The sequence below is a fragment of the Mustela putorius genome, unplaced genomic scaffold (assembly GCF_011764305.1).
Source record: "Mustela putorius furo isolate JIRA1106 unplaced genomic scaffold, ASM1176430v1.1 tig00000179_pilon_pilon_pilon, whole genome shotgun sequence".
NCBI lineage: Eukaryota > Metazoa > Chordata > Mammalia > Carnivora > Mustelidae > Mustela > Mustela putorius.
This window is the reverse complement of record NW_025421305.1, coordinates 7,472,555-7,544,190: the sequence shown is the minus strand read 5'-3', so window position 1 is coordinate 7,544,190 and position 71,636 is coordinate 7,472,555. Positions and strand designations below refer to the sequence as shown.

Below are 71,636 nucleotides of genomic sequence, written 5' to 3'. Positions count from 1 at the left end.
ACTCTCTTTCTCTTTGATTCTTACTTACTTTTGAGGGGCTCAGCTAAGACTTTTACTTCCTGGGGTAGTCTTTCCAGCCCCACGCTCTCAGATCTGATTAGGGGCTACTTTCTTGCAGGTTGTTAACACGCTGCCTCTCTCTCTTTCTCTTTTGGCATGATTCTGATAGCCTTCTTTTTCGTCTGAATCCTGTCTACTCCTGACAGTCTTCAGGAAGTCCTCTTAAATCTTCTTGAAGGCAAGACATGATTTGTTCACGATGGAATCCCCAGTGTCCAGAACTGCCCTGGCCAATATAGTAGCCATGAGCCCCAAATGGCTATTGAATACTTGAAATGTAGCTACTTTGAACTGAGATGAGCTCCAAGTCCAAAGCACACACTAGATTTAAAGACTCAGTCCAAAAAAAAGAACAATGTGGAATAATTTTACATTCTCATTCATAATTGTTTATATGGATTACTTGTTGGACTGATAAGACTTAGGATATACTGGGTTAAATAAAATGTATTGATAGTAGGGACGCCTGGGTGGCTCAGTTGGTTAAGCAGCTGCCTTTGTCTCAGGTCATGATCCCAGCATCCTGGGATCGAGTCCCACGTCGGGCTCCTTGCTCAGCAGGGAGCCTGCTTCTCCCTCTGCCTCTGCCTGCCATTCTGTCTGCCTGTGCTCGCTCTCTCCCCCCCTCTCTCTGATAAATAAATAAAATCTTTAAAAAAAAAACAATAAAACAAAAGCAACAACATAAAAAAATGTATTGATAGTAATTTCTTTTTTATTGATATTAATTTCACCTGTTTTTTATTCCCTTTTAAAAAGAGATTTATTTATTTATTTGAGAGAGAGAGAGAGAGAGAGAGAGTGTGTGTGTGTGTGTGTGTGTGTGTGTGTTTGTGTGTGTGCAAATGGGGTGAGGGGTGGGAGAGGGAGAGAAAACCTCAAGCAGACTCTCTGCTGAGTGTGGTGCCTGATGTGGGGCTGGATCTCAGGATCCCTATATCATGACCGGAGCTAGAATCAAGAGTCAGATTCTTAACCAACTGAGCCACCCAGGTGCCCCCTTTTGATTCTTTTGAATGTGGCTACTAGAATATTGAAAATCACATATGAGGCTTACCTTTGTGACTTGCATTGTGTCTATATATTGGACTGTGCTGGTCTACAGTGTATTGCCTGGTGCATCTGTTGGGTGAAAGAGTTGGTAGATGGATCTATAGAAAGACATAGATTCCCCCCTCAGCCACATCTCATGTTGTTCTAAATGCTGGCTTTGCTCTGAGTGTGACCCCACTCCCCTCCTCATGCTCAGTGCATTGAGCTGGGCAGCCTGGCTCTAAGTTGTCTGTAGGCCTGGGTCCCCAAGGGTTGGAACAAACTGGGTGGAAGAACACCTGCCTTAGCCTATGGACCCATTCCTACAGGCACCTTGTGCACCTCCTGCCTATCTCCAGGAATAAAATATTAACTTGACATTCCAGATTGGGAACAGGACAGATGCTCATTTTGAACAATTGCAACACCCTTCAATTGTATCAGGGGTGTGCATTCTCAGTAGCAGAGGGTGAGGACACTTCTCTTACTGGAAATTTCTTGTTTTGTAACCTCTCGATACTGTAATGAAGTAGGACGTATTGGTTATTTTGGAAACTTTCCAAGGCTCTGCAACCTTGGAGAACAAAGAACCTCTTATTAAAGTGTAACTGTAGCTTTTCTTTTTGTCTAAACTCTGATTTTTTTCCTCATCCTGGACTTTGTGAGCTGATTGTAAAACTAGGTTGAAAAGGTGAGTGTAGTGGGCCATGCTTATCACCATCAGGAGTCTTTGAATTTTGATTTTTTTGAGGATTTAGTGGTTTCTTGGAAAAACCTAGAAAGGAGAACACAGTCTAATGAGAACACAGTCTTCTGAGGCTCTAAGGCTCAGACTGGGCACAGAAATTCTTGAGTCTGGCTGACATTCTTAGAACACAATGTGTTTAGGTGTCTACATTCATTGCCAGCATTTACAAAGTGCTTTTTATAGTTTCCAAACTCTACTTGCACCTACAGTATCTCATTTGATCCTTGCATTTATTTGGTACCCTTGTAAACAAATCTCTTCGGTAGAGTTGTCTCTACTTCCTGTCAATTTCTTTCTTCTCTCACTCTGTAAACTTCTTCACATGCTTTCAGCCTCACCCCTCTCTTGCAATTCCTCTCACAAAGGGTCACTCTGACCCACATGTTGCTAAATACCATCATCAATTCTCAGGCTTCTCATGCTGCTTGACCCTTTTGAGTCATTTGACATAGGTAATCACTCTTTCCTTGAAGTTCTTTCTTCCCTTGATTTTAAGGTTTTGCACTTGCCTGGCTTCCTTCTGACCTCACGGGCAGCTCCTTCTCTATTTCCTTGGCTGTTACCTTCACAGCTTTCTGACTTTTAACTTTAGAACCTTCTGGATCTCAGATCTAGAGTGATCTATAATCACTCCACTGATGATTCACTGAGTCTCATGGGTTTAAGTATCATTGCTATGCTAACAATTTCTAAATATTTATCATGGACTTGAGCCTCTCTTCTTAATTCCCAGACTCATCTATCCAGTTATCTACACCACATCACAACTTGGAGGTCTAAAAAACATCTCCAACTTTGCATTCCCAAACATCCCTGAACTTCTTTCCTAAACGTTCTCCTTCTAGTTAATGCCAACTTCATCCTTCCATTTGCTAGGATCAGAGGCCCCAGAGTCAGCCTTGACTCTTCTCTTTCTTTATTAGCCCACAGCAGATATTTTCATCTCGAACACCATGTGTCACTGCCTCCACTGCTGTCACTGTGGTCCAAACCCTGTCATCTCCTGCCCAGATTCTCTCAGAAGCCTCCAGTACTTTCTCAGCACAGTCTGTTCTCAACACTGCAGTCAGTGATCCTGTTAAAATATGCATCAGACCATGGTGCTCCTCTACTCAAATGGCTCCCACTTACCCAGAGTAGAAGCCAACATCCTTCTAATGGTCTTGAGGCCCAGTGCAGTGTGGCATTCCCTCTGACCCCACCATCTTACTTCCACTTCATTCCCTGCCAGCCTTATGGCCTCCTTGCTGTGTCATTCAATGACACACCCGCCCTGGGGTTTTGCTTTGTTTTTCCCTGGAGTGCTGTCCTCTCAGATAGCCGCACGTCTTTTTCCCTTACCTCCTTTACACAAATGCCTTCTTCCCCCAAAGATCTTCCCTGACTAGTCTGCTTAAACATGCATCCCCTGCCCTGAATTTTTCCTATTTCTTTCCTATGTATTTTTCTCCATAGTACTTAATACCATCAGACATTATAGACATATTAATTATTTATATTTTTCATTGTCTGTCTGATATTAAACCATTCGATCCAGGAAAGGATTTTTATTTTTGTTACTAAATCACCAGGTGCCTAGAACAGTGTCTGACACATAGAACACGATCATTAAAGATTCATAAATAAATGAATAGTCCTATTAAATAAACATTATTATTGTTATTCTTTCCTCCACTCATAGAATTGGGAACTCAGTAACACCAAACATTCACATGCACGCATAGATACCCATTCATACAAATCAAGACTCAACTGAGAACAGGTGGAGCATAATTGATGCACTTGACCCAGACAGTGGTGGGGGGTCTCTGGTGCAAGATTTTGCAGAGACTACTTGTATTTGGTAATAGCTGGTCTAGTCACTAGAGGGTTATAATGAAGCAATACACTCAAAAAATTGAGGTCAATGTTTTATAAATGTTACTTATTTAAAAAAATAATCTTGAAAACTTTCCATTAAATATTAATTTTTCCAACGACATCAAAGTCACCATCATCCCAAGTATAGTAGCAAGCTTTTATAGAAGGAATGTTGAAACTGTAAAATGTCATTATGTAGCAATTGAAGTGCAAAATTCTTTTTTCTTTTTAAGATTGTATTAATTTATCTGAGAGAGAGACACAGAGAGTACAAACAGGGGAGGGGCAGAAGGAAAGGGACAAGCCGACTGTCTCCACTGAGTGGGGAGTCTGACATGGGGTTCCATCCCATGACACTGAGCTCATGACCTCAACCGAAATCAGACACTTAATTGACTGAACCACCCAGGTGCCCCAAGGGCAAAATTCTTTTTAAAAAAATTTATTTATTTATTTATTTTAAAGATTTTCTGTATTTGTTTGACAGAGAGAGATCACAAGTAGGCAGAGAGGCAGGCAGAGAGAGGGAGAAGAAGGCTCCCGGCTGAGCAGAGAGCCTGATGTGAGGCTTGATCCCAGGACCGTGAGATCATGACCTGAGCCAAAGGCAGAGGCTTAACCCTCTGAACCATCCAGGTGCCACCAACCCCCAAGTGCAAAATTCTTAAAAGTAAGATGAAATAAGAAAAGGCTCTGTCCACTCATCATAATATTGCTGGGTCTCTCAGGTTCCAGCAGTGAGTTGCCAATTCCTGCTTGATAGGCACAGGTGACAGCTCCAAGAGCATCTTTTCCATCATGCTGCTGCCAAGTCCATTTGTAGATGATAGAGATTAAAAAATAATGTTTCAGGTATTGGTTGTCTTGGGACTTACCTTCCTGTAGGAAGACTTAACCTCCCCCAGAACTGATGAGATGCCCCCTTTCATAGTCACGGCCAGCTTCATGGGCCCGCATCCTGGGCAGTCCCACAGGGCCCCACGCTTAGGAGGGGTTCATGCTGGCTTTGATGCTTTGCTATGACTTAAAATTCTTCATCATTTTTGAGCAAGAGGCTTACATTTTCATTTTTCCCTGTGCCCCATATGGGCCAAATCACTGATAAGTCATGTGTGGGCTAGGTTAGGGTGTGTTAAGTGAGGCCCAGGATGGACAAGCCAACAGCCAGCTTCAATTATGTTTAAATGATCATAGATGAGGTTGAGTTATTTGATAGTTCTGTGATCATATTTGCATAAATTTCCTGCACATGTTTGGCTATTGCTTCATTTTATGATTCATTAAATTTTGTCTATTTAAATAGCAGTTTCAAAATTTGTTTCATTGTGTTCTGATTGTTTTCCAAAACTCATAAATCTAAGTTTAGTGATATGGCATGTAATCCGTGGTAATACATTTTAACATTATGCTGTTCTGGTCTAACAGGGGAAATGCAATATCCAAATTGCCACATTCTTGGTTTTTTTGTTTGTTTGATTTTGAACAAATTTTCTTGGCCTCTGAAAAGCTGGTTTTTCAAATGTGAAATCTTTGGAATAGTAACTGGATATCTAAAGGACTATAAAAGCTAGATAGGTCATGCCCATTGAGGAAAGAGACCATGTGAATAATATGAACCATGGTCCGCTGGGAAGTAGGTAGGTATGTGGTTTAAAGGGGGCCCTGCTTCTCAGCTCCTTGCCCCCAAAGGAACACTAAACATAGAAATTTATGTGAAAAATCTTGGTTTTCAACCTCTTGAGCTCAAATAAACCCCATGTGACTGCTGTTGTAGAGGTAATTCTTAACATTATTCCTTTACTTTGTCCCAAATAGCTCTGGAAAATATTTCCTTTCTTTCACATGATGAACTTTTTAAGATAAAAAATTACCTATAATTTCATTTTGAGGCTCTTTAGAGAGAATTTTTGTGACATGTAACACTCATGAAGAATTGTTAAATTTGAAATCCAGTGACAGGAACAAACCTTGTTAGCTAACCTCCTGTCAGTGGGAATAGCCAGTTGGTACAACTTCTGATGTTTCAGTAACCTCCAGAAGCTTCTCCATTACAGTTAACAATTCTGGATGCTTTGCCGTAACACTGTGCAACAGAGGTATAATGTAGGCCACACATGTAATTAAAATTTTTCTAGAAGCCACATTAAAAAAAGAGGTGAAATTAATTTTAATAAAATATTTTATTTAACTCAGTATATCTAAAATATTACCACTTCAACATGTGATCCACATAAAAATTACTAATGAGATATTTTACATTCTTTTCTTTCATACAAAGTCTTTGAAATCCAGCATGTATTTTATCCTTAGAACAGATCTTGGTTCAGACTAGCCACATTTCAATGTCTTGAGAGACGCCTGCGGCCAGTGGCTACCATGTTGGACAGCTCAGGTGTGACATGTCCTGCTGTGCTTAAGTGCCCAAAGTCACTCAGCTAAGAAGCTGGCAGATCCAGTTGTTTTGCTCAGTATTTGGACTCTTAGTCCTTCTCGCTCTGTTGACTTATCCCCAAGTGCAGAATTCCTAGCCTGGACTTGGCATTTATAGGGTTTGAAAAGATTCAGGCCAGGGAAGTAATGGAAACAAACACACAAACAAGAATTGAAAGATATGACTAAATCTGAAAATTCTTTAGTGGTTGCAGTAGTCACATATAGAATTTCCAGGTACAGCTCTTTTCAGGTGTAGGAAGAATTTGACTCTTTCTCACAGTGACAGACGTATGAAGCTAGACAGACACAACTGACTATAGATAGTGGGGAAGCCTGATCTCGTAACTCACATCTGTAACTTGGATGGGAGGCAAGCTTCTGCCATGGGACAGATAAGCAAGAGGAGGAAGCACCGACACCCCTGGTGAAAACCAACTCACCTGGCCTTTGAGGGATGGAGGGTGGGTGAGTGACTTAAACAATATCCAGTAGCAAACTCAGGTGTTGCTATGGGGATGCAGTGAGGGGATGCCTTAATGCAGTGGTCACAAAATGGCAAGAAGAATTTAGGGGGAAGTCCATGGTCCTAGGTCTACTTGGACAGAGACTCTCCTGTGGAGTCCAGAGATAAGCCTGAGGCCATCCACCATGGTGGAGGTTGGCGTATCCTGAGTCCACACTAGGAAAGTACTCTGAGGGAAGTACTCTGAGCACACCTGTGGCTCATTAGTCTAAACTTTCTTTGTGAAAAACATAAAGTGCCTTATTACTGAAAAGTCAGTACATTATATGTTACCTTCCGACATGTCTTTGCTGGTGGTGCTTTTCAGCATTTGTACAGAGCCTTGCACTAGCTTGGATCTGCATTTTGTCAACGTTGTTGATTTTCCTGTGGGTTGAATACATAAGTTTTTAGTTGAAAATCCCATAATTTGTGGTTTGAGTCTTCTAAACCATTGTGGGATGGCCAAAGCTAGTTAATTTCTGATATACAATATGCTTATGGAGTTGGAATGTCGATTTGGGGTTTTGGGTCAAGCTGAGGAACAGTATGAGGAACTCTTATCTGAGGATGAATTGTAGGGCTGCTTAAATGGACTGCAGAGGCCTGGGCGTAATTGCGACCCTGGAGAGAACTGAGGTTGCCTAAGTTCTTCCACTTGCGCAGTTGTTCTTGCTGAGAGCCCATTTTCTTTTCCTTAACAGTCATTGAAAAAATTAATATTTTCTCCAATAATAACTTAAGAATTTCCTCCACAACTCTTTTTCGTAGGAGAGGGGGTGGAGGGCAGAAGGAGAGGGAGAGACTGAAACCCAAGCAAGCTTCACACCTAGCACAGAGTCTGATGTGGGGCTGGATCTCACGACCCTGAGATCATGACCTGATATGAAATCAAGGGTGGGACACTCAACTGACTGAGCCACCCTCCTTTATAATTTTTATTAAGTCAATCTGTTCATTCACTCATTCATCCATTCATTCATTCACATATTTATGAAATATATTTTTCCAGTGAGCAAATATTTATCTACCACCAAGTGCCAAGCACTGAGCTACATTTTTAGGTTCAAAACCAACAAGGTCTTCATCTCCATCCTTAAGAAGCTCACCATCTGGTAAGCTTTCCCCCATTGCTGCTTGGATTTGGTCGCCATGGTCTATGCAGTTGTTCTGCAGTTTTGTGTTCAATTTGTTATTATTTCTAGAATATTTTTTAATGTGGCCTGCCTTCACAGCGGGCTTAGACATTGTCATTAGCAAAAGTTATGTGCTTTTCTCTTACTTGATAACTCTTCATAGGGCCTGATGCTTGACACAGAGTGGGCCTACTACACATTGTTAATGAGGGCCCACTACACATTGCTAACCTTCTTTCTGGGGTACATGAGTGGTGTCAGTTGATTATTGTTTTTACACATGATTACTGGAATTGCTAATAGAGCTTTGAGGGCTTTGGGGGACAGAGTCAGCAGACATGAAAATGGTCACCCCAACACAATCTCTTTAATCAGTCTATGAAATAAACATGACTTCTATCATCTTTTGTAGACAGATACCCTAAAGACACTCTCTTCTGAAAGTACCACAGTTATGCTTGGCATTGGTTTTTAGTGACAAGGGAATTAAATTAAGGCTATATTTATATGGGCATCTTTCCTGTTTGTTGCAACTGTTCAAGAAGTACAGCTTTAGGGATTTCCCCTAATGAAGTGCATAAACAGTAACTTTGCTTCAAGCTGTCAGTGAGGAATGCTCTGTTACTCAAGTGAATTTCAGTGACCCTCTTACTCTAGAGAGAACCCAGTGTCAGAACAAATTTTTATAAATAATACACTGTTTGCTTTGCAGTGTTGATAATTTTCTCCTGTCTTTGAGGCTGTCACATAACCAGGAGGCTTGTTTTTTCTTAGGACAAAGATATTTGCAGAGGAACTGATCAAACTATTATTATTAATAATCTCATTATTGAGGCATCACCAATTCTTTTGTGCACTTGAGGCTACCACATAGATTAAAGTTTTATTCTGAGAACTGGAGGCACACGGGAACAAAGCAGCTTAAGAGCACCGTGTGGGGGGTAGAGGGTTCTTTTCTGGCTGGGGCACATTTGTGTTCAGGAGAATTGCTGCCTCATTCCTGTGTGAACGTAACCCCTCTGGAAAGGGGTCTCCTAAAGGATTGGTCATAGAAGCCCCTAAAGGTAGCCATGGCTACAGACTATTATTGTTAATGAGGGATTTTTTTTCTTTTTCTTTTTCTTTTTTTTTTTCCTGGCAAGGGCACCGACATGCTCCTTGATAAAAGGGAAAAGGAAAGCTCATTATAGCCACAGACAGAGGTTACCGGCAAATGAGAAGAGATTTTGCCCTTTGCTATGATGGGGATCTGGAGGAAGAGAGGAAATGCGATGGCAGGGAGAGGAAGGCTCTCCTCCTATAACTGCGGTTGTAGCTTTCAGTCTCAAGACAACGCATTTGGCGTGCCAGTGTTCATTCTCCTTGCTTCTCCTGTTTTGGACTGGGCAGCGAATGGCTAGAACAGTAAGCCAAAGAGACCGAGGCTGAATTGCTTCCCGTAGGGACCAGTGATGTTTGCAGCTTTTATCCTGCCCCAGGAGGCTCTGTCCAGGTGGCGAGAGCAGCCTTCAGTAGTAGGTTCCAGATAAAATATAGGACATCCGGTTAAATTTGAATGTTAAATAAAGAACATCCTTTTATTTTAGTATAAGTATGTCCCAAATATTACATGGGATATACTTGTATTAAGAAATGATTCACTATTTATCTGAAATTCAAATTGGACTGGGTGTCCTGTATCTTTATTTGTTAAATCTGGTAACTCTACATAGGGCAGAATATGAGAGGCGGGGGCTACGAAATACTCCCCCAACCCCTTAACTGTTGGCCATGGATTCCCTGTCCATGACCTCAATCTCCACTGCAGATGCCCTTTGGAGCAGATAATGTAGGGGAAGTGCTATTTCCAGAGAGCCTCAGAAAAGGCTCCCGTGCTTTCTAGTTCTACTCGAACTGCCTCTGATCACCACATCCATGTGATTACGGGAGTAAGAGTAGCTTGTGAAGTCATCCTGTGTGACTCAAGTGAGGTGTTTCGGTGGGGAGGCAGCAATGGCAGCCTGGATGGCTGGGTCCTAAAGTTGGGGAGACTGATTTAGGTGGGACATCTGTTCAGCCCCCTGAGGCAAGGGGCAATGTGGGGCCCCAGATGCAGGATGTGGCCCCAGTGGCCTTGGGTGCACCACAAAGAGAGAGACTTCATTTCCCCTTCTCTCCTATACTCCTTCCCTCACTCTTCATTCATTCATTCATTCATTCATTCATTCATTCATATTTTTCTTGCCCTTCCCCTCCTCTGAGTATCTGAATCATGTACTACAGGTTTAAGGCTCTGTTTTTCACATTAACATCTGAGATTTTATGTGGTGAAAGAACCCTTCAGACCAGGTTTTCCAAAGCATTCCTGAGGCAGGCTGAGGAAGAAAGTGGGGAAGGGGACTTCTTTCCCTGCTCTGCACCCAACAATCTTACATAAGGAGCCAGGTTTTAGGAAATTACAGATAAAACCCCCAAAACATAAAATACAACATTTGTATAGTGTTTCAGAGCTTATCAGCAACTTCTCATATAATATTTCATTTAATTCTAACAATTTAGGAATTGTTACAACACTAGAGGGGCTAAGTGATTTGCCTAAGGCCACTAACTAATGAGTGAGAAAGCCAATTTTTAGTATTCAGGCCAACACTTTTTTACTCTACGGGGAGGAAGGCAGATTTTCCAAATGGAGCCTGAAGGTGATTCGCTCTTTCTCGGTTTCATGATGAACATGCCTTGATCAGCGGGCCAGATAGTCTAGACCAGTGGAGGTCAGTTGGATAGAGACTTTTGGAGAACTACTCACCATGAACCCCCCTGACGGGTCTGGGCAACTTCCTGTTCAGAGACTTTCTCCTTCCTCTAGCTCACCATGGTAAGTGCTCGGCAGTGTGGAGCCCTCACTGAGCATCCAGGGTGAAAACACTGCTGACCTCTCCCTCTGTGGGAGGTTTTTGAGAAAAAATTGTCCAGAAGCAGGCTCTATAAGGGGGCCATCAGAGACAGCTTGGGGAGTAGTAGCTAAAGAGGGAGTTACCCTGGGGAGATTCACAGTCTCTGAACTAGGTTCCCTAACTTTCTCTGGGAAACATCATTCAGTAAAATGGGAGGTGGGGGCAGGGGCCAGGGGAAAAATTAGAAACAGCTTCTGGGCAAAGGACTGAAGCTTGTTTTTCCCGCCTGGGACCTTTAAGCTCTAATTCATCCATAAAGATTGCTTTGAACCCATCTCTTTCAAGGAAGTTACAAGTTGGAAACCAGATATTGGGCATCAAAAAAACACATTTGAGTTAATATTTGACAGGAGATACCTAGGTCTATAGGCAGCTGCCAGAGTGGGGCTCAGTGACAAGGTGTGAAAGTGGCTCAGGTTCCTGGGTGTCCTGACCCTTCTGGGGTGGTCACATGCTCCCTGGCAGCTTCCTATTCCTGGAAACTATATGTGGGGAAATCCCCACTGGGCATTATAAGAAGCCCCTGGGCTCTGCAGAAGCCAGGGGCTCCAGTTAAGAGCACAAGATGACGTCAGGCCTCCTCTGCCTCCTAACCCTTCCATTCGTCCTTGGCCGGACCCCAGGGGATTTGGAGCCCCTGATCCCAAGCACCCCCTCCAGTCCTTTCCCCGACTCTGTGTTGAGATCCGGCTTCAACAACAGCTTTGGTCCCAGCCTTGGCTCCGTGTCTCAGGTGAGGATGCCCCACAGTCCAAGAGCTGTGTTCATTCCCTTCTTCTTGCTTTTTGGGGATCTGAATATAATTTCATGGATGGCCAGTCCCGAGTACTCTAACAGATTTAGAGCTCCCTTTGTTACCTGCTGGTGCCCCGGAAATGAATGAAAACCTGGGTAAAAGAATGAAATTGTTTGCCAGGGAGATGACATCTTGGTTCTTCCACTGGGGGCTTTAGGGAAAGAATCCAAACTTGAAAGAGGTTCTCAAACTTGGCTGCAACTTAGAATCAGAGGTTGGGGGTGAGGGTGAGAGGGGGACTCTAAAAATAGAGATGTCCAGGTTCTATCCTAGATGAGAACTCTTAGGGAAGGGGCCCTGCCAACAGAAGATACAGAAAAGTTACTCTGGTTTGCTGCCCACTGGGGACCCTGAGGACCATGGAGAATAGCCCCGAGGGAGTGAGAGCTACAGTGCTCCAGCTGGAGCCCTGAAGGTTTCTCTGAACCTAGTTTGTGGAGGAGGTGGATGACAGAAGTAGGGAAGGTCTTTAGGAAAGTGCTCTTATGTGTGGATATGTTCCCAGAAGAGTATTAAGTCTCTTCGATGTTCCCCATAGGGAATCATAAAAGCCATTTCCAAAACAACAGCAGTAACAATAAATAGGCAAAACAAAACATACAACAACAGCAAGAACCAAAGAATGTGCTGGAAAGGGACTGTCCCAACTAGGCCGCATTACTAGGCTGTGTCCTGAGCCTCATTCCTTGGGAGCTGAGACCTCTTTGTATCGTCTTTGAGTTGCTGGGAAGAGGCAGGGAGCTGTGAGACTTTGGGGTCGGGAGGCACATTTCCTCATTCCAGCTCATGTGGGCTCTGGGCCACTGTAGGAGCCCTGCTCTGTAAGACCCAGGCTTTCCTTGCTGCGGTGTGCCCTGGGATGGAGGAGCCTTAACTTCCCCAAAGGCTGTTCCTGTGCACTTTTATGATCTTTATTCACAGGTCAGGTTGCTGCTGACGTGCTTGAGTCTGAATGGAAGGGTCATTGGGAAAATGGGAGGAGAAGGCTTTTCTGAAATTTCCTTTTTGCCATCAGAGCAAAGGCAAAAGCAGTGCAATGCAGGGGTGTCTGGGTGGCCTGGTGCATTAAGCACCCAACTCTTGATTTCAGCTCAGTTCATGATCTTAGGGTCATGGGATGGGGTCCCTCATTCTTTTGGGGCTCCTCACTCAGTGGGGAGTCTGCTTGTCCCTCTCCCTCTGCCTTTCCTCCTGTGCACACGCGCTTTCTCTCTCTCAAATAAATAATAAATCTTAAGAATAAAAGAACAATGTGGGCAAAGGAAACTTGTTGATTAATGAATGGTTTGGGTAGGGCCCAGATAGAAACTGCCACAGCAATGTTCACTGAGTGCCTAATAAATGATGGGGCTCGCTTAGTACATAATATCATAGGATGTGTTATCTTATTTAATGAGCAGAGATACGTAAAATTAATGGTCTCATTTTAGAGATGTAGAGACAGAGGCTTAAAGAGGTGACATCAATGGTGTAAAGTCACTAAGCCAACAGATTACATAGCTCAGACTTAGTCTGCCCATCCTCTTCCCCATCTTTCCCTAGGCAGCCTTCTAGGTTTTGGGGCAGTGGAGAGTAGAGATAAAAGCTTATTTTGAAGAGGAGAATAGTTTGGGAATCACAGATATGCCCAGATAGTCTTCATAGCCAGAAATCAGATGCATTGTTTTATTCCATGATGCTAACAAGTAACTTCTGGGGACAATTCGAACTGGCTGACTTTGAAGAAAGAAGTTAATGATAAATAATTTATTTTGAAGCCTTCATCATCTATCAGAAACCAGCAGTTGGGGATGATGACCAGTTAAAATAAAAGAAAATATAATATAGGTCAAGAACCCAGGAAATCCAGTATGTCTGTTGTCTGGTAAAAAGATAACTATTTAAAAGTAGATAAGGACTAGTAGTTAAATTGTACTTAGAGGTTTTAATTTCCTTCCTGGTTTACTTATCTCCCTCTGGTGAGTCAGTATTACTACCCCAACTTCTTTTTTATAGCAGGCTAGGTGTCACTTCTACTATAAACCCAATTTTCTAGGGCTGGCTGTCAGCTTGATGAGCTCTTTGGAAAATGGTGGAAAACCCCTTTATAACTGTCATTGAGCAAGTTCCAAACGTATCATTTTCTGTACTTTGAAAATGTTGAGTACCATTATTTTATGCCTTGAATCTTTACAGGCACTTAGACCTGGCTGCTAATTAGAGCCAATTGCAACCTTAAATCACAAATGTGAGTCACACCTTCAGCTCCAGCACTCTGAGCGAGCGCTCCACATGCCTCAGATATCCTCCTACAAAGAAGGAGCCGATATCAGGGTCCTCGTTTCACAGACAAGAGAAGGCGCCATGCTTTGTTCTACACCGTGACTGGCAGAGTCAGAACACGAAGTCGTGTGCTTTTGTCATCAGGCTAAGGAGCTTGAGTTTGTTGAAAAGAGGACAGGAAGGCTCTCTTGTGACAATGGGCCCGATTCACTGGGCAGGAATTGGGTCTTAACTTGTCTCCCTAATGCCACAGCCTGGAGAGCTGTAGATACCAGTAAATGTTAATTGAACACATGCTGCATGAGACCCCATCAGTGTGAGGTGTCTTATAAGGTACAGAGGGTCCTATTTGTCCCCCACAAGGGAGATTGCAGACCCTCTCAAAGGCCAAGGGGACAAGAGCATGTTTGTGTCTCCCCTTCTTCCTGTTACACTCACGTAGAGTTTAAGCATTCGCTGCAAAGAGAGAGACCCGTCACCATTAGCTTCATTGTCTTTGAATGTGAGGAGCAGAAATATCTCTAATGGGAGACACTGATCAAACTTATGGACCATTTTGATGTCAGCTGCGCACGCTGGGCTGATGATAAGCAGGTTGGAAGCTGGGGAGTCCAGAGTGCTTGGACAGAGATGTTCAATAGAAGACAGTGGAATGGCTGTCAGCAGGGCTCATAATTATTTGCCTGCCTTTCAGGTGAACTTCAGGACTCAAAGTTGTTAGCTGGTGGTTTCTAGTTGATTGTCGAGAGACTGTTTTGATGATCTCCACTATTTTCTGATTTGACAGGGCTTTTCAGTGAACTCTAAGAGTGGTTCAACCCTGTCTTGTGCGGCTAATTAACCTCCCCTTGTCAAAATGCAACACAAGACATTTTTTTGAGGGTAGACAGTTGGTATAATAAGCTGGTTTTTTTGGAAGTTCACGCTATGTTGGTCCTCCTGTAAAAGCCTTGGTGTGCTTGAATGGGAGTCTTTCTAGTTTCGGTGGGAGTGATAAAGCTGCTTCCAAGGGAAGCTGGTCTGGCAGACTTCTGGGGTCGCTTGTCCAGGCCTTCTTCATCCTGGGCAAATACCCAGCCCTGGGTTCAGCATAAACCTGCTTGTCTCTCCTCCTAACTCCCCAATTCCTGTGGGTTTGGGACATGATTGGCAAAGGGAATTGAGACCAATGTCAAGAATTTACTTGGAATCTATATGTATATAAACATTGTGTGTGTGTGTGTTTGCTCATCCTAAAGAAGATTAGGTTAAATTGATAAGCAATTTAGTTGCAAAAAAGTCTGAATTAATTGGTCCAGAGGTCACTGACAGAATACGTCTTGATTATGGAAGCATCTAGATCCAGCTTGTTTGGAAATCACGGAGGTTGATACATACTAAATGCACAGAACACCCCGTCCCAGCTGCAGCCAGCTGACCTCCTAAACTTTGAGAGGTACGGCCTCATCTCTTCAATTTCTGTGAGCCATTGCTCTGCCCTTGGTAGTTTCAGAGACATTTCAGTCTCAGGTCCACAGGTGAGCTTTGGCCTGGCCATCAGATGAGATCATTGTAAAGCTCAGGCAGTCGGCTGCCAAGAGTTCCTCTGGAAGGCAACAGTCGTAATAAAAAAAAAAAAAATGTTAATCTTGCTGGGATCCCCTTGGGGAAGTTCAAAGGGGACAAAGGAAAAACAGGATCTTTCAAACCTGTCATTTTAAAATATGCAGCGGCACCAAAGTGTGAGCCTGAATATCTTAAAGAAACATCAAATATTTTAAAATGACTTTTCTGCAAGTGGTAAGCTGGAAAACTTAATTTTTTTTTGCACAAAACCTTCAAACTCCCACATTATTCAGTCTTTTAAAAATGGCTGGTTTGTTTCCATTTTGAAGCATGTTAATTATGTAACTCCTGGGTGAAGAGAGGATGTGAATTTTCACTGTATATTTTCTCTGTAACCCGTATCCATGATGGTTTTCCATATCCATGATACGGTTTTCCCATTCCATTCATTGGAAGGCATTGGGTTGGGGTTAGGGAAAAGAAAATGGGTGCATGGAAGGAAAGGGAAAGTGACATTGAGTGATCACCTACCTCATGCCACGGACTTGGTTTACATTACGTAGTCACTGTTGGGGATGTCACTGTGAAGCGGGTTATCTCTATTAGACAGCTGAGGAAAGCAAGAGGACTTACAGAGGGTTCGTGTCCACTAGGTGGTAGAATCGGAATTCAAATGTAGGTTGCCCATCAGTTCCTTCTCTCCCTTTCCTTATGTGGGAACAGTAATAGTTTTCTTGAAGCCTCCTCAAGAAAGGAGAATCTTCCTCTAGGTAGAGGAGTCTGACAGTGGCTTAGCCTGGCTGGTGGAGATGTGGCAGAACTAAGTATAATCACTGCCTGGGGAACATGGCAGTTTTAGCTTATGTCTCTGATCCTCTTCATTCATTCATTCATTTATTAAATATTTATTTATTTTAGAGAGAGAGTGAGCGTGAATGGGGAGAAGGGCAGACAGGTAGAGGGAGAGGGAGAGAGAGAATCTTAAGCAGACTCTCCACTGAGCATGAGCCTAGAGGGGCTCGATCTAACCCTGAGATCAGGGTTCTGCGATCAAGACTGAAATCAAGAGCTGAAATCAAGAGGCAGCCGCTTACCCGACTGCACCACCCAGGCACTCCGATTCAATTCATTTATGTATTGGACTCCACTTGCTTACCTCTGAGCACTCTTGACAGGCCTATTTCTGTCACTCCCGTTCTCAAAAAGCTCATTTCCCAGCTTATTACTGATGCTGAATTTATTCCCGTTTACAGTCGCTTTCCAATTTCGCCGGCTTCGAGGATGACCGTGGCACCTGCCAGTGCTCCGTGACCCTTCCAGACACCGCCTTTCCCGTGCAGAGAGTGGAACGCTTGGAAGTCACGGCTCACGTTCTCTCCCAGAAGTTCGAGAAAGAGCTTTCTAAAGTAAGCGTTGCTTTTCTTCCTCTTCCAACCAAATCTTGATAGGAACAAACCAACCAACAAAGCAAAACCCTTTTTATTGGGACTGGATAAGCAGCCTTCTTCATGGTGTCCAAACCAGCACGCTCGCCTCCTGTGGTGGCGTTAGCATTTCCTTTACCGTATGCCTGCGGAGCTCTTTAGAGCAGGAGAAATGAGGACACAGGAGGAAAATGGGCTGGAGACTGTGAATGCCACGGATAAACTCACCTCAGTATTTTGCACGTGTGGTTGGAAAGAAGCCCTGAGCTCTCCCTGTGAAACCCAACCCTGCAATTTTTATGTGGTTGTTGGTTCTGTTGTTTCTTCTTCCTTTTGGTCTTCTTCCTCGTCTTTCTTCCAGCTTTGCCTTGTCTTTCCTTCCCCTTCCCTGGTCTATCTTTTCTAATCTTTCTCCCTTTCCTTCCTATTTTTTTTTTTAAATCTTTGTTTACTTTTGGAAAGCTCCCACCTCCTTTTTTTCCCTCTTCCTTCTCCTCTTCCCCTCTTGGAAGCTTGTCCTCTTACCTTCCCATCTTTCTCCCTCTTTTCCTTTCTCTTTTTCTGATTTTCTCTTTCCAGTTCACTCTCTTCCCTCCCTTCTTCTGTCTCTCCTTCTAACTCTCTCTGTCTCTGTGTGTCTCTTTCTTATTCTCTCTCTTGTGTGTTATCTATCCTCTGTCGTCTCAGCTGGAACATTACATTAGATGTGTCTAGCATTAGACCGAAATAGAAGAGTTCTCTGGGAATTTGAGTCAGTTCTAAGAGGTCATGCAGCCTTGGGAAAAACCCTGACTCCAACCCCCCCTCCCCCATTACGACTTTTCTCTAGCCTGAGGAAGTCATCCCACAGGGTTTGCCTTTCTCTGAGCCGGCTGGAGCAATGTGACCTGGCATTCCAGTTTTGACCCCTTCTCCATTTTTAGTCAAGTTAAAAATCAATTAGAAAGGCTCCCATTTTCTGCACAGGTGAAGTCCAAGCTAGGCTATAATCACATTATACATTATTTAATACAACTCCATTAATTTACAAGGAGCTCTGGCTTTCCTACAAGATTCCAAATAAGTTTCCCTGAGAAATTTCAATGTAGCTCCCTTAACATCTAGCACAGTTATCCTTTCAGACAAAAATTATGATGAGGCTGAGACCCTGCTTTCAACCTGAATTGGTAGATAAATATTCTGTGTTTGAATGAATGTCCAGGAAAATGTGTTTGACTACACTAGGAACCTAGCTTCTTAAGAAATAAAATGTCCTTGAATTAATCAGCAGAAAAGGCACAGCACTAAATTATAAATTCTAGTCATTAATATTCATAGCCTTATTCCAGCATAATCAAGTACAGATAAGAAGTTATGCATAAAAACATAACAAGTGGAGGAAAATCCTAAGTAAAGATCTTTTCAGTTAGAGTCATTTGCTTTGAAATAGTGGAAGCTGCTGATTTGCATGTCTTCTTTGCTGGCAGGACCGTGAAGGGCAGTTTGGAACCCCATGCTGCTCCGGGAAGTGTGCGACCTGCTAGGGTGCAGAGTATGGGGACATTTCATTCCAGTCCTGTAAAGGGGGCAGGTGGCATCTGCCTTGCTAATAATTGGCTGGAAGGAAGTGCAGAGTAGGTGGGAGAACTTTTAAGTCTGAAAGCATAAGTAGCTGGACCTCAAGAAATCCGCGATTGCGGCCTAAGAAAGGAATTGACTTCCCTGTTGAGATTTGCATCCTAAGTTCTGCATGACGGATGATGGTAACAACAGTAAGAACTGCTGCCTCTTGTGCTTTTCCAGAGGCTTCTGGGTCTGCTCTACTCTCAAGAGACTCATTAAGGCAGATGGGTCAGTGTTCTTCCCATTTCAGAGATGGAAAAATGGAGGTTCATAAAGGTCAAGAGATGTAATTGGACAGGTCATCCCTCTCTTGGCTGGGTGAGGCAGCTCAGAAATTTGGGTCAGCAGAATCATCCCAGCTCCTTTTCTCTGGGCCGTGCCGTTACCAGCCTCCGAGAAGAGATGCGGGAAGTCAGTCATGCCTTCAATCCAGACTTATCTCTTCAGCAGAGGGCTTTTGAATTTGCAGGTGAATTATTACAGCTGTCCCTAAGTCGTCTTGAAAATCACCGTTTACCTGGAGGCCTGGAGGGAATGCCCGACTGGAAGCGCTGGCAGAAGGGGGTTTTGACTGCTTTGCATTGATGCATTATCTGTCAGTACACAGGGAAGACGGCGCTGCCTCTGCATAAGATGCTGAAAGCATTTTACACTCTTCTGTTGTTTATGATATGTCCTCTTGTGCTGGTACTCAAGACGGGGTGACACAAAAGGCAGCTCAGGATTTTCTTTCTACAGCCTTTGGGGCAATTTATTTAATAGGACACATTCGCTAGTGGATTCTCATGCGCAAGAAGGTTGAGGCAGTCTGGGAGACATTTAGGCAACTTAAAACGAACAACATTGATTGATTGAACAATGTCTTGTGTGGTGAAATATAAATAAAAAGGTCAGATGGAAAAAAACCCTGAAATCACTGTTTCTCTAATAATTGCTGCAGTTTATAGACATCCAGCAAGTGAGGCCCCTTTAAAAAAAAAAGACTTTATTATTTTTAAGTAATCTCTGTACCCAGTGTTGGGCTTGAACTTACAACCCTGAGATCGAGAGTTGCATGCTGTACTGACTGAGCCAGCCAGGTGGCCCTAAGTGAGGCTCTTAATATGCATTATCTCTACTCTTTCCAATATTCTTGTAAGCTTGATATCTTTACCTCCAGTTTATAGGATGGAATGTAGGCTTAGAGAAATTAAGTGATTTGCCTACTAAGTACTGAAGGCAGATTTGAGTTTAGGTGGCTCTAGCTCCAAGGTATCTCATATGTCTTCACCATCCACTCAAGCTCAACTAACTTTGTTAAAGATATATTAAAATAATGGTATGTTGCCAACTACATTTATTTATTTCAAATAATCTGGCCATAATTGTGACCACAGGTTTTGAGGCAGAAACATGAGCCAGACAGATTCTTTAGTCTAATAGCTGGCTGTGTGACATCCCTATCTATTATGAGACGACATTTACTGTGCAGAACAACAGACATCCTAAAGTGAACCCCCCCCAAAAAAGTTCAATTCTTAGAACTGACCAATGATGTAGTATATGCATCACAAACAAAAAAGCATGGAAGCTTGGAATGTTAGGTTGGTGGTCTGAGGGCAAGCACAGATGATCTTTAGCTCAGACTTGTAGTGATGAGGAGCTTGCAGTAAAGATGTTGACACACGGAGGTGTCCTCTTAGGCCTAGATCTGTAGTCTTGCTGCATATCTCTGGGCAAGTCGGGTTGCTTCTGCTGACATTGCACTTCCAGGGAGAACTGGATGCTCTCAGAATTGCCCATTGTCAACGCTAGAGAGGCATATATGTAAAGGAGAGTTTGTGTGAACAATCTACTGAAGTCAAGAAAGTCCTCAAATTCCCTCCTGCCTTCTAAAAAATGTTTTTAGAGAGTGCACGCACGTGCCCAAGCGGTAGGGGGGTGGCAGGGAAGGAGAGGCAGAAGGAGAGGGAGAGAGAATCTCAAGCAGGCTCGGGCTCCATGCTCAGCATGGAGCTGGGCCGGGAACTTAATCTCACCACGCTGAGATCAGGACCTGAGCCAAAATCAAGAGTCAGATGCTTACCCAAATGAGCTATCCAGGTGCCGCTCCCTTCTGCCTTCTTAGAACTCCGTGGAAGATTCTGATTTTCCTAAACATCAACCATCTTTCCTTTAAATATCAGCAGAAGGAACCTCAAATTTTCTCTCAAAAAGATCTGTAGAGACCTCATTTTGTGGCTGAACAAGGGCAGGCATGCCACGCATTCTCATAGGTGGCAAACTCTAGGTTATGCCTTGGTTTTCAGCGAGAATCTAGGAGAGCCACATTTTATTTAGCAGAGATGACAGTTGGATCACTCGTTTCTGTAGAACAACAGCTGTGATGTGCCACCAACATGTTCCAGGAAAGCAGAGGGTGTTTCATGTGTTCCAAGAGCTGGCAAGGCCAAATGCCAACAAGAATACTCATTTCGCAAACTTCCATTTCTGCAGTGGATTGGTGCTTTATTATTATTATTACTATTATTATTATCACAGGCAAGGTTTTATACTTGATTTTTATAGAAATTAAAACCTGGCTACCTTGTATTTGCATTTATACTTTTGAGAGGGGGTACTCGTTAGGAGATATATATATATATATACATATATGTATATATATATATATATTTTTTTTTCCTAACCTCCTTATCCACCAAAATGTCACCAGCCTTATCAGCCTCTGAGTGATGGCACAGCGGATGTCAGTGAGCATCAGTTGCCCAAGGAAATACACTCGCAGTGCCAAGGGCTGCATTTTCAACTTTCATTAAAATCCTCTTTGCCTGAAGCCGTAGCCCTTGAGGTCTGTGGCCTATGAGTCTGCTCTAATTTGCACAGTGGGGTTAAGTGGAAGGGCTAAAATGACAGAAGTTAGGGCTGCCTTTGGTATTAGGAAGATTATAGGCCAACATCTGGCTCAGAATTCATCCAGGCCCCACGGATCAGCTACTTGACATTAGGACAGTTTGGGGAAAAGTATCACTTATGTTCATATTTTTAAAAAGAATGTAAAACTAGCAACTTTTAATGAGCAGGTCCTTAAAAAAAGGCAAGGCATTTCTTTCAGAGATCAGATACAAAAAAGAACCACCAAATGTGTTTATTGGAAAATCCATTTGGAGATTCCAATTATACACTAAACCACAAGGGAATTTTTGCAAGTATTTTAACTTAACGATCAGACATTCAAATATATGCGACAAACGTGTAAAGGTCTGATTGCAATAATCAGTTCTTGGAATAAATGTAGGTGCGTTTAATGGAATGTGCACTTGACAGTTGCATATACACTCATGTATTATAGAGTAAAGTTGGGTCTTTATGCCACTTTGTGAAAGGTAGAGGGGCTCAAAACTCAATGCATGTGGCAGTGAGAGAAGGAATTCTACTTAGTGCATTTCTCCCTCTTCTAGAAAATATTTAAATTTAGAGCAGTGTTTCTAGATGGAGGGAGGGGGTTGTTGTTGGTGGTGATTTTGCTCCCAGGGAACATTAACAATGTCTGGAACATTTTTGGTTGTCACAGCTGAATGGTCTATGGGTGTTACTGGCATCTAGAGGCCAGGAAGCTGCACCTCCCCAACCCCTGACGAAAGAATGGTCAGCCTAAAATATCAACAATGCTGAGGTTGGGAAACCCTGATTTAGACACAGTGTATGCATTGAGGGCCTGGTTGAAACCAATTTAGTCTGGAGACCTAATATCTTCAAACATTAAAATGGAAATTAAAATATACTTGTGCATGATGACTCTGAAGCTAAATTATATTTGGTCTAGGCTAGTGCAAAATCCACCCCACCAATTGTAATAAATTTTTTTTGTTTGTTTGCTTTAGGTAGACTAAAAAAACCCTACTCAAATATATTTTTGATCCATTTCTTTACCAAAAAAGGAAAAGAAAAAGATTGTCAGCAATCAGATAGTCCCCAGGAGCTTGGCAGTGGAGGAAGACTGCATGGTATCACTTTGGGAATTGACTTAGCTTTTTTTTTTTTTTTTTTTTTAGAGATTTTATTTATTTATTTGGCAGAGAGGGATCACAAGTAGATAGAGAGGTAGGCGGCGGGGGGGGGGCAGGCTCCCTGCTGAGCAGAGAGCCCGATGCAGGACTCGATCCCAGGACTCCGAGATCATGACCTGAGCTGAAGGCAGCGGCTTAACCCACTGAGCCACCCAGGTGCCCTTGACTTAGCTTTTTGATTCCCTTTTAGGTGAGGGAGTATGTCCAGTTAATCAGCGTGTATGAAAAGAAGCTCTCCAACCTAACCATCCGAGTAGAGATCATGGAAAAGGATACCATTTCTTACACCGAACTGGACTTCGAGCTGATCAAGATAGAAGTGAAGGAGATGGAGAAACTGATCACACAGCTGAAGGGCAGCGTTGTTGGAAGTACAACTGTGGTCAACCAGCTGGAAGTGGAGGTAAGGCGTGAGCCCCTTTCTGAGAGCTTTAATAATAAGTTCTCCTCAGTGGGCAGGTGCTGGGACCAGGTCACAGCTCTCTTCTGACTTCCAGTTCTGCACTTTTGCCTGACCACATGGCATGTTCCGTGTTCTGCTTTCCGTGGACATCTGTCTTTGAACCTAAGCTCAGCGTGATGGGACCATATTCACTGAGGAGCAGGTGTCATCCAGTCGTCCTGCCCCAGAACCAAGTGGCCTTTAAACGTCTCTAGGAAGGAGATGCTATAATTCTGAACAACTCCATGGCCAGGTTAGATCAGGTGCCTTCTCTGTTCTGGATGTATGCTCATGGGCCTAGAAAACCACAGTTTACCTGATTTTGGACTTGCTTGGTCTATTTCTCCTCTTGAATGATCATGTGATCCTTGATCCCTCTTGGAACCCTTCTTCACATACTGGCAACCCTCCTTAAAGGAGTCTCTTGTGAGTATGTTTTGGTGAAGCCTTTATTCTCCATGGATAAAGACCATCGCATTAATGTTTTGGCTGAGTAATTCACATCAGTGAAAATTTACTAGAGCGGTCATGACATGAGCTACAATTGAGAATTCTAGTTACATATTTCAGACTTGAAGATTTCTCTGGCACTCACCATTCATTAGAAACTTAATTATAATACAACATGAGTAAACACGAGTTTATAGGGAAGGTTATTAGAAACGAACTTTAATGGACCTCTCTGGATGCTTAGACTGAGCCTGTGCTCTATTATTAAATCTGTTAAAATCTTTGCCATTTTCTTCTTGTCACACACATCTGCCTGAGATGTGACAGGCGTTCACGCTAAACCATAAAATGTATTCTTCCAAATGAAACCATTCAGGAGAATCTCGGGTGTATTCTCTAGCAATGTTTCACTAAGTGACAAATTCCGCCCTGGAATGTTTATGAAAGAAATTGCACAATAATATAAAGTCGCTCTGAATTTTTATTTCCTTAGATAAGGAATATGACTCTCCTGGTAGAGAAGCTGGAGACGCTAGACAAAAACAACGTCCTTGCCATTCGCCGGGAAATCCTGGCTCTCAAGACCAGGCTGAAGGAATGCGAAGCCTCTAAAGGTGAAAATGTTCCTGCCGCCCCGCCTCCTCCTGCCCCTGGTAAGCATGAGTTGAGCCTGGCCCAGTTAGGAGCTAAGAGCGGGGCGGAGCAGGGATCTGGGATGGCAGTGGGGAAGAGAGGACGGGCTGGTGGCGGCTCTGAGCTTCCTCTTCCGTGCTTGGAAATCTCTCCTTTAGTAGCTCCACTTGCCATCACGTTCCGGGGCTCATAGAGGAAAAGCACCGACAATGAGTTGATTTAAGACAAGAGCCACACATTCCACGTGTCCGCTTTATGTTTGCTAACGAGAAAACCATTTCTGTGGTGATGGAGCTGTCGTCGGCGGGGCTGGGTGAGAGCTTCTGGAATCTGCGTGGCATCCGTGCCGCGCTGTGTGATTGGCTCCTGTGGCTGATGACCTGGGGTATGCCTTCCTCCTTTCCTTCCCTCCCTGCTTCCATCTTTTATTTTTCCTTTATGCTTTCCTTAAATCCACCTGCTGTTTAGCATGTCTTGGGATTGAGGGAGGCCTTAGGACTTGCAGGTGTGGCGGGCCATCCCTCCCGGACGTGAGTTCCCAGAGGGTGGGGATGGCCTCTCAGTCTCTAATGATTATCCTTGGGGTTAGGTGGAGCCTAGAAAGGGTGCTCTGTAATACTTCCAGGAATGGAGGCCATAGAGTGTAGGGGTCAGGAGTATGGCTCTAGGACCCCAAAAACCTGAGCTTCCCAGCTATAAGATCTTTCATCTCATCACTGATAAAACGGGAGGAGCATACCACCTTGCAGGGTAGTCATGGGGCTTAATGAAACCAGTCTTGGGAAGCATGGAGCTCTACGACGGGCACTTATGCCTTGGAATGGGTTACCATGATTAATGATGATAATCGAAGTGGAAACCTTGCTGGGGACAGGAGTGGTGCGGGTCCTGGGGTGCTTTGGCACACCCTCCAGGGGAGCGGAAGCCTGCCTCTCGGCCCCTCAGCTACAGCCCTGGCCTGGAGAAGCCCGCTCTGCGGGTCATGAGCGCCTCTGCCTGGAAGGGGCCTGTACCTTCTTATCCCGTCATCATCCAGCTCTTGTCCTTTTCATTAATTCCTCTTCCCACTACCTGTATCCTCTTAGGCTGTGTGTTTCTGGGTCCCCATCAATGTCACTGGTTTCTTTAAGGCTTTCTGAGACACGGCCATCGTCATAAGCCTCTTGGTGGTGTTCAGGAGACCGATGCTTCCCTCTGCTTTGCTGTAGGTCTGTCACAGTAGGACGTACAGAGGAGGTTCAGGACGAAGGCCGAGCCTCGGCCTCCTTAACAAGCTACGGTTAAATTCGGTCTGGGATCAGCCGTCTCAGTGTGTGCTGAAAATGGGAGCTTATTCTGCGGGGCCACACAGCGCTCGGTGAGGCCAGGGGCAAAGCAGCGACAAACCCTAATAACACCTGAGCAAGGCTTTCTCCCTTTCACCCTTCCGTCCCGTCCTGCCCTTCCTTCCTTCCTCCCTCCGTCTTCCGTTCTTTCCTCTCCCGTCTTCCGGCTTCCTTTCTCCCCCTTCTTTCTTCTCCCCCCCTTCTCTCTTTCTTTCCCTCCCTTCTTCCTTCCTTCCCTCCTTCCTTCCTTCCTTCCTTCCTTCCTTCCTTCCTTCCTTTTTTTCTCCACAGCAGATTTTCCTCATGGCATAGATGTTTCCAGCACAGTTTTCTCTGTATTCCTTAGAGTGAAGACATTTTAGAACGGAAAGGGACATTCAGAGCAACCTGGCTCAGGTCCCTCGTGTCTCCGGAAGAGGGGACTTAGGTGGTGAGGATGCTGCTTTGCCGAGGCCACACAGGTGGTTAGCGGCAGAACTGAGGCGGACATGTAGTGCCCCTTGCTCTGTCGCCATCAAAGGACCTAACGTGTCCAATGGCAGTAACTCAAGGGTGGCAGTGGGAGACAAAGTACACTGTTTGGTATATCTAAGGAGGACAGCGAGTGAGTCTGTTAGATTATTTTTGTTAGATTTTTTTTTTTTTCTAGAACTTTCCCCTAGGTCCTCACACTTAGACTTTTGTGGGCCATCCCAGCCCAGCGGTGTTGTTTAAGCAAATTGGACCCAGATTTCTTCTCACTTTCCCACAACCTTGGTAGTACCTGGATCTCAGCCAAGCCACTTGGCCCTCCTCCAGCTTTGTTCATATCATATTTATGATGTTTATATTAAACTGACTTTTTGTCATGTTTTCAAATCAATTTCTTTTTACTTGCTCTCTTTCTGTTTAGATTGGTTGATAATGCAGAATTGGAAACTCCCTAGGCACCACAAAGTTGTGAGCCTGTGGAGACTTTAATTAAAGTTACTCACTATTATGGGACTTTAAAATCTGGCCTGTCTGCTTTTTTTCACTGCAGAGTTGCACAGAACAAAAGGCTGCGCGCAAATCGCAGCTATAAAGCAACTCCGAGTTCTCTGGGCCCCTCCCCTGCAGTCGCTGCGTGCTTCCCCCATGGTCAGCTCGACTTAGAACCAGCACATGGAGTTAGGGCTCGATAAAACATGCTTTCTATTCGGTTTATGCCGCAAATGCCATCCTTTTCTGCTTCATTTCATAGAACTTTCTAATCTAAAATAATTGGCCTTCTGCTCATTAGCTTTTTTTTCCCTGAAAACAACTGACTCTTTTTCTGATCTCCTCCTGACTCTAAATGATGGAAGATAGGCAAATGTACGCACTCCCTCTGGGGTGGACCGTCATCGTGCTTGGCAGTGACACCGCGTTCTGTGCTGACCCATAGAGGCGCTCCGTGAATGGTTGATGGAGGATATGGGGTGACCTGCTCAAATCCCAAGCCTTAGGAGAAGCAGAGTGTTGGGTTGTATATATCCAATAATTCAGAGTTAATTTGGTCTTAATTATTTTATGATTATGACCAGGTTAATTACCTAAAATGATCACAAGTGAATTGTATTCTCCTCTTCACTCAACACTCAGTTGTCCAGATTGGAGATTGCACTCACAGATTCCAGATTAAGTTTCCTCTGCATATAGTTTTTGGTGTAGTGAATTGTATTCTCCTCTTCACTCAACACTCAGTTGTCCAGATCGGAGATTGCACTCACAGATTCCAGATTAAGTTTCCTCTGCATATAGTCTTTGGTATAAAGAAAAATGCTACGAACCATAAGACTTTTTTTTTTTTGGTAGTAAAAATTTTAATCAGATAAACTAAAATTTCTTTATGGGTTGTAATTCTGGAGTTTGGCACCGAGCTGCTAACCTTTTTTTACCCAACCTTCAAAATTGGGCAAGAAATTTGAATTCCCATTTGTTGATGCAAATTAAAAACTCTCTGCTACCTCACACACACAAATACAACCATGAAGCTTTAAAAAAAAGCCAAGTCAGGGAATGTGACAGTCTTACCTTGTGGCTTCCCAGGGTATTTTCAGAATACCATGGCCAGATCTAATGAATTACGTGAGGAGGAGATTACCAACCAAGGCTACCCTTGTGTGGAGGGTTCCTTGTATTATGTTCTGTGGAGTGGATACAAGGCTTTTTGAAAAACTAAGATATGTAGCACAGTAGAAGTCTGGGGTTTTATAAATACAGTAAGCTGGGTTTGGGAGATTTGACCAGTCTTTCCTTCCCTTATTTCACAATCCTAATTTGGTGCCCCTACATGGCTGGTCCTGTTTGGGGAACCAGGGTTATCAGGATGGCTCCAGAAACCTCCAGAAACCAGTCTGTAGAAAGGGAGACAGGCAGGTGAACCTTCAGTTCCAGTGTCGTGTGATTATTATTATTATTTTTTTTTAAAGATTTTATTTATTTATTTGACAGAGAGAAATCACAAGTAGGCAGAGAGGCAGGCAGAGAGAGAGAGAGGGAAGCAGGCTCCCTGCCGAGCAGAGAGCCCGATGCGGGACTCGATCCCAGGACCCTGAGATCATGACCTGAGCCGAAGGCAGCGGCTTAACCCACTGAGCCACCCAGGCGCCTGTCGTGTGATTATAATGCTGATGGTTACCAGTTATTGACTTACCGTACACGAGTTCTCACTCTTCTTATCAGTTACAGAGGAGGTATTAGGGTTTGTTTGTTTCTTTTTAACATAAGGAAGTTAATGCTCAGAAGGTTATATATAACCAGTAAGTACTGGAGTCGGGATTTGACTTGGAATCTATCTGCCAATATTTCACTCTACCAGGCTGCCTTCCATAGATGGTCTGATAGCGAGGTGCACCTGTGATTCCCAGAGTAACAGGAAAGTTCTGACAACTCACCAACCTGATTAACACCAGGTTATCTTGGCTTCCTTGCTTGTGGGGTAGCTGAAAGGGTGTTTTTACTCTTGTTTCTGTGGCATGTTCTTTTCTACCAGAAAATGCAGAATAATTCATTGGTCTCTTACATTCTTGGTTTATGGGTGGGCATGGGTGGTTGTCCCAGGGTCAGGGGAAACTTGTGATGGTTGAGGAAGGGAATGAAGTACCCCTAAGGCCTTAAAATGAAGGTGGGGGGGAGGGTAAGAGTTAGGGAGGGTTGGGAAAAGCTTGGCATAGATGGGGTGAAGACAGTGGAGGCTCCTGCTGGGCTGGATGAGCAGTGGGCATCCGGCTGGCTGTCAGTTTCAGTAGTGTTTCCAGGATGGCTTGCTGCCAGGAGTCGAGGAAGCCCACCATGGCCTTTTCTCTGGTCTGTCACTGCTGTGGTCACATCTGTAGCATTGGCAGCGCTGCTCAGTTCTCCTTTCTTTTTCCACTTCCTTTGACCATAGCCAGAGCCCTAAAAATGGTCCAGAAGACATCGAGAAGAGGGGTATGACAAAGGACAGGAGAGTGTTTAGGAATGGTTGGAGGGGCACCTGGGTGGCACAGTGGGTTAAAGCCTCTTCCTTCGGCTCTGGTCATGGTCTCAGGGTCCTGGGATCGAGCCCTGCATCGGGCTCTCTGCTCAGTGGGAATCCTGCTTCTGTCTCTCTCTGCCAGCCTTTCTGCCTGCTTGTGATCTCTGTCTGTCAGATAAATAAATAAAATATTAAAAAAAAAAAAAGAATGTTTAGGAATGGTTGGAAAGTAAGAAACAGAGATTGTGGTTTTAAGAGTTTTGGGATTTATACCAGGTACAATTTTTGATTTCCTGGTCGGTGTGGAAGATGATGAACCATTATTATTATTATTATTAATGGCAGTAGAAGTAGTCATTTTTTAAAAGATTTACTCATTTATTTGACAGACCGAGATCACAAGTAGGCAGAGAGGCAGGCAGAGACAGAGGAGGAAGCAGGCTCCCTGCTGAGCTGAGAGCCCGATTCATGGCTCGATCCCAGGACCCTGGGATCATGACCTGAGCCGAAGGCAGAGGCTTTAACCCACTGAGCCACCCAGGTGCCCCAGAAGTAGTCATTTTTAAAAGAAGTTTATTTTGGTTCCTTTATATCTAAGGATTTCCACATCCAAGGCAGAACAGTTTATGATCTTTAACCCCTTGCTAATGCTTAGATATGTTTATGTATCGTAACTTTCCCTTAAGTATTTTGTTGCTATTGTTTTGGGATACTTTCTTTCCAGGAAAGCAAGATTCAATTAAGCAAACAATTCCTAAGTCTTCCAACCTGCAAGAAAAAACATGATTTTCTTTCATTTCCTCAGAGTGAAATGTAGTTAAATAAATAAGTTCTTGGGAAGACATTTTAACTAGAAAATTCAGTTTGTAGCATATGGAAACTCAAACAGTTTTTGTTATCATTAAACTGAACACACCGCTAACTTTATTTTAATAATTCATGCATTGTTTCATAAACAAAAGCAAACAAGCATTCATCTGAGAGATCACTTTTAGGAGAAGAAATAATAATTTATAATTTTATTTATTATTTCTTTGGTAGAGAGCAATCTCTTGGCTGAACACACGTTGCTTTTTTATTTATGAAATGGTGCATGCATTATTAAAATAAACCTGTGACTGTGTTCTGCTTAATGATATGCAAAATTTTTTGAGGTTGGGTACAGAATGGTTTCATTTCTCTACCTGTTGTATGGTTGGCTGGCTTTCCCACCAACTGCGGATTTATGAGAGCATTTAAGGAGCATATATGTAATTCTGGGACCAAAAAGCCCCAGCAGATTGGAAAAGTAAAAGCAGGGTTTCTAGTAATGGTTTCACCTCTGAGCAGTCCTTGAGTAAGGAGGGGAGAAGAGGGGGACATTTAGCAAGGAGAGAAATGGGTCTTTCCATATCGGTCAGAGGCACAGACTTACAGGCAAAGCTTTGCTCCCCCTTCACCAGCCCTTCTCCCCGCCCCCCTGTGATAAATCAGGTAATTCTTTGGAGCTCTGCTTTTGGTTCCAGCTCCCACCATGTGCTCTCCACGGCTCCCTGATTCCCTCCCAGCATTCAAAGCCAGATCGAGTGATTCAGGCTCTGTTCCTCCTTCCCTCACCTGCTCTGCTCCAGGCAGTCGGATGAGGGAAAATGACCTCGAATGTACTTGAAGTTGAATTTTCTTTGTCATCCCAGAAACAATGTTACCTGTTTGTAAAGGGTATTTATTAAGATCCCAGAAACTGCGTGTTCAACTCTGGATAGTTATTATAAAAATCCTGGAGGAATTTTATTTTGTTTTTGTAGCTCAGAAACAGTTTGGCTTGGTAGGCATCACAGAGTGCAGTGTGAAAGCCCAGTTGCCCAGCCCGGGTCGCTCGCTGGTGTTATAGGGAAGGCAGATTTAGGGCCCCAGTGAGTCTGGTCCCACGGCGGTGTCCGACGGGGAAAGGTGAAGTCCTTGCCTGGCATTCTGTGGCCCAGTAGGATATGTGGTATGAACAGCAAACCTGCCTTACCACTCAGCAAGATGTTGCCACTATGTAGTGGGTTCTGCCTTGGGCACAGAGCAGGCGATATTGCCCCAAAATTACTTCCACGGCTTCTCAAGGCTGAAATCCCGCCATGACAGGACGATCGTTTTTGTGTCTTTAGAGCCCAGACTTCCTCTTCTGAGATTGGCTTGGGGGAACACTGGCATCCCCTGTAGTTATGTACTCCCTGGGGTTCCAGGGAGGGGCAGAAAGGTGAAGGGCATGGGCACTTGCCTAAGACAGTCTCCTCCTTTATCACAATTGTCCTTGATCCTGGGGGCATAGAAGGCTTTATGGGAAAAAAGGTAGGGTCTGGGATGACCTTGCTTTCTTGATTGCTCTGTAAGAAAGATGTAATTTTAAAAAAAAATTGCAAAATGCTTTCTGATAGAAGACAATCTACTAAATCCATCAAGTCCTCCTTTCCTCTTTCTGGGCCCTCAAACCTTTTTAGTACAGCTCTTGGCCGCTTCAGCATCCCCATTTCCAAACTGAAAGCCCGCTCATGGGAACAGAAGGCGGTTTTCTCCAGAGCCCACAGCGGGTTTGTGTTGAGACCGACACCGAGAGGGTTTTGGCTCTTCTCCCTCAGAACCACTGTCATCACTCAACCTTGACAAGAAGAATCTTTATGGATTCCTTTTGTTCTTAGGGTATGAAACCATTTGTGTCTTATTCGTTTTTCTCTAAGAATGCCCTTTCCTGTTCTTGTTTGTACAGGGAGCTGTGGGCACGGCGGTGTGGCGAATATCAGCAAGCCAAGTGTTGTTCAGCTCAACTGGAGAGGGTTTTCCTATAAGTATGGTGCCTGGGGTCGGGATTACTCTCCCCAGCATCCAGAAGGGGGGCTGTACTGGGTGGCCCCTTTGAATACAGATGGGAGACTTCTGGAGTATTACAGACTCCACAATACACTGGATGATTTGCTCTTGTACACAAATGCCCGAGATCAGCGGCTCGTCTATGGCCAAGGCGCTGGTATCGTGGTTTATAACAACTACATGTACGTCAACTGGTACAACACCAGAAACATTGCCAAAATTAACCTGAATAACAACAGGGCTGAAGTGACTCAGACTCTCCCCGATGCTGCCTATAATAACCGCTTTTCGTATGCTAATGTTGATTGGCAAGATATTGACTTGGCTGTGGATGAGAATGGCTTGTGGGTGATTTATTCAACTGAAGCCAGCACCGGTAACATGGTGATTAGTCAGCTCAACGACACCACACTCGTGGTGCTGAACACTTGGTACACCAGGCAGTATAAGCCATCTGTCTCCAATGCCTTCATGGTATGTGGGGTTCTGTATGCCACCCGCACTCTGAACACCAGAGAAGAAGAGATTTTCTACTACTATGACACAAACACAGGCAAAGAGGGCAGGCTAGGTATTACCTTGCGTAAGGTGCAGGAAAGAATCCAGAGCATTAACTATCACCCTTTTGAGCAGAAACTTTTTGTCTATAATGATGGTTACCTTCTGAATTATGATCTGATCTTTAACCGGGAACCCAAGTAAATGGGTGAGGTTGAGAGAGGCAGAGAATGTTCTTTAAAAAAAAAAAAAAAATGGTCTTTTTCACTTATTTAGCTATCTGCAGGGGGATTTGGAAGTGTGTTTGCTTAGTAGTGATATTTGGGAGAATAGTTCTATCACGCTGGAGTCTTGGGATATTTGCCCTGGTCTGATGAGCTCTTTTGAAAGCTGTCTGCCTCCAGAGGTACATTTCCCTACTGGAAAGAAGTTCATTCCAGGGTGGTTGCGAGTGGGGAGGTATAGGGGTAGTGTGGGTCCCAGGAAGGTGTCAGTAGTCCAGGCAGCATCTGGAAAGGAAGGAACTCGAAGAGAACTCTGCCTGGCTTTTGGGGATTCTTTGTCCCAACATGTCTCAATGATCAGTTCTGCCCCATGTAGCCAGGCTAATTCATCCGTACTTGGAAGAAACCTGGGCTCACTTAGGCAGATGGATACCTGGAGCTCCTTGAGGGATCGAATCTCCATCTTTGTTTTTCTTCCTAACACCTGGAACGACGTTTTATATAGAGCAGATTATAAAACAACGTTTTATATAGAGCATGCTTATATTATATCTGTAAAACACTTAGAGTTTTCTAAAGAAAGGCTCTTTTATGCATTAGGTTGAACACTGTAAATCAGTCCCAGCTGGACCTACAGATGAGGCTCTAGATTTTTCTCTGCTCCCTCTGTCCACCTAGGTCAGAGTCAGGAGAGCCTTCCTACCTCATAACTTCATTCCAAAGGCAGCTCAGAAGATTAGAACCAAACTTCCCAGTTGATTCCCACCACCCCCATCCCCCACTCTCCCCATTCCCTACTTCCTGCTTTTTATGAAAATTAACCATTTTTTTATGGCATGGATATAAGAAAAACAAAATCATGGTTTTTTGTCTCTTCATGAAGTTTCATTTCCATGACTCTAAGACTGTAGGAAGATCACATGGCAGATGAAATAATAGCATATGTGGTTATATCCGAAAGCCCTTGGAGCATATGTGACACTTGTATTAAGTCATATCAATTGTTCCATGCAATTTTTGTCTTTGTTTAAGCCTGGAAGCTGTGAGAAAATGAAGTTTTTTGAGGAAGAAATATTAAAAAAGAACAAACACTGATAGTATCTAGCAAACCAGTACAGTTTGAGAACCTTCCAGGTGTCTGTGCTTCTGTGCATTTGGGTGGGTTTATCATCCAGTCTTGGTCGCTTTCCTTCGATTTTCACGAGTCCAGTCTATTCTTCAATGCTGTAATCATCCCCTTTTGATAAACGATTAAAGTGTATTTTGGTAAAAATGTTGTCTTTTGTGTTGTTTTAAACTCTTCTGTTTTTATTATGATAAAACCCCTACTAGGGTAGTCTCTACCTTGCTGTGAGATGCAGTGTGGCTGCCTAGAGACAGCAATGCCCAGGAGATCACACACCTTACAGCAAAGAGCATCAGGAGCTTTTAAAGGAGTCCAGAGGCAGGGCTGGCTCTTTAGTTTTCATTTTCCTTTAAAATCTGTTCTTTCTGGCAGCTATTTTTTGTATGAGACTGCACTCTTTTCTTTTGGGATATGACCTTATGTACTTATTAATTTGCATGACTGATCTGATTATTTCCAATGTTAGACTGTATTTGTGTGGCTTATGTTCCTTTTCCAACTGAGCTATTAACATGGGTCAGAAGCCTCCAGATCTTCCCCAAACAGAAGGTCTTGGACAGAAAGCAAAGGGACTAACGGGGCTGTACTAGAGAGATAGATACCTTTACCAAAGAGAATGCATAGGGGGACAGGTGACCTAGAGCTGGAACGATAGACAGACGAGGCTAGTGTAGTTAGTCTTACAGTAACGCTCATTGCTAATGCATGCCACACTTCTTGAGGTAGGCGGGAGCTGCGTATTTAGTATTTTCAGCGGTATTATTATGTATTTTCCAGGCTGACCATAGAGACAGGTATGGCCTTCAAAATGCAACGAGATACGAAGATAAAGACGGGTATGTCATGTGAGATACAAGTTAAAACAGTGATGTTATATTAATCTGGCTCTGGGCAGTTTTCCAGATGAACATTTCTATCACATACACAGTCTGACCTCTGAAGATGTGGGAAAGAAGGCAGGAAGCCAAGGTAACCCTAACAATCAGAGTCATTCCAGTGGCTACAGAAGCACTTGCCTGAAATTTCCCTTCAGAACCACCTTCCCATTGGACACAGCCCTGTCAGCCTGCCATGGCTGCCTATGGGATGTCTCCTGACTGGGAAGGTCGAACAACTAGCTGAGGGGTTCAGCTTCCGGGGTTTACTGCAATGCAGTTACACAATGAAAATGTTAGCTCAGGATTCGTCAGCTAGTGCCCTTGGTGTGGGGGGAATTGTGTGTATATATTTTAATCAGCTTTACTGAGATGCAATTTATGTGAGGTAAAATCTGCCAATTTTAAGTGTCTGCTTAAATGACGTTTGGCAGACACATACAGTTGTATAAAGGCTACCACGATTAGAATATAAGACATTTCCAGCATCCTCCCAAAGTGCTCTTGTGCCCTTCTGTAGTCATTTCTACCCTCATTTCCCAGACCCTGCGAACCACTGATCCGTTTTCTCCCTCCATGGGATCATACAATAGGCAGCCCTTTTGAGTCTGGCTTCTTCAGGTTTCCTCCTGAAAAAGAGAACTCGTGGACTCAAATTACCCCAGTGGGTAACTGAGCGTTAACGGGTCCTCTCAGGGTTCCCTCCATTTTTATTATTTTGGGGGAGGTGGAGAGGGAGAGATGTAGAGAGTGGAGGTGACCTCCCGCATTGCAAGGATTCTCTCATGACCTGGAATTGCCGTGGTGGAGGCCTAGCTCTGGGTGTCAGTCAAGCCTACAGACCTGGCAGTGCTGGTCAAACCTGAAACTTCCCTTGGCCCAGCCTTATTCAAGGTCCGTTCTCTAGTCTCTCTCCCCGAGCCGCAAGATCTCTACCCAGATCAGTCCTGATACCGATTAAAGATGCACAGGGTTAAGAGCACAGGATTCAGGGGTCAAGCAAAACAGGTTTTGGCTCATGGTTCTGCTGCTGACAAGTGCTATGGCTTTGGGCAGTTTCCTTAATTTTTCTGAGACTCAATGTCATTCTCTGTATAATGGAATAAAACCACCTACCTCCGGGTCCTTTTGGGTGAATTAAATGATATTAAATATAGAAAGTGTTTAGTACAGTTTTTGGCACATGCTCTGCCCTCAACAAAGAGCTATTATCCTGGTTTCTCATTTTGAGTCTTAGGTTCAGAGTGGTCATTGGGTTGACAAGATACAAAGCTAATTGGGGTCAGAGTTTACATCTTCTCCTCTATGTGGACTTGTTGTGAGTAGCAACTCTTTAAGTGGGTGCCATTTCTGTCACAAAAGAGTTCCAAAGGCAGGAGCACCCCCTCTTTGTCCTCAACTCCAAGACGGGCCTTCCGAGCCGATGTTTATTGTGTTGTGACACCAAAACACAGACATGAACAGCAGAGACTAAGGCTCCTTTCCTTGTCTGTTGAGCCGCTGCAGACCTAAATGAAGACTGGCTTCCATCAAGGCTGGGACCAAAATAGGTGCAGAGATTCTCCTGGCTTTGCTGTACTCAACAAGAACATCAATCTTCTCAGAGCAGGGACGGGTGTTTATTTTGTATTCTACTTTTAGTACAGTGTATTTCTCCCAGGGTTTGTTTACATTGCCAGCCTGAAGAATGTGTTCTCCCTCTCTTCCCGCTTCGTGCACCACTGAAAGGGAAATGGCAGGGGATGGAGCAACGGTGGCCATGTAGCTGCCTTTAGGATGACGTAGGGAGGTTCTGGGCCTGAGTCCCCAGTCATCTCAAACAGATGTCACACCATGGGGAATGATTAGCCTCCCCTGCTCCAGAATGTTCTGAAACAACAAAAGGGTGAATTGTGACACATCAGAAAATAAAAAAGGCAGGCCCATTTCTAAGGCACGACTCCCAGCCAGTGGAACAGACCAGCTGGCCCGGCTCATCGATGAGAGATGCTATTTGAGTTGTCATTTCCGTTGCCAGGCCTCACATCTGTAGCTTGGGATGCGCCCACTTGTCTCTGGGATCTGCATCTGCTCCTGGAGCTCATTCAAAGGGAATGGCTCTTGGAATCAAGGTCCATTGTGGAGAAAGATGGCCTTTCCTCTATCCAGTGAAGAGATTTCTCCTTGGGTGCCGCCTCTGGACATCTTGGAACCTGGAAGGTTGGTTTCTCAGGCCCCCACCCCCTATGGATTCTGAAAGAAAAACCTATGGTGTGTTTGGGGGCTTCTCCATGGTTTTCCTGGAGCTCAGTGTGTGTGGCAGGTGCAGGACGATAAGGATTGAATGATGGGCCTGGGTTGATAAGACATCAGAGGAATTTCATTCCTAAAGCTCTACCCAAGAACTTTAAAATGACTCCAAATCTCTCTTTTTAGGTAGGTTCTGCCAGCTCACGTGTTATTTTTGGTTGTGGTCTATAATGTGTTTATGTATTATCAATGATTTACTCTTTTATGTTGGGAGCTCTTATCTGTCAGTTCAGTGCAGAAACAGAAACAACTTCTTTTAACTGGGGGGCTGCTAACTGCCCTATTAGATAAACCTCACAGCCCCGGTGACTTAGCAGAACAGCAGGTGTTTTTTTCTCCCTATCTTCAGTGACCACTGCTACCAACCATCTTATGCTCAGTCACTGTGTCTGTAACCCCTTCCTTATATCTAACACCTTTCTCTCCCCCTCACACACTGGGTGTGGTTTTGTCTGGTGCCACTGTGATGGCCAAGAGCTTCCCTTCCAAATGGTGATGCAGAGACCCAGGCTCATTCTCTTCCATCCTGTGGCTCCACTGTCTCCACAAGGAGCCTTCAAGGTCATTGTGCTTGTCTGTGTTGGACAAATAGAAAGGAAAAGAGCATGGAGATTTTGAGGTGCTGGCTGTTGAGCTCAGATCTGAAAGTGGTTGCCCAACTGTGATGGGTCACAATCCATGAACTTAGGGTCACACCCAACACTAAGGAAGGCTAGGAGACATCTCCTCTGGTTGGGCACACAGGAGAAAAGAAAATGGGTTGGTGAACAGCCAGCCAGTCTGCTTGCCTCTCTAGGGATTGCAAGAAGAAGAAGATGTAATATATATAGAGAGAGTGCTCGCAAAATCCCTGGAGAGGCTGGAGGTATGGCACCAGAGGCTGTCAGTTAGCATCTAGCTTAGAGGTTGCATATCTAGAAATCAAGAAACCTCATCTGCTACTACCACTGGTGTCATCTTTGCACCTCTCCAAACTGGTTACCCACCATTGGAATGTGGAATCCATCTGCTGCCAACTCTCCTCTACTGGTGCCCACTTGCCCACTAGCACACTTGCCAAGTCTTCCACCTTTTGGAGCTTGCATAAGTGGGTTTTGTTCACTGGACTAAATGCACCCAGAAATGTGGCTCTCCTGGAGGCTGGGAGATGCAGTTTCAATCTTCTTTCTATGGGACACAGGGAAGAGGATAGGAGTTGGAAACAGATACCAGTGCCAATACTGTCTCGGGCACAGCAAACTCATTGGGTGACTGCTGCTTTCACCATTGCTACCATTCCCATTTTGTCTCTGCTGACTGCTTCTTTTAGCATGTCCTTTATCTCCTAGTCAAATCACTGAGTTTTGGTGGTTTTTTTTTTTTCTTATTGTTGTTGTTGTTTTTTGTCTTTTTTTCCCCCTCACTCTCAATGGTGACTCTGCCGGATGCTGCCATCATGGGAGAGTTTCTCCTCCCACAGTGGTCAGTCTGGATGAGTTCTCAAAGGGGAGCTGGCTTTCACAAGTTTATAGTTCTCTGTCAGACTCCATCGGAGGCGTTGGAAGGGTACCAACATCAAAGGCGAGCCCATCTTAGGGATCCGCTACTGTCCTATGGAAGGCTCAGGCTCCTCCATCCCTTTATGAAGATGAGAACAAGAATTGTTTCCATTTGTAGAACCAGCTAGGAACTTGCAGAATTTGGGGCATGCCTCGTCTCTCATTTTCCCCTCGGCTGATATTTCCCTCTACTAACTTAGGGGGTCCCTGGCCAACAGGCTGACTTTGGGGGGTGATGCTTTACTCAGAACTCTTGAGGGGACGGTGTATCTAGGAACACCCCTCCCCCCACCCCAAGGGCCATCACCAGGCTCTGATCTGCTCCTGAAGAGCAACCTGGTAAGGACAGCAACGTGGTGCTCCTTTCCCACAAGATCTCAGCTTGTGGGTTTTCTCAGAGCCATCCTGGGTGGGGCTGCCCCACAATGAGTCCCACAGCCCCGTGGAGACCATCTGCTGCTTGCTGGAGTCTGGGTGGCAGATTTTCTAGAAGGATCTCAGAAGTCAATGAGTGAAGGCAGACCTGCCCTGGAGAGGAGGCATTCTGGCAGCGGAAGCTCAGGGAATTAGTTTGGAAAAGAAAGTTTTATAATAACAGTGTTTTAGTTCCTGCTGAATAAAACATTCACAGGGCTTTTCTTCTCCCAGCAGAAAAATAAAATACTCTGGTGGCAAGAGAACAGTTGTTGTTGTTTTTAAATGTTGTTTTTAATAAAAATCAGATGCTAGCAGTCATTTGACCTCTATACCACTCTCCTGCCTGATCATGGACTGGGCATCCTATGGTGGCACAGGGGACACCATGTCCTAGGGTGACACTGAGGCACTCTCATTGCAGCAGATGCGGAAGCAGCCATTCGGGTGAATGGGGCATGAGCCCAGAGAAGGTATAGCCAGCTGCACACAGACCAGTAAAGACGGTTGTTACACATCTGGTAGGTAGTTCCACAGCGACACAGCTAATGGTGCTGGTATTTAAATGGTCGTCAGTAGACTCTGGATTCTGTGAACCCAATTAAGAAGATTCCGGAAGCTCTCTCTTGGTGCCTCTCTACTCTCATTTGGCTGCACACCCGCCAGCGGCAGCGCTCTGCAGGGCTGTCTCCATCGCTTTCAGGGAGATGGGAGATTCTGGAGTGGGGCATCTCAGGGGTGACCTTCTCAGGGGTGCTGCTTCCCTTGGTCCTCTCGGGCCTGGGCGAGAAGCCAGCCTGACACCTTTTGCTTTCTCAGCGTTTGGCTCCCATTAACCCCGACTTGAGGAAGCTTAGAGCCGGTTAATCCTCAGGATTCAGTATTCCTGAGGGCCAGGTTATTTGCTTTAAACCCTTTGGCAAGTGAAGCAAGGGGAGGTGGTTTTTCTTCTAAATAGACCTCCCCTGACTGGGAGGCAGCTGGCTTCCCCCCTGTGTCTTCTGTAGGATTCCCAGGTCTGGCCACGGAGAGCAGCCACTCCCAGACCTTAGGGATTTATTCCCAGTTGTAATGCCAATATCTCTGGCCAGGAAAATTTATTCAGAAAGGTTTGTTTTTAACACCTTGCCTGAGAAGGTTGAAGGGTGAAAGCTGCTCCTAGAGGCTTTGAGGTGGGACCAAGTGTAGAAGAGGGATGTCTCTGACAGTTCCCTTGAAACCAGCGTCACTCCACCACCTCCTAATAGACTCCAGGCTGCACAGGAAGGAGCCACGATCCAGACCCTACTGTGGAGACTTTCATTCCACCCATACATTTGCTTTGGCATGGGTCAGTCCCGTGTGTGCTTATTGTCCTGGTGTGATTCTCCACAGTGGGCCCCCCTCTGCTCTCAGAAGGTTCAACATTTGCCCCCTCTCTGTAGGCACATCATGCAGGATGATGCACTGTGTTTCCTTTCTTTTGTTGAATCTCTTAATTGTCTTTCTTGTTTTGGGGGAAGCAGCAAGGAGATGTTCTTGTGATGTGCTTTGAAGGTTGGGGTTCGGAGCTGATGGCCAAGAATTCTTGAGATGCAGAAAAGTGTTTTTTATGAAAGCACAGGGTTGTGAGAAGCAATTGATTGTGTACATCGGAGCTGGGGGGAACGTAAAGACATAGGGAAGTTTCCAGAAGGACTTTCCTGTGCTGAAGGACTCACCAGCTCTTAGAGGCCTGGCTAGTGTCAAGATAAGGTGGTTTTTCCCTCTAGCAAAGCGTTAACATTGAGATAGCTGGGAGTTTCCTGGAGGAACATCAAGCGCTTCAAGCGCTTGTCCGTGGGCCCCCGGTTATAAGGACATTTAATTTTTGCTCAGACTCCTCCCTGCCTTTGTTCTCCACATCGCTTCTATTTTTACACAGCAACTTAGTGACAGCCAGAAACAGGAGCTGATTGGGGGAAAGCCAAGGCAAGCCTGAAAGAAGTCGAGCTGCCCAAAAATGCAGAGCAGAGTGCCCCACTGGGTCTGTGGTTCCTCCTCAGGCTTCTGACTCTCCCTGTGACCACGTGACCGCTGCCCCGAGGCCATGGGGGAGAAGCTTTGCGAAGCTGCTGTGGTGGGCTGGTCTACTGCCGGCCCAGTGGCCCAAACGGAACTCATTGGGGTATCATGTGCTGAAGAGGTGGCGGTGGGGTAGGGGTAGTTTGTGAGACCCCGGGGCTAGGTCACAGTCACATAGGCTTCCAGTTCCAGAAAGTCAAGGCTGGTAACTCGGCCTGGCTGCCCTTACAGGGAGGATTCTTGGAATCAGGAAAGATGGCCAAGGACAGGTTTGGGTGGTTCGCTCTGCTGGACTGACCTGCGTTCAGATCCCAGAGTGTTTGGAGATTTGTATACACACACTCTGTTTCCCTGTCTTTGTCTCTCTGTGTCTGTCTGTCTGTCTGTCTGTCTCTCTCTCTCTCTCACACACACATACACGCACACACTTCCATCCACAGTGTTTACTGTGTAGCAGGCACTCAACATATGGATGGGAGGTGACCGTGTGGCCCAGTGGAACCAGATCTGGTTTGGGTTCTGGTCCCCCCAGCTCAGTGATTTACTAGTTGTGTTAGCCTGGCCAGGTTTCATAAACTTTCTGAGTCTCAGTCTCCATAGCTCTCCTTAACCATGAAGTGTGGTATCTGTGAAGACTGGCTGGTCCAATACCTCCCAGTCCCTAGCGCCAGGTCTGAACGATGGCGTCAATCAAGAAATGGTCGTCACCGGTTTCTCCTCATCCTCATTTCAGCTGTAGTTTTAAGACCCTTTAAGTTGAGCAGGGAAGGCTTGCAGAAGAGGAAAAAACTCTCTCCTGGCAAGGGTATGTGCCCATGGGCGAGATTTTCTCAATGTCTGTTCTCATATTCCTTCCTGAAAGCTTCTAGCTCTGCCTCAACTCAGCTAACTGCATATACTCCACGGGACCTGCAAGTGCCTGGCCCCTGGCCGGCTAGAGGTGTAGTTGCTGTTACTGGTTGACCAGGGGCCATGCACCTCGGAGATGGGTTTTTGTTCTTCGAGGTTCCTGTGGGTGGGCCCTATGGAGATGTAGCATGGGTGTTCGTCTCTCAGACACTGCCAAGGGCCCGCTCCTCTTTTCCTTTCCTGCTGTCCCCAAACAATAAGAGGGTAACGGGATCCAGTCCCCAGAAAACAGCGTGCTCTTGGCCTGTTTCTATGGTGCATCATCTGTGTTTGGCCTTGACTCTCCTGTGTTCTGCGCTGTGAGCAGAATACCAAGTGGCATGGAGGAGAAGCAAGCCAGGCACTGGCGGCCCAGGGTGTGCATTGTCAGGGGGAATATCATGCTACGTGCACAGAAAATAACTTCCTTTTCTCCATTTCATAAATTAGCTCAGCGATCCCTGAGATTATGAACCTTTATTCCCATAGACAGTGCTTTCAAAGGAAAAAGAGAAACAACAACAGTAACAAAGGACTCAGAATGCAGTTCTCTCGGCAGTTCCAGGAAAGGAAGCAGGGGTGGGAATACGGTCTAGAAATCCTTCCAGCACCCTCAAGCTCTCCGTCTTCCCCGATCCCCACTTTTTTTCTCCCAGCCTCACCCCCCACTTTGACTGCTTTATCACAAGAAGCTTGGATGAAGGCTTCCGCTCTTAGCGGGGGCTGCCGGGCTGTGGAGAAGTGAAGGGGTCCTCTTTCCAAGAGGAGGAAGGTCTTGCAAAATGCTGGATTCCTGTGCCTGGTAGTCAGCTTACCAGGCTTCTCAGAGAGAGGTTTATCTTCTGTCATAGAATTTGCCATGGAAGCAATGACAATCTTGTCATAGAAGCAGTGGTGATCAGAGCAAGAAATGAACCAATACATCATCTGGACTGACTCCTGTGTCATATAGATAGGAAACTGAGACCCAGAGAGGGTAAGTGACTCACCTGAGGTCCTCACACAGCTGACACGGGCGCTGGGCCTAGGGCCCTGGTGAGCAGTCATGCTTCTGCCAAGGAGCACACTTGGGGTTCCCAGGGGATCTCTTTCCCATCTCATTTTATTCCCAAATACAAAACCCATTCCTGTTTGTTCTTAATCTACTTGTAAACTCTAATGACTAGTTCTAGTGTTAAATACTTCACATAATTTACTTAATTAGCTAGTTGCTAACAATGTAAAGTAATTTTCATTGACCTTTTATAATCTGTGTTTCTTCCCCAGAAAAGAAGTTCCAGGCATCAGTGTGTTGGGGCCACTGGCATAAACAGTGAACGGCTTGATGTAAAACCAGAGTCCAGTTGCTGAAGGCCTGCTTCCCTCCACTAAACACCCTATATCTCCTTATAAAGTAAAGGGTAGAGGGGAAAAGGGAACATTTTTGGAATTAAGAGCATTATGCACACCTATATATTTACTAATCATGGAGGCCAGTTAATGTTCTATGTTTGGGAGATTGGGACCCTGGGGGCCTAACTTCGAGTCTCATCTCTACCCTGTTCTAGCTGGATGACTTTGAGTGAAGAACCCATCTCCAAGACTCTGTTTCTTTACCCATAGTATGGGTTTGATACCTGTGCCTGTTCTGTGGAGTCGTTATAAGGATAAAGTGAGTTGATATATGCACCAAGTTTCTAATACTGTATGTGGCACACAGTAGGTCTTCAACAAGTGCAACTTATTATTATTGCTCATAAGCATTTAGAGAAATATTTGAAGGTTCATGAAAGTATGAAGAAGGAAAGCCTCACTTTCCTCCCTCGGTTTGCTGCTTTCCCACTGTGGGATCATCATGGTATCATGAGTATGTATAATTTAGCAGGCTGCTTTCTCCATTTAGCATTCTTTTGTGAACATCTCCTCTTATTCTTCAAACACAGGATTTTTAATGTCTACAAAGTATTTCATAAATTGACATACCATAATTTATTTAACTATGTCCCTATTGTTGCAATTCAGTTTGTTTTCCCCGTTTTTTCCCCCTTTGTAAATATTTTGGCACATAGGTCTTTGCCTGCACGTTTGATCATTTTCTTAGGATAGATTCCTAGAAGCAAAATTATTGGGTCAAAACATAAACATATGTCAGAATCTTGATTCAAACTGTGAGCTGCTTTGCAGAAAGAAGCCATGCTTTACTCTGTAAAGCTTGTTCTCCAAAGCTGCTCATGTCAGGATTTGCCACTGGGCTATTTGTGTGGTAGGGGAAGTCGAATACTTAACACCCTCAGTCAGTTGAAGGGTAATGTCCTATTCCTTCTCTTCCTGGGCTGCACATAGGACCACTGGTAATGTCCCTGATTCGGGAATCCTTCAGAATCTCCTCCTCGGGAAGCCTCAGCTCTCGCTGGTTTGGAGACTCACACAAACCTGAGCGGACCTCACAAACTCAGCCAACCTCATTCAGTTTTCTGATAAGGGGAATGGCATCCGTCATCATGCCCATCTTTAAGCTTTCAGAACAGTTGAGTCTATAGGCTCTTTGCTAGTATATTGCTTGGGGATAATACCCCTTAAATGTTAGAAAGTTACTGCTTAAAGGTACCCTCTATATCCTTGACCAGTCTGGTCCCATTAAGTGGTCTTCAAGAACATGTATTCTCTCCACAGTGTGCGGGTGGTGACCACCTTATAGGGGTGCTTTGCCAATACCTCTCTGGGTCCAGCATAGGGAATGCTTGCCACATGGCTTAGGCAGTGCTAAGCTGCTCCTCAAGCTTCTCTTCCTTGAATCCAGAATCTTTACCTTTTCTGGATTCACCCTCTCTAACCCCCCAGTTCTGGGCTCCCATTCTTCATGCTTCGGGTGCTGTCTACATACCTACTTGGTCCCTCTGCTGCCAAAGTCTTCCTCCTCCAGTCTGTCCTACACACAGCCACCAGATTAGTCTTGCCTAGACATAGTTTTGAGGCTGTCCTCCTCACTGTGGACCAGATTAAGTGCACTCTTGAGGCTGTCCATTGTGTAGACCCTGTTTCCTGGTTACCCCATAATACTTCCCAGCCAAAGAGCCATTACTCAATGTTCCCGGAAAGGACCCAATCTTTGTCAGATTCATTATTTTCCTTTTGCTTAATTGCCCTCCTTGCTCCTGTATCTCTCTTGAAATTTCATCTGTCATTGCCCATCCTAAGTACCTATATGCGAAGGATGTCTTAACCCCCGTCCCCAGAATGAAAGCTCACCCATCACAAACACCTATGCACATCACTTCCCTTTTCTCAGTCCTCCATAATACAATATTTTCTAATCTTCTCCTTGTCCAAATCTTGGTAGATAATAAAGAAGACCTACCTTCATTATCTGTTATTATCAAATCCTCCCTTTGTATCCATCTCTGTAGATAGTAAACTCCTGGAAGAATGAACAGCGCTCACCTCTTTTCTGTACCCATTACATCACCCCACAGAATGTTTGGGACGTGGTGGACACTCAGGTCCTGAGACGGAAGTTCTCCAACACAGTCTCCCTCTTGTGCTGCCACAGAATGGGAGCAACACAGCTGCTTGGATTTATTGCTTTTCCCAGGAGAGGCAATTACAGCGCTTTATCTTTCCCTTTGGCTTTCAGCCAGTGGCTCTGCACCTAGTTTCTAATTTTCTTTGTGTTTGAAGGGATGTTCTGCCTACTCAGTCAAAGCAAAATGGTGTTAGAGTTGCTGCTGTTTATTGAAAGACTACTATGTGCTGGACACGTGTGTTTTCCATAGGGGAGCTCATTCATTACTTTCCACAAAAATCTTATAAATTAGGTATTATTATCCTGCTCTTTGACGAGAAAATGGAAGCTCAGAGAGGTTAAAAAAATCCTACACCCAAATCACTAACGTAGTAGGTTAGAGTTTGAGCTAAGAGTTGAAGCCAGATCTATGGGCCCAAGTCCCTTTCATGATGTCCCAGCAGAAAAGGATGAGTGGAGTGGGGCAGATGTGAGGCTCTGGCTCAACTTTCCTAGGATCTGAGAGCCTGGGGCTTTGTAGTGGGGAGTATGTGTGTTTCCACTGAAGCTTGGTTCTGCTAGTCATGCTGAGCTCCTGGCACCACCTTGTCTTGTTGCAGCAGCACCTATAAGAGGGCAGGGAGGTGGAGCGAGGGCATTGCTTGGGTCTGAGTGTCCTTGGTGCCCCAGAGGTCTATAACTCTACACTTACTCTGTCTCCTCCAGAGATCTCCAGAGCTCCCAGACCTATCACTGAATCAATGGCAAAATATACTCTTGGCATTGAATTATGGGGAATCTGATAGTTTATTGTACTCTCCTGGTCATCTGTTTGCTGGGGGGAAAGCAGTTGAAAATGGGTATAATGTATGCTGATATTAAGACAGTCTCAAATGTCTTCCTTTAGGTATCAAAACTGGTATGTTGTGATAATTCAATGCTAATTTTTAACTCTGAAAAATAGCATCCAAGCATAGTACTTGGATGCTACAGTAAAGCAATTATTTAATAGACATTAATTGAATATGTGAATGAATGAATGAATTCAGGAATACAGAAATAAATGAATGGTATTTTAAGATTTGTTTTGCATAGCAAACAAACGGAAATAGTGGGGAAGATGGTATTTTCCAATTATTAGTAGCATGCCTTTGGGTAACTGATTCTGATACTCTGTTTTGTCATGTGTAAAGTGGTGATGTTAATATCCACTGACAAGATCTGTGAAAAGTCTGAAATTTGGGGGCACCTGGGTGGCTTAGTGGGTTAAGCCTCTGCCTTCAGCTCAGGTCATGATCTCAGGGTCCTGGGATCAAGCCCCACATCTGGCTCTCTGCTAAGTGGGGAGCCTGCCCCCCCCCCAGCTGCCTCTCTGCCTACTCGTGATCTCTCTCCCCCCCACCTCTGTCAAATAAATAAATAAATAAATAATCTTAAAAAAAAAGTCTGAAATTTTGCCTTCCTTCCATCTAACATGTTAGCCTGTCATGGTTTCAGAAAGGCTGGGAGACAACATGGACTTTATTACTCAAGACACAGCAAAGCATGAGCATCACTGTATTTGTATAACTTCTCCTCGCAGGTGGCTCAGATGGATACCTGTGCACTTGGGGAGCTGTGTCCTAGGAGAGTGACCCCAGGCATAGGGATCCTGAGTTTATAATAAGCAGTTAGTGTGCCTGCCCCTTCCTCTGGAGGGTGATACTATCTCTACCTCTCCAGGCCATTTGCTATTCAGGGGTTCTTGAGAAGATATTCTGGACTAAAGAAAGCCATAGCTTTGTTGGGAAGACATGTATGTAGAAATGCAGGAGATCCAGGAAGAATCATCTCCCAGCACCATCTCATGGATCTTTTTTATGAGGATGAAATGAACTAATGTAACATGTCAGTCAAGATGGTTCAGTTATTGCAGTAACAAATGACTTCCCAACTTTCAGTGTCTTGAACTTCCAAAGATGTACTTCTTGCGAATGCCACTCACTCATGGGGATTAGTGGGAGCTCTCTTCTAGGTCTTCCTTACTCTGGGTCCTAGGCTGAAGGAGACTTCATCATGTGGCACATTGACATGGCAGGGGGAAATCGAGTGTGCAAAATGGCATGCTGGCTGTTAACGCTACAATCCTGCAAGGAACATGCGTTTCTTCTCTCACATGTCTTTGTCCAAGCCAAGTCATGTGGCTAAACCTAATTTCAAGGGAGAAGGGAAGTGTGCCCAGAAGACGACCTAAAATACTTATTGGTGGCTAGCACGAAATACCGTTAGAGAAATGCAAAGTCCTACACAAAGTGTGGCATACAAAAAATTGTAGCTTCCTTCTTTCTTTCCACTCCTGAAGCCATGAGTTTGGGCACGGACAGAAGTGTGGGTCTTTGGTCCGGAGGAAACTCATAGTGATCATGGATTCAGATTGTTCTCTGGCCACTTGTGGCAGTGGTTAAGAAAATTTGCAGAATTTCCAGGGTAAAGTTGTGTGCCCAAGCTTATAAATCAAATTAATCCATATTAATTACTAACATGCATTCAAGTTCACAAGTCTGTTGGTCAACATGAAAAAAAGAAGAAACAAAATTTCTCTCAATCCCCAATTACTGCACAGAGATAATAACTAGATTGAGAAAGGATAAAATTTTGATTTGTTTTTGTTCACAAAGCAATGCAATCACAGATTCAATAGCTGAAATACTTCCTGATCTGAACTTGTGCCCCGCACCCCCTCCCCATGCCCGGTCCTTAACGGAAATCACTGAATGTCATAGAATGAAATAAACATTAAGGATCATCACAGCCTCCATGCTTTAGAGTTAAAAAATGCCAGAGGGGTATTCATATCTTCAATAAATATTCATTAAGCTCCCTTATGCTCCCATCGATCAGGCTCTGTGTGAAGGATCTGAGTATAGTGTAGGAAACAAAACACAGTTCCTGACTCCATGGAGCTTAGAGTCTAGAGGGAAAGAAAGATCACAATAACAGGACCACTTATTCACAGCTTGCTTACTAGGGACTGTGCACCGGGCTGTGTGATCTGTCTGCATCTCATAAAAGTCTCAACAGCCTGTGGTGGTTTATTCTCACAATAACTGCTCAGAGTGGCTGGAAGCAGAGCTTTGGCCCCCTGTGGTCAAAGCTCAGCTGTTGGACATATTCTGTGGGTACCAGAGTTTTTAGGACAGAATTACAGATGTATCCACACCTAGACCTTGTCACTAAGCTGTAGCCGAAGAACCATCCTCATTCACAGGCTTGGATTCCCCCTCTCCAGCCTGTGCCTTCTTTTTGTTCACATTCTCCATCAATGACTGAGTGACTAGGAGAACTCAAGGCACATCAATCAGGCGCCAGGCAATGCGCATGTACGGTTATCTTCCTACAATTATCTGCAAAGGTAGGAATGACTCTGATCACTCTACAGATGAAAGGGAGGATCCGAATGTGAGCAGACACTTGTCTCTTATTTCAGGACTCAAAACTGGGCGAGGTAGTCAGGACTCAACCAAGGCATCTGAGCCAGGACCCTTCCCAGGGTCATGACGCTGTGTTTCCTCACTGCTGACAGGTCTGACCAGGGGATGCTCATATAACCACGGCTCCTGCCAGACATCCCTAAGTCCCCCTGCAATCATGCCGGGTTATGAGATCCAGGCTGGTCGAGCACAAGCAGACTCAATCAGGGAGCCCCTGCCTCTCCTCTCTGCAGTAGTAAAACTTGCAGCTTTTACTTGTCTACTCTAACGAACTCAGCAAACGTTGATTAAGCAGCTTCAACATGGCAGGCCCTGAGGCTAACAGGGTGAGCCGACACAGCCCTGGTCTCCAAGGGCTGAAAATCGAGGGTATAAAAGAAACTTAGAACCACAGCAAGTTATAATGCAAGTAGATTTAACCCAGGATTATATCAAATAAAGTGCAACAGGACAACAAGGAGAGAGAAACTCCTACTAGGCAATCTAGGAAGGCTTTGCGGGGAGGTGTGCTTTATCAGGGCCTTGAAGATTAAGTAAGACTCAAGGGCTAGAGGCCAGGCAGTGAGGAAGATGGAGGGAAAGGGTGAGTGTGAAGGAGCCAATCTTGCAGCAAGAAGGAGCAGATTCTCCTAGAAACTGGTAAGGGGGGCTTGGGGAGGATTGCTTTTCCAGAACTCACAAAAGCTGACCCATTTTCACAGAGGCCCCAGGGAGGAGCAACTTATGGGGTGGGGAGGCACAGTCAGAGGGGCTGCTTCCGGGGTGAGCTGAGAAGAAAGAATACTCTGGATACTTGGAAAGTCTTATCTGAAAGGGAGCCATCTGGTGCTTAGCACCAAGCAAATTTTTTCTCCAGGCATCTGGGCTTTGTGAGGGTGGGGGGGACCTACGGTGGCTCCCTGGGCTGATGAAGGGCTGCATCTCATGCCTGAAGCCTGACTGGTCCCAGCCTCCGCACCTCTGCACAGAGCTGTCCCCACAGTGAGCTGATGAGCTGACAGCTGTCTCTTTAGGAGCCCTTTGGGTCTGCCTCCCACCACCCCTCCCACCCCCCCGCGCGCGCTTTGGGAGAAGAGCGGTAGGATTTTAATCCTGGCCACCTACATCTGGGAAAAACAATCCAAATGTTAGCCCATCTGGAGGGAGAGCGAATCCATATCTTCTGCAGCCTGTATCCCTTGATTTTCATCTCTGGATCTTTAAATCTCGTTATGAAGCCAGAACAAACCCCCCTGCAAGCCTGTCTCCTACCCTGCAGGCAGCCTTTCGACATCTCTTTGTGCAAGGTCTTCTGATGCTCCTCCTCCCTAACAGAGCTCCTTTCAGCTGGGTGTGGCACAGCTCTTCAAACAGTGGAACAAAGCCTTGCTCCACCCCCACGAGGGAAGAGACAGTCATAACTTGCCTTCCTCCTGCAGGAGAGGCGACAAAGCCAGGATAGTGCAGTAACTTGGTCACAGCCCCAGCTCCTCCGGCCTCCGTAAAGCAAGAGTTTGGCCACAACGCCCCTGTGCTCACATGCTTCTGTAAGAGCAGACTCAGGTGTTCCAATATGAACTTGTACATTTCCCAGTAAACCGGACCCTCCTCCTGTGTGCCCTGTTGGGGAAAAGGCAACAACAAGTTGACTACCCAAGCTAGGAACTTTCAACTCAACCAGGCTTTAGAGAATTCATGGGTCTCTTAATGCTGACGCCTCTGTTACTCCTTCTTCAGTTCTCCGTAACTTCTTATGGCCACCCTGCTTGCCTGGATGACTACCATGGCTTGCGCTCTGCAGTCCTCTTTCCACTGTGTTTCCTTTCTAGTCCACCCTCCAGGCTGCTGTCAGAATAATCTTTCTAAAATACACTTAGTTAGGTCATGCCTCTGCTCCAAACACTTGTCCTGCAGGGTTAAGGTTTAAACTCCTTAGCTTGACTTAGAAGCTCCATGTTACATGCTCCACCTCACCTGTGCAACCTAGTTTTCTACCTGTGCCCCTCGCTATTGCACTTAACTGGCCATCTAGAACCACTTCCGGTTCTCTGCATCTGACGATGCGTCATGCCTCTGCACACGCTCCGTGCACTATTCTGATTCTCTGGCTGCTATCAAGACCCAGCTCAAGAGCGGTCTCCACTGTGAATACCAGAGGAAGCTGGGAGATCACAAAATGTACCATATTGTATCTTTTTTGGGTTTCCGTTAGAGCGTGTAGTAGGAAATCAGACATTATTTGTGTACTTGTCTCTGGCCCTGAGTCACCTGTGTATTCCTTCGTAGCTAGTGCTGTGTCTTAGTTCTCTTGGCATTGCTGATATCCAGTAGAGTGCTTTGCAAAGAGTCAGTCAATAATTTGCTGAGTCAGGAGCATCATCCCATCTGTTCATGGAAAAGGTAGAACTAACAGGGAAACTGAGGCCAAAGATGGTTAAGAAGTTTTTCCAGACTCGTGCTGTGAGGTTAAGTAGCAATGCAATGACTAAACCCAAGGCTTCTTGTTTCTAGGTCATTACACTTCCCTAGCTCCTCAAACCAACAAATTGAGCAAGACTTTCGGGGAAAGTTTGCATTTCTCTACATGTCACAGATAACATTCGTTCATATATTCAACATTCACTCACATTTTTAACAAGACAGGAAGGTCTCGTTTCCTGTGAGAAATGTTCTACTGGAAACAGGTAGAAAGACAGATAACGAAGGACATAAATAAGATATGAGTCGAGCAGGCAGGAGTTGGAGCAGGTAGAAGCATGGAAGCCATCATAGGGGGACAGAGTTCTATTCTAAGAGCAGTTATTGGCTTCTAAAAGCAGAGAGTTTGACAGCTGTGGGGACAAGAGTTTGGGACAGAGTGACCCAGGGAGGGGGATTATTGCTCTGCTCCGCAAGGACAAGAGAGTGGCTTGGACAAGAGTGTGAGAGTACTTGTAGGCAAAAGTGGACTGACTTGAAGTTTGCTTCTAAGGAAGACTGAATTTGCAGTGGATTGGTTGTGGCTGAAGTCTTTGGTCTGGAAGAATGGTTATTAGCCATTGCTCTCATTTATCTGCATGAAGTTGATGATGACAGAAGCAGTTAGGATTCTTGAGTCATCAAAAGATTTTAGCATTTGGTCGTCACAAGTTATTTCTGAGGAGAAACCCCACAATATTTTATTATGTGGATAATCTTATCAAAGCCCTCCTTTGGGGGGTCAGACTTTTTTTGTACCTTTTAAGTCCAAGGACAATGGCGATAGGACCCTGGTTGGGACCATTCTGGGCTTGTGTGTGGCCTCTGTGCCTTGCAAGCTTTGACATGATGGCAGAAGAAGAGCATAAGATTTGAAGCTGTGTAGTGCCTGTTTCAAGCTGTGTGACCTTGGGAAAGATTTTTAACCCCCAAGCCTTATTTGTCTTATCTGTAAAATGGATATCAAGAATACATGAGTGGAAGAGTCTGTGTGAAAATTTAATGACCTAGGTAAAGTACTTAGTAGGAACTTAGTGTCTTTGGTCCTCTCCAGAACCAGTAAGTGGGGAAGGAGGAAGCTCAGGGAAAAGAGGGAACATTCTTCTCGTTTCCTCATACTGACCTGGGTCCTGATGTTATTACCCCCAGAACAAGAATCTTCGTATTCCTAGTAGGTGTTCACCTACTTTAGGGAAGAAAGCATTGTATGGGGTGCAAGTATTCTTTTAACCCACTAGTAGCTTCTACTTTTCTCTGTCTCAAGTGATGGTTGAGTAATGACATGTTGAGTAATGCCAGCATGATGAAGATATCCATTTTCAGCCAAATACTGTGGCATTTGGTGTTTTTGATTCTGGGGCTGAGGGTTAGATGGAAAACATAAGAGGAGATTCCTGTGAGGAGCCTTCTCTTACTGACTGACACATGAATGTGTGGTTTTGGGTTGGTGAGTAGAGAGGGGCACCTCTGTGGGCAGGTGTGGGCGCTTCTGACATATGTCATTCCTGGCAAATCACTCACTTGGAGACAAGGTAGTCTTCAGACAGGGATTGAGAACTTAGAAGGGGGCCTTCATCCAGCATGATGGGGAATTTTCGGATTTTCTCAGGGCTCTGCTTTCTTTGGTAAGGACTTGGAGGGGTCTAAAGGAGGGATCACAAGTTGGTATAACTTGGGCAGAAGGGCAGTCAGGCAGGGAGGCCTTCCCATTGAGGCTGCATATTAAAGATGATAAACTACATTGTGTAAATCAGATGATCTGATTTTTTGTTAATTTATTTTATTTTATTTTGAGATAGAGAGATTGAGCAGAGGGGCAAAGGCAGAGGGAGAAGGAGTGGGAAAGAATTGTAAGTAGGCTCCACACCGAGTGTGGAACCTGATTTAGAACTCAATCTCATCCTGAAATCATGACCTGAGCCAAAATCGGGAGTCTGATGCTTAACTGACAAAGCCACCTGAGTGCCCCTGTTGATTTATCTTTTTGATCCCTTCACCATTAGTGTACTCTTCCAAAAAAGCTGTGGCCAGGTGTCTGCTTGGTCATAATGGGGCTGGTGGAGGCTACAGTTCATGGACTGGAGGACAAAGGGGAAGGACAGGCCCCTGAGAGCACTGGGGCTGGCAGTGGATAGCACCCTAAGACCCCAAGGAGAAGGCCAACCTCAGGGCCCAGGCCTCCCTCCTCCCACGTGGATTTCCTCTTCATTGCTAGCTAAAGGCCAGTGGAATTCTAATGCTCTGTAGGCAGCATTCATCCTTCTTTTAGCTTCCTTTTCCAGAATTTTGCCAAAGACTATTGTCAAGATAGTTAATGAACCATTTCAATTCTTAATTCCATTAGGAAAATTGAAGAGAAAACTACATGAAATGGGAAAGAAACCAAGAAGACTGAAATTGAGTGAGCATTTACCATGTATTTTTACATATTTTACTTATTTCCTTTTTTTAAAAAAACTACCTTATTTTAGTATGACTGATATTTAAAAAGCTGTACATATTTAATGTATATAACTCCATGAGTTTGGGGATACATATACATCTGGGAAACTATCACTGCAATCAAGGCCATAAAAATCTTCCAGAGTTCCCTTCTGCCCCTTAATTATCATCATCATCATCATCATCATCATTATTATTTGTGGTGAGCACACTTTTAGCTTACAATTACTGTATGTACTACTGTCACTATCTAATTGATGAGGAAAGCGAGGTTTAGAGAGGGCCAGAACCACACCCCAAGGCTCAAGAGCTGGGGAAAGCAGAGCCATGCCCCCACCCTCAGGCAGGACAGTCCTCAGTGAGCGTGCTCCTTGGCTCTGCCAGGCGGAAGAGTGTAGTGAGGCTTGCAGTCCTGCTGGAGACACTGGAGGAGTGTGGGTTCCCCAGGGTTCAATGCCTGCAGGCATTGCTGCCCAGGAAAGAGCTAGAAAGTTTCCCTTTCTGTGGCAACCTGGCATTTGCCTGAGAGGAGAGGGCTGAGGCCTGGGATGTTCTTGTGCTCTTTGAATTGGTAAAGGGGGCATCTTCCCTACCAAGAGGGGTCACTGTGGACCAAAGTGACCACATCATCTGCCCAACTGATGAGCCTACAGAAGACCTAGAGCCTGAGTGACATGGTATCCAAGAGATCCCCTTCGGGAGCTGCTGTCCGGTTCTCTGGGCTAAAAATGTCCCTTAACCATAGGATTTACCTTATGGATTTATTTTTATTAATAAAAAATTCAAATAACTGAATGGAGTGTTAGCTATGTGACTTTCATTTTGAATGGAAATTGTGTAGCTAAATCAGGCAGCAAGATGTCCTTCAGTTCTTTGTGTGTGTGTGTCGGGTGGGGGGGGCGGTGTGGCAGTAGGGGTAGACATGATTTGACTTGATGTCACTATGAATATTTTTAGAGACCTTTAGAATACTCTGTAATTATACTATCTATACTTCAGGTCTAGTGTTATTGTTCAGTTGACAAAATACTTGCTGCTAATTACAATAAACAAAGGATTTCATTTCTCTCAAGGAAAAAAAAAGAGGATTCTATAGATTCTCTTTGCTTAAAGCAGCCCAAAATACCTACTGGGATTTTTTTTTTTTTTTAATGGCTAAGACTGGCATACCAAGACAATTTTTATCCCAATTACATTAGTATAGTTTGCAAACAAGGAAGCCTTTCTTCACACTTTCTGTCTGATATAGTGGCAGAGAGATTAGAGGGGGGTTGTGTAAAAAGCTTAAACTGAAGCCTGGGTTTTTTTGTGGCTAAATCGCAATGCTTACTCCAGCATTGTTCCCTTCTGGTTTTGGTGTGCCATGTGGACAAAAACCTCCGGATTTTTCTGTGAGGACTTGAGAAAGGAATTGAGATGTGCAGCCTCCCATTTCAGATAACAGAGGAAGAGAAGGAAGAAAGCACAGGCCACCTTGCCAGTCTGTGTGGGTTTGAGGGCTGAGTTCTTCAGACAGGAGAGAAATGGTAGAGTGGTCAAAAACGAGGCTCTGGTTCTGGTGGAATTTTATTTCATTTTTTATTAAGTTTATTAAGTTTTTTATTTTAATTCCAGTGTAGTTAACATACAGCGTTTTATTAGTTTTGGGTGTACAATACGGTGATTCAGCACTTCCATACTTACTCAGTGCTCCTCATGATAATGTGTTCTTAATTTCCTTCACCTATTTCCCCCAGCCCCCACCACCACCCCTCTGCTAACCATCAGTTTGTTCTCTAGAGCAAGAGTCTGTTTGTTGGTTTGTCTCTCTCCTTCTCTTCCCCTTTGCTCATTTGTTTTGTTTCTTAAATCCACATAGGAGTGAGATCATAGGATATTTGTCTTTCTCCGACTGACTTATTTCACTTAGCATTATACTCTCCAGCTCTAGCCACATTTTTGCAAGTGACAACATTTCATTCTTTATGATGGCTGAGTAAGATCCATATATATATACACACACATATATATATGTATATACATATATATATACACACCCCCACTATATATGTGATATAGTATTATATATGTGACATATATACATAATGTGATATTTTGATATATATGTGATTGATATATATATGTATGTTTGTATATATATGTGTGTGTCTGTGTGTATATATATACACACACACACATATATATATATATATATATATATATATATGCCACTTCTTTATCCATTCATCAATCAATAGACACAGGCTGCTTCCATAATTTGGTTACTGTAAATAATGCTGCAATAAACATAGGGATGCATGAATCCCTTTGAATTAATGTGTTTTTGTATTTTGGGGTAAACACCCAGTACTGTGAATCCTAGGGCAGCTGTATTTCTGTTTGAGGAAACCCCATACTCTCTCCCACAGTGGCTGCACCAGCCTGCATTCCCACCAGCAGCGCACAGAGGTTTCTTTTTCTCTGCAACCTCGCCAACACTTGTGTTTCTTGCGTTTTTGATTTTAGATATTCTGGCAGGTGTGCGGTGATAAATTTTTGCAGTTTTGATTTACATTTCTCCAGGGGAATTTTCGTTCTGCCGTATACTGTGTGACCGGTGGCAGATTCCCTCCCGTCTCTGAGCCGCATATACAAAATGGAAAGAATGACAGCACCTCCCTGATAGCATTGTTGTAAGTGGATAGAAAGCCCTTAGCACAGCATTTATACCGGTAGTGTTTATATGTAGCTGCCCATTATTTTAAAAATGTGCTCAATAAATATGTGTTGAATGAATGAAGAATATTTGTTCTGATCACAGGATGCTTCGGGCAGCGTTTTCAATTTTAAGTTTCGCTGCGAAGAAAGCCTAATGAAGTGCCAGCCTCCCCCAGGAACCTTGTAACTTGTTTGTCTCTCACAAGGAAGGCTGCTGATCTTCCTGTTGAACCGTGGCCGTCTGCACTCTGCAGCAACAGCAGCCGGCAACCTTCCTGCAGCTGCAGTGGAAGGAGGACTGGCTGGGCTGATGCCCGGCTGGCTAAGGGTGCTGCTCCGCGCTCTGGAGGGTACACAGCTAATGCTTATTCCACTCTCGCCCCACGCCAGGTACTGCTCTAAGCACCTTTCGCTCAGAGCCACCATGCTCCCATCAGACACTGTTGCCCTTCCCATTTGACAGAGGATAAATCTGGGGGACAGAGAGGTCCTGTTAGGAAGTCTGCTGACACCCCACAGCCTGTGATTGACAGAACGGGGATCCCGGCACCCGCCTTCTGATTCCAGTGTTCCCCTGCCCATGGTGCTCTGGGGCATCCCGGGAGCCTGTAAATCCGAGGGTGCCTGGAATAACATTTATGTTATGGGTTGGCAACAGGACGTTGGTTCTCTGATCTACAGATCTACAGATGCCCTGCGGAGAAATAAACCCAGGGTCGATCACCCTCCTGGTGCCTGGAGCTGGCCTGGCTTCAGTTTCCTGGGCGTGTGTGTGTGCATGCATGTGTCATGTATGCGAATGCACACACATGCACCCACCCTTGTTTGTGGGTCTTCAGAATTCCACGGGGCAGGGACAGGCAAGTTAGAAATAGGAGGAGGACCCCAGGAGGACACTGTCTAACTGAATTAAGGAATTTTGAAGACAAGGGAAGAAATGGATTTCCAAATACTTGGTGCTTGCTGGCGGGCACTCATAGATTCATCTTCTTCCCATTTAACCTTAACCATTTTTTCAAGCCTGCCTATCTGGGCTGAAGGTGAAGTCAAAGTCTTCCCTAACTGTCTGCCTCCCCTAGGAGTGCTCTCCCCGCTTTAGGTGAGGACGGCTAATAGTCACAGCGAGTTTACTGGCAGAGAGACTCCGGCCTGTGCCTGGGTCTATACCCTCCTGCCTTTCCTCTCCAGGGAGTACAGGGCTGTGTAAATCAGCGGCAAGGAGGGCTTAGCAATTAAGGAACCTGACACCTAGGTGATTGCTCCATCCCCAGGGGTTTCCAAACCTTCCTGAGCCATGAATCTCTGTTCAGTGTAAATCCCAGACCCCTGTGTGTGAGGCAGCTGAAAGGGGAGCTGCTCTGGCAGAAGCTGCGGGTCCCAGAGACCTGCCTCCTCTCCCACGATGACACTCTGAGGGAGAAGAAAGAGTTTGAAAGCCCAGTGGGCAGCTCTCTATTCCCTTTTACAGCTCTGAAGACCAGCTTGTCTCTCTAATGCCCTCCATCGTCTGGGTGTCTGTGACCCACTGTGACAGTGGGCAGAGCGGGAGTGTAGGCAGGATCAAAAGGGCATTGCTGAGGGGCCTGACTTAACACTCATCCTGCTCCATTATTCCCTAAAAATCCATGAGGGGAGAGGTGGTGGTAGTGAAAGCATGTAGAAAGTAGAGTAGTTTAGGGGCTGGGAACGTGGACTGTGGAGTCGGACTGCCTGGGCACATAGTCCAGCTCTTCTACTTACTAGCTCTGTGACCCTGGGCAAGTTTCTTGGCCTCTCTGTGCCTTAGTTTTCTCATCTGTAAGATAGGGATTAAATAATAGCCAACTATCTCATTGGGTGGTTGTGAGACTTAACGGAATTAATGTGTATGATGTACCTAGAGCAGTTCCTAGCATATGTTCATGTGTTAAAGTGCTCAATACTTGTTAGCCATTATTATTTAAATAATCATTCCTTTCCTCCCACAAGTGAATCCAATATATCCTAAGGAATAAATGATAGACGTTCTGACAAGTAGGCTTTTTTTTTTTTTTTTTTTTTTTAGGGGAGGAAGAATAAAAAAGCAGTATCAGAAGGAAAAGAGTTTCGTGGAGGGCAGTAAAGCCACAGAAAGGAAATCCCACAGTCTGTAGGAGACATGAACCGCCGAATACAAATATACCAGACTAGTCACTATGGGATCTTGAACAATTTATGAAAGAGGGCTGTTTGGGCGCCTCGCTGGCTCAGTTAGTAGAGCATTCAACTCTTGATCTCTGGATTGCGAGTTCTAGCCCCAGGCTGGAGATAGAGATTACTTAAAGAGAGAGAGAGAGGGAGAGAGAGAGAGAGAGAGATAGTGAGAGAAATGGGGCTATACCTTATTAGAACCTAAGGAAACCCCAAACTCATTGGAATTTTATGTAAGAGTTTTGTTTTATGAACCAGCAGTACCTCACCCAACCATTTTATGGTAAGCCATTTTCCTCTTTTTCTCTTTTGGAGTTGGACTCCCTTTTATTATATGAGATGCTAAGATATTTTGAGCTATTTCAGGCCTGTAGCCCTGCTCCAGGTGCTGGGCCAGGAGAGTGTCACAGATTCTGGCCAGAAGACTTCCTGAGGGGTTGAAGGAGGCTGCAGGGCAGAAATGCCAGCTTTCTCGGGAAATCACTAGCCTGCTAAATATAGCAGTGATTATGCAGTTACTCCGTTGATTTTTTTTTCTAATCACAGTTTACTGGAGGCCTTAACCTTTAGAATTCTTAACAGCAGGAGGCTGGAAAAGCTGTTCTGGTGTCCTCTCACAATAAACATCTTTGAAGAGTAATTAAGGCAACATATTGTTACCTTGGTTCCACAGAACCGAGCCTAGAGTACAGAGGGTCAGAAAATAAACAGACTTCAGGTGAGCTGAAGCAAAGACAAGGGTAGGCCCACCAACCTGGAGTCTAAGGGTGGAAGCATCTAAAGGAGCTGGGTTAAAGGATGCCATCCATTAATTCTTCAATTTTTTTCAAAGCTGAGAGCAACGAGGGTTAAGTTCAACATAAAAGTAACACTGCCTAGTGTTAGAAGCAAAGGACATTTTGGGCATATGTAATCATAAGATATATATAACCATACACAGGACAATTGTAAGACGGAAATACAGGCCATCAGGAGTCATTATGATTGAGGAGTGATAAATGATCTGCAAGGAAGGTATGACCTTTTGACAATATCTTTCCCTCTTGTTCCTCCCAGTTTTGACTAGACAGTACTTTGATTCTGGAGCCCAGTGGCCAAATGTTTTAATTTGGTGAGGCCACTTGGAGAGAGCTATATCTAGACATATAGTTTTATTGGCACTGACTCTGGTGATCAGTTTGGTCCTGGCCTTGCAAAGGAGAGGCCTAGGGCCAAAGTTCATCCTGAGTCAGTAATGAACCCTCAGAGGAACAAAAGAATAGGAGGGGTGCTGGATTTTTAGAGAAAGCAGGAAGGATGTAGGAAGGTAATACTGCCCCCCTCTAAATTCCAGGGTTACTGGAAAAGATCAGGATAATTTGGAAGGTGCTCAAAGCTGTTCTGAGGCTCCCCTGAAAACTCACAGTTTCTAATTCTTATTTTTTAATTTAAAATATGTGTTGAGATTCCAGGCACTGTTTTGAATACTGAAGGATGGGGAGCAGAGAAACAAAAATACACATACACATTCCCTAACCTTAGCATAACCCTAATGAGCAGGATAGCTGATGTGTACAGAAGTAACACACAGCAGCTGTGGGGCAAGTGAGTTCATTTTGAAATCACCCAGGCTGTGTTTCCAAACTGAGGTACCGGGGACAGGTCCCCCTTTGAAATCCCTCTGTGGCTACATGGCCCATGTTGACTTTTTTGCCTGTGTCTCAAGCAAGAGGACAGGATGACAGAGGGACTGTTGTTAAGTCTCCTCTCTCTCTCTCTTTTTAAATGTTTGGGAAATTCTATTTGGGTCTGGAGAACTTTAATATTTGTAATAATCTGTGGTATTTTTGGCCATAGTGCCTGAAAAAATGAGCTTGTCAGCATCTTTATTCTTATCCCTTTCGGGGAAGAGGGCTAGAGAGGCACAGAAGGGCCATCAGAAGCCCAGCTGCCCATTTACCCCCTCTCGGCAATTGCTCCTGAGCCAAGGCTGCGGCTCGGGTAATTAGAGTCAGAATCCTGATGGAGGGACTTTGTTCAAAGTTCAGTCACAGTCTGGGTTGGAGAACTCTGCATGCCCACTTCCCTTGTTAATAGCTTTGCCGACCTTCTCCAAAGAAAAAGTCATTAGAATGTTGAGTTATGATCTGTTTCTTGTAAAATTGTGCCAGTCCCCCATTTATAGCCCTGTATTTCAACCAGTTCTAATTACTTCTTAGAATATACTTCTTCCAGTCCTTGGAGAATATTTCAAGCCCTTATCCAAGCAATCAAGCATACTTCTTGGTTTGCAAGCTGAGTGTGACCCAATGCATGCAAGTCCCAATGAAAGACCCCTCCCCCTCCTTCCCAGCAGCTCTACAATCCTAATGTCCAGGGCTCTCCAGGGCTCCAAAGAGCCAGTATCATTTGGTTTCCTCACCTTGGAAGATAAGATGATCCTTCATGGAGGATAGTGTGTTTGGAAGCTAATGAGGAAAAGCAAAAAATTCTTGGTTTTTTGTTTTTTTGTGTTTTTTTTTTGGCAAGAATTTTCTACATCTCCCCAGGGAGGGTCTTTCCTTCCCTCTCATTGCTGAACATCATTTGAAGTCACTGGCCATTCTCTTCTTCCACCTCTGGAAAGTAGGCTGGGTCAGTTTAGAATCCACTGTGGGGTCCTGGGTAATGGAGTCCTTGTATGGTTTTGCTTTATCTCTATGAAATTCCACAAGGTTAGAAAAAAAGAGAGAGAGAGAGAGAGAGGGAGAGAGAGAGAGACCCCATTGGCTTATGAAGTCAAGAGCTCCTTGGTGCATCTCAAACTTGGCTAAGTCCAGTGGAAGTTCTCTCTTACCCACCTTTTTAAATATATTAGTTAGCTTCTATCTTTTCAGACAATTTAAGCAACTCAAAGATTTTGGAGGTCTCTGTTCATTTTATGCTTTGAATGGGAGTAAAATCAGCAGCAGTGCTGAGAGGAAACATTTTTATAGACTTTCTAAATCTCCCCACTGCTGAGAAGAGTTTAAAAAAAAAGAAAGAAGCATTTCTCTTGTCTCTTTATTTCTAATCACTTTTTCCTTCTAACGGGACTGAAGCACCATGAGAAATGGCTCTTTTATGGCAAGGACTCATTTGCCCATAACGAACACTGAGTACAAAAGCAAATTAAAAAAAAAAAAAAAAAAGAACCAACCCTATGCTTAGAGAGACCATTAGAAACGATTTGACATTTATTGAACAACAGATGGCGATTAAAAGCATAAAAGCTAGATTGCCTTGCTAGAAACAAAGGGTAGTTCTACTGAGGAAGTCTAACGTTTCAATTAAAATACCTCTCAATGTCAATTAAATCATATGAAGATAAGTCTGAAAATGGTTTCTAGCTGCACTATAATCAATAGTGCAGTTAAAATCCTCATCAAGAAGCACCCAAGTTTTTAGTTTGACAGTTTGCTAAAAGATTAGCCAAAGCTTCAGGAAACCATTTCCTTCAGTGTAGGGTTCAAAAGGTAAACATTTAACCAGGAGTGCTTCCTACGTATTAAACAGATTTATTTCAACCATGAGAAAGAAGCCTCACTGCCTTTGCTTTGTTTCAAATCTCAACCACATTTTGTATGGATTAGGCATTAGTGAAGGGTGGAAAAATAACCCCATTATTTCCACAGCAAGGATCTCACTTTAATGATGTTCATATTCATTTGGGAAACAGCAAGTTGGAGTGGAGAGAGAAGTGGCCTGGTAATGAGACAGACCTTGGTTTGAAACCTGGATCAGTCACCTTACGAGGGTATCTTCAGTGATCAGAATTTCTTTTCTCATTTGTAAATTTCTCATTTCTCATTTATAATATTGTCACTGCCATATGACCTTTCCTGGATTGCCTGATGCAGTCTAAGTTCTCAGAGAATGTGGGCTTCTACCCTTAGCTCTCTTTTGGAAGAAACTTATGATAGAGAATCTACTCTAGCAGCTCTTACCAAAACTGGGTTCAGCAAGGCAGCGGTTTTGCTAACATTACATGTCAAAAGGTCAGTGCATGCTAGGGTTAGCATAGGCAGTTAGGTTTAAGCAGGATACCTGGAGGCGAGCATTGTGGAAGTCATGGCTGGCTACTGGGAAGATCAGAGGCTGGTCCTGGCAACATTCTGGATGCAGCTGGATCTAACCAGACTGACCCAAGATGGCGGATGCTATTCTAGGAAACCTCTGACCAAATTAGGAAGAAAATGCTTGGAAACCGTGCTTTCTGCCCCAAGTAATAAATATCCCACCCTCTAGTTAACAGCTATTAAGAAAAGATAGAAATCCAACCCCCAGGGCACACAGTGTATGCTCCTACACTCTCTCTTTCTCTCACTCAATCCTTCTTATATCTCAAGGGTGTAATTTAGTTTTCAATAAACTTTCTTGCTTGTGTGACTCAGCTGCTGTGCTGCATGCCTGTCATTAAATTCATTCTCGTGACAAGACCAAGAACCTTCAGCAACTTCTTCTGGTCTCACTGAGTTGAGGCGCCAGGACCAGGGGACTTCACAGTTCATCCAGCAACACAACGGGTTGAATTGTTTTCCCCTAAAATCTATATGTTGAAATCTTAACCTGCAGTACCTCAGAAAGTGACTCTTTGAAGATAGGGTTGTTGTAGATGTAATTAGTCAATTAAGATAAGGTCATACTGTCTTAGGGGGAACCTTCATCCTATGTGACTAGTGTCTTTATTTTTTTTTTAAGATTTTATTTATTTATTTGTCAGAGAGAGAGAGGGAGAGAGAGCGAGCACAGGCAGACAGAATGGCAGGCAGAGGCAGAGGGAGAAGCAGGCTCCCTGCCAAGCAAGGAGCCCGATGTGGGACTCGATCCCAGGACACTGGAATCATGACCTGAGCCGAAGGCAGCTGCTTAACCAACTGAACCACCCAGGCGTCCCCTATGTGACTAGTGTCTTTAAAGAAAAGGAAAATAGGGAGGCAGTCACTCACACAGGGAGAATGACATGTGAACGTGAAGGCAGAGGTTAGGGTGATTCTACAAGTCAAGGAATGTCAAAGATTTCCAGCAGACCTCTAGAAGCTAGAAGAGAGGCTTGGAACAGATTCTCCCTCACAGCCTCCAAGGAACCAACCCGTAAACATGCCTTGATTTCAGACTTACAGCTTCCAAAACTGTGAGACAATAATTTCTGTTATTGAAACCACCAGTTTGGGGTGCCTTCTTATAGCCGCCCTAGCAAACTGATAGACTATGTCAAATACACTTGGTAAACGTTGGTAGAGGATCCTGCTTTTGATGTTTCATAAAGCAGTTTACTCAAGTCAGGTCTCTGCTACTGGGAATTGTCTCTACTTTACTTAATCCAGTGTTTCCCAAACATTTGGCCATGGAAGACATTCCCATGGCATACATTTTTATTCACATGCTACTTACATATTTTGGCACCGCTTTGACAAACAATATTCTGGAATGCTTTGACTTGAACCCCATCTCGCAACTTACATCACCCCGTTCTTTCACTTGAGTTCCTGAGCTGGCACTCCAGGTCCTGCTACCTCACCAGCCACAACCAGTCACTTATGCAGGGGCTCAGCACCACTCCAGAATGGTGCCGGCTTGTCATCAGCGTCCCTAAGCAACTCTCCCCCCTTTGCTCCACTTCTGCTCTCCACCTGTGAAGTGGTTTTTTTTTTTTTAATATTTTATTTATTTATTTGACAGAAAGAGAGAGATCACAAGTAGGCAGAGAGGCAGGCAGAGAGAGAGGGGGAAGCAGGCTCCCCGCTGAGCAGAGAGCCCGATGTAGGGCTCAATCCCAGGACCCTGAGATCATGACCTGAGCCAAAGGCAGAGGCTTAACCCACTGAGCCACCCAGGTGCCCCTAGGTGTTGTTTGAGGAAGTGGTGGAATGGAGTTAAATGATGGATTTGGATCCTTGAAATGTAATACATTTCAAGCTGAGTCTCCACTGCTGCTCAGTAATCCTTATTTTCTTGTATTGTTTCTCTCGTGCTTGCATGCCTCCGTTTATGCATGCCCTCATTCATCACCTACCGAGTGTCCCACCAGGAAGCCAATGCTTGTACCAGTCACTGGGTAGGTACGCAAGTAGGGGCAGGCATTGATGAATTGCTTCCCTCAAATGTGGATGGTCTAGCAGAGGAGGTAAACGAATGCTAGGAGAGGAAAAGTATTTAGGTAAGTACCATCATCTGAAGCAGCAAAGGGAATACAGAACCAACAATCGCTTGCCAGTCAGGGGTGGAAGAGTGTATTTCAGGCAGAAGGAATAGCCAGAGGATTCAGAAAACTTCAAGTCCTGGACAGCTGTTCGGTTACTAGTTGGGGGGAAGAGGATGTGAAGCTAGGAAGGAGACAGGGCTAAGAATGTTTCCTGCTAAGGCATTTGCAGTTGATTTCATAGGGAAGGACAAGCCATTGATTTGATACGTGTAGGGATCAGATTTTCATTTAAGTAAGATCACTATGGGATTATACATGGTTTTCATTTTCTTCTTTGACCTTTTTGGTATTTTCAGGATTCTTTGCTTCAGTTTTGGTGTTGCATGAATGTATTTTCATCAAAAGGATTAAAAAACTCAGACATATACAGACAGAATCCTGGCTTTCCTTACCACTTTCCCCACCAACTTACATTAATTTTTTAAAAAGTTTGGTTTATTCTTTCAGTCCCTTGTTTACCTTGCTATGCATTTGTGTGTATGTGTGTGTGTACACACATATGTATGTGTGTATACACATATACATGCGTGTTCATATACATGTGTGTGACTCAAATTTGTTGGTTACAAGTTAGATACAACCATGCAATGCCTCTGTCTAATGACTTGTGTTTGCACACTGCAACTCTTTCCACACATGGGTTATTTCAGTCTTTATGATGATTTCATAGTATTCCATAGAATAGATGCAATTTAATAGATGTTAACCACTCCCTCATTGAAGGGAATTGCTGTAAGAAGCAGTACTTCAAGGGTATTTTGTACATGAATTTCTGTGCACAGGTGCAGGTGTTTTCTTAAGACTCTTACAAGTACAATTGTTGGGTCAAAGAGTATATAGCATTTAAAATTGTGAGAAATACTGTCAAATGACTTGCAAAATTCACTCTTTTACATTTTTTCACTGAATGAAATTACCACTATTTTGTATTTCTTCCCATTTCTGAGACCAAAATTTCATTTAAAAATACTTGTCTTCCTTATTACTAATGAAGCTGAGGATCTTTTCTTATGTACATTTTCTATTTGTATTTCTTAGTCTGTAAATTGACAGTGTTAATCCTTTGCCCACTTAAAAAATTGGGACTCTCATTTTTATCTTATTAATTTGTGGAGTCTTTTAATATGTGATATTTAAAATTTCTTCCAATTTGGGACTTAACTTTTATCTTTGTTTATTTTCACTTTTATTATAAGGAAATTTAAAATTTATAGGAAATAAGACCTGACAATTTATTCATCTATGACTTCTAGGTATTGTGTCTTACTTAGGAAAGATTTTTCTACACTAGACTAATTTTTAAATTATGTTTTACTTTTGCTTTTATGGTTTGCAGAGTATAGTATTTTTGCACATGATATGATATTGGGATGTAAGTTTTTTGTTTTTTGTTTATTCCAAAGGCTAACCAATGTCCCAATGCCATGTATAGAATAATAAATTACTATTATAATCAGAAATAAAATATTTTAAATATGGATATTAATTTGGTGCCATTACACAGGCTTGATTAGAAGGCAGTAAGGAGATGAAAAGAAAAAGGACTTAGTTGTCAAAATATAGCTTGGACCGCCCCCCCCCCCCCACCAAGGTTTGTTACTAGAAGGAAAATTTCCAGGTAAGGAAGTCTGGTAGCTTAAAGTGGGAAAGTGGCTTTGGTAGTAATACAGGTGACTGAGAGAACAGGACACAAAATTGAGAGATCTTCAGGAAGAGAATAAGTAGGGATTTGTAACTGACTGACTAAAGTAGAGGAGAGGGATCCTATGTGATTCTCAGGTTTCCAATCTGTGTGACCTTGAATACTAAGAAATGTCCTGGACAGGAGAATAGACTGAACACAATAAAACATGCTTCACCATCTAAATTAATAAAATTGCTGGGTAGAACATTTAAAAGTTAAAAGTTAAAATGCACACTAAAAGCTACGAGGCTGTCCAATGTTAAAAATAAAAAGGGAACTCAGAGTGTGAGTAGGAAGTAAAGCCATGTTGCTCAGGGAGGCCTGGAGCCTGCTTGAGGGGCTATGCTGTGAACAGTATCTTGGGGATAAAGGTTAAGTCCACAGACCCCGAGTGGGGCTGGGAGGTCCCAGAAATTGAATGCCCTGTGTGAGACTTTGGTCTGGAAAAGTGCTTCAGTTCCTTGTAAGGAAAAATAATAATCACACCACAGGGGGCCACAGCCTGAGATACACTGCTGCCTCAGGCCAAGGGTGGAAGCCATCTTACTAGGTCAATGCCAAGATAGCTCCCAAAGACACAGAGCCTTGTGTGGAGCAGGATCTCTGAGACCACAAGCTCAAACACCGGTTTGGTCAAGCCCACCGTGCCTGAGCAGAGAAACTGTAAAATTAGCCAACAGGTAGGCTAAGAAGTGAGAAAAATAGGGACAGACAGATAGATGCAGATAGATGGATGAGTTCCACACCTCAGCTCTCCGTAGAACAGATGCAGAATATCCAGGATAATGAGAAATCCTAAAAGTCGATGGAGGGGAAGAGTAAAGAGGTAAACCACAATCTCCAATAATAATATGGGCAGCATACTTCTTAGCAGTGATAGCTGCCATAAGGCAGTGGGATAGATTTTTGAAGTCCCAAAGGCAAATAATTGGGGATTTAAAAATTTATAATGAGTAGGATATCTTGTGCTTTGTATTTTTTTGGGTCAGGCTTGTTTTAATCTATTTAAAAAATTAAATAGAGGAGTGAACGTAAGAATGAAGCATTTTACACCTGTTAGCACTTAGAAAGGTTACTGTCCCCAGGAACACGGGACAGGTCACGCTCACCAAAAATGATTGCTAAATGAGAGACTTTAGTTTGAAGAAAAATGTATTCAGAAGGAAGAAGCAGAATGCAAGTGGCAAAGGGAACAAATAAATTATGGTTGTAAATCTAAATGAGAATTGACATTACAATCAATGAGAATAATAACAACATTGTTCATTATATGTGCTAAAAACAAAATGATCCCTAAAAATCAAACAAACAGAGCACAACAGCAAGGGAATGATTCTGAAGAGAGTTAAATGATACAGGTCCTAGTTTAGTTTAGAAGAATGACAGCTATGTGTATGAACCTTAGCCTTTAATAGAAAAACTTAAATTTACCTATACATATATAGCTTTGTGTATATTATAATTATATGTATTAATGATATATATTTAGGAAAAATTTAGGTGTAGTGAATAAAGCAACAAACATAGTTTAAAATGCTAAATGAGTAAAGGAAAATCAAAGAAATGAAGAAAGTGTGATTAATTCACAGAAACTAGGACAAGAACATACATGAAGGAAAGTGAAAGCACAGCAAATAGAGAACATGGGAGGAATCTGTGAGCAGAGAGACCCCAGAGAATGACTTAGGCTGGGCACTTGATTCATTCCTGAGGGGACAGCCACACCAGTGGGAGAAAGCTAATCCTACAAAGTACAGGACGTTGAGACAGGTGAATTTCTTCAAGGAAAGCAAATGAGAATTTGGTCGCTATTTCACACCACACACAAATTCCAGAGAAAAATGTGAAAAATGAAACTCTAGGACATCAAGGAGCAACAGCAACAACAAAAAAGGAAGAGAGAAAGAAAGAAAGACAGACAGACTCTAGGAAATGAGAAGAAATCACTGGGAAAACACATAAAAACAAAACAAAACAAAAAAACCAGAAAATAATTGAAAAAATGTGAACTCAAGATAAAAAGTTATTTTTTCAAAAGTTCAAAAAAAACGTTCTATTAAGGAAAAGCTAGATAAATTTGACTCCATAGGGCAAAATGCTGTATAAATGAAGTCTAAAAACAACCTTTGGACTAAGAGGGGCTATTTTCTGTGTACATGAGAAAGGACCAGTGTCTAGAATAAATTTAAAAATCCCTATAAATGAATAAGAAAAAGACAAACAGAATGTAGAAAAAAAAATGTCAAGGGATAGAAAAAGCAAGTCACAAGATATGGATGAATAATAAATACACAACATTCGAAAAGTTTTCCATTTCACTAGTTATTTGTAAAATGCAAATTAAGATTGGGAACAACATGTCTACCTTCTGCGTGGAAAAAGTAAAGTCTGACACCGTCACAAATTGGTAAGCCTGTGGAAAAAGGTACCCAGTAAACCAACTGAAAGAAAAATATACCCAATGTTCAAACTGGTGCTTTATTTTTCCTTTCTGTTTGTTTTGTTCACTGTGTACCAGTCCTGGCACAGGACACAGGCGAGGGGCAGAGCGCATGACATGATTTTTTTGAATGAACGAATGAATCCACCCAAACAAATCAGGTATCCTCTCTCCCTCTGTTTATGGATTGAATGTTTGTCTGCCTCCCAAGTTCAGAGGTTGGAACTTTATCCCTCAAATGTAATGCTTTCAGCAGGCAGGGCCATTGGGACTCATTAGGATTTGATGAGGTCATGAGAGTGGGGTCCTCCTGAGTGGAATTAGGGCCCTTCTAGGAAGAGACCTCAGAGAGTTTGCTTCCCCTCTCTGCTCTCCTCCACCTTGTGAGGATAAAACAAGCAGCTGAGGGTCTGCAACGTGGATGAAGACTCTCACCAGAACGCAACCATGCTGCCACCATGATCTCAGCCTTCTTTCCTCCAGAGCTGAGAGAAAATTAATGTCTGTTGTTTGTAAGCCACCATAGTCTACCATACTCTGTTATAGAAGACTGAACAGAATAAGACACCTTCCTTGATACCTCATTTCATTTTGTTTATATCTTTTTATGGCCCTTCCATTATTTTGCCTCTGTTAGAGTCATTTGTTAATGTGTCTACTCATCTTATTTTAGTCTCTGTTTTCATCCTTCCAATGGCAAAATTTTTGAAGGCCGGCACAATTTTATTTGTGACTTTTCTATAACTCACAGCATACTACCTTGAGTGTAATGGGTACTCAATAAATATGTGTTAGGTTTAATTCAGTAAAGGTAAAAATCATGTCATCTTCTCTAGAAAAATGTGCTGGCTAGGAGAACCATAGTTTAACAGTGAATCTCCTCAAGCTTTCATGCATCAAGTGAAAGGGCTTTGTAGCCTATGCATGAAAAAGATATTTTTAAACCCACTGCACATTTTAAGTTTTTCCTTTGGAAAGGAAAAAAAAAATTATTAGATTTCTTTCTTTATTTTAGGAAGGTCATGCTTGGAGGAAGATATGAGAGTCATGGCAACAATCCAAGTATCCTTAAAATGCTTAGGATTGCCTCAAAATTGGACTTACCTTTCCTCACACCACTGATGCTCTCCAGGCATTTTGATTACTACAGACAATAGGATCATCAAGTGATTTTGGAGCTCCTGGAGAGTTATTTTTGGTTTAATTAGGTCCCACCATATGAACTGGTTTTGGATTCACCCTGTGGGGGAGGAGGAGGTGTTCTCTTTGCTTGTTTCTTCCCCACACCTCCTCCTGCTTGTCTTCCCAAACCACACCCCCTTTCTACTGGCATCCCTCCTTCTTGTCGCTTGCCACCCTTTGCAGGCTGTTCAATCACAACTTAGTTTCTTTTGTTAAATATGTCCCTCTTTATTCTGTACTTGTCTTGGCTTTTCCTTGTCTGCACCCACTGGTCTTTCTCAGGGATGAGGAAGGAGAGCATTTGGTATGGGTACAGACAAACATTCTGTCAGCCACCCTCGAAACAACTATCACTATTCCATGAGTGTTCTCTGGCAGTTTAGGACAAGGGGAATATTTAGCAACCCAGGATGCCTGGGCATCACTGGGCAGAAATAATTGCTAATTAGTATCCTACTAGCTTGGGAGCATTAATTGGCTTTGGGGGATCTGCTTTCTAGACCCGAAGTGTATTTTGTTCATTTTAGCTTGCTGCATAGGATGAGGGAGGAATAACAATTACTGAAATAGTTTCATTTCAGTAATTCAACCTAATGAAGACTTGTCATTTGAATGATTATTCAGTAGTTGGTCCTTGTTTTTCTGCCAAGGTTTCAGAAAAACAAGCTCAGATATTTCTCAAGCCTGAGAAAACACATCCTTTCCTTTAAAATAACTTGGAGAAGTTTATTTTATTCATGGATATAAGAGAGCTCACAAGAGAATGGCCATCCTATATGATTGTGTAAGTAGAGAGAAAGGGCAAGAAGGTGTCTTTTGAAACACAGCATTTTCATTTCAGAACACATCAAGCAATAATATAAAATAAAGTGCTTCAAACTGATATCTTTAATTTTCTCCTGGAAAGAAAATTTGTCAGCTATTTTATGATTTATTGGGGGCTAAAGGCATATGTGAGGACGTTTTATGATTAATTAAATAAAATTACTTAAACATAATACTCATAATGATATTATCTTTGAATTAAAATTCATTTGACTAAGATTGATGACATTTTCAATCAGCAGATTAATTAAACTCTTTTGTTAATTACACATAAGTCAATATGTTTGGATTGTATATCAATCAATATGCTGAAGCAACATCCACTTCCTTTGCTCTAGAAAACTGCTTTGCTGATCTTTTTCTAGCAGCCTCATTTTAGAACTTAGAGCCCTCTCATTTTCTTTATAGCAGAGATCTCAATATTTAGTAAATTTTGATGTGAAAATAATTATTACAACAAATTTTTTTGCTTTTCTTTTTTTTTTTTTTTTTTTTTTTTTTTTGGTCTTTGTGAAGTCTTTTTTTGGGTTTTGATGATGGCTACAAGGACTATTCTTGAACTGAATTTCTTGGACCGCCCTGTGCCTGTCCAATCCTGAACTCTCTAATCTGCTCCTCTGCTTCCTGCTTGCAACCTGGGTGCTGCCTGACAGGAGATGTTTTGTGTGGAGGATTCTAGAGGACCATTAGCTATTTTGGTACCTTCCTCTTTCTTGGACAATTTAAACCCCTCACCTTCCTCAGGGTCCCCTTACTAGAGCTTTAATTCCTGAGAAGTTCCTATGTGTTTTCATAGATAGAGGCAGTGGGGGGGGGTGGGTGGGTGCAGGGGAATGACGAGTGCCAAGCCATATGACTGGACACCAAGCCATAGAAAGATCATTTTCTTACTGTCTTAATGAGCTTGTGGACCAGTGATGAGCTCACCTAGCGGTAACTTCCGGTTTTGAGTGCTTGTATGCAATGTAATAAAACTAAATTCTGTAGATGGACAATCAACCCAGAACCCCTCCTCCTCTTACAGCTTCTGAACATTTATTTTCTATATATTTTATTCACTGGGCCAAATTCTTGTCTCAGTCTGGCGAGAGTTTATGTGCTGCAAATAGCTACCCTTGAATGACTGGGAGTTTTCTAGGCTCTCAGAGAATCCAATTTGGGGCTGTCATTTAGCTCCTGTCAAAGCCTAGCT

The 71,636-nt window shown here is 43.8% G+C and overlaps 1 protein-coding gene and 1 long non-coding RNA gene across 2 annotated transcripts; both read left to right on the top strand.

Moving 5' to 3' along the window:
- Nucleotides 1–11,229: 11,229 nt before the first annotated feature.
- OLFM4 (olfactomedin 4) lies at nt 11,230–33,516 on the top strand. The gene is made up of 5 exons (XM_004759299.3): nt 11,230–11,437; nt 16,561–16,713; nt 22,570–22,782; nt 23,765–23,924; nt 31,421–33,516. Exons 1-5 carry the CDS (start codon nt 11,270–11,272, stop codon nt 32,221–32,223), a joined length of 1,497 nt encoding a protein of 498 aa, XP_004759356.1. The 5' UTR covers nt 11,230–11,269; the 3' UTR covers nt 32,224–33,516.
- Nucleotides 33,517–36,199: 2,683 nt separating this feature from the next.
- On the top strand, nt 36,200–46,236 carry LOC101692459. The gene is made up of 3 exons (XR_199953.3): nt 36,200–36,443; nt 42,268–42,392; nt 42,683–46,236. It is a non-coding gene; the product is annotated as an uncharacterized LOC101692459 (long non-coding RNA).
- Nucleotides 46,237–71,636: the final 25,400 nt, after the last annotated feature.

What these genes read in the sequence shown, in the direction of transcription:
- OLFM4 (XM_004759299.3), top strand. Translation starts at nt 11,270, where the DNA reads ATGACGTCAGGCCTCCTCTGCCTCCTAACCCTTCCATTCGTCCTTGGC. An exon ending in GCCTTGGCTCCGTGTCTCAG is followed by an intron (nt 11,438 to 16,560) that starts GTGAGGATGCCC and finishes TCCCGTTTACAG; the next exon opens with TCGCTTTCCAATTTCGCCGG. An exon ending in TCAACCAGCTGGAAGTGGAG is followed by an intron (nt 22,783 to 23,764) that starts GTAAGGCGTGAG and finishes TTATTTCCTTAG; the next exon opens with ATAAGGAATATGACTCTCCT.